Genomic DNA, 66,413 nt, shown 5'->3' with positions numbered 1-66,413 from the left:
AGCAGACAAAGAGCTGCTCAGAGCGTCTGGTGCTCTGTGTGCGGTCCAGGTAAATGCGCAGGGCGCGCACTGGACACAGCAACGAAAGGGCTGGGTCTGCCTCCTCCCGGGGCAGCGCTTGCAGGTTCACTACCTGATCTTGGAATGGTGTGGTAGAAACCTTGGGCACATAGCTCGGTCGCGGTCTTAGGATCACAGACGTATCTGCCAGACCGAAATCCAGGCAAGTGTCGCTGACAGAGAACGCTTGCAGGTCCCCGACCCTCTTAATGGAGGCGAGCGTGATCAGCAGGGCCATCTTAAGAGAGAGGGCCCTGAGTCCAACTGATTCGAGGGGCTTGAAGGGAGGTCTCTGGAGTCCTGCCAAGACTACCGAGAGATCCCAGGAGGGAACTAGGCCTGGCCGGGAGGGATTCAACCTCCGGGCACCTCTCAGGAACCTGAGGATCAGGTCGTGCTTACCCAAAGACTTGCCGTCTACAGGATCGTGGTGGGCGGCAATAGCGGCAACATACACCTTGAGGGTGGACGGGGACAGCCTCCTGTCCAGCCTCTCCTGTAGGAACAGAAGCACTGACCTAATCGCGCATCTCTGTGGGTCTTCGGCTCGGCAAGAACACCAATCTGTGAACAAGCGCCACTTTAGGGCGTAAAGGTGCCTGGTAGAGGGGGCTCTGGCTTGGTTGATGGTATTCACAACGGTCGCCGGTAAGCCGGCTAGCTCTTCCGCGTCCCCGTCCAGGGACCAGACGTGGAGGTTACAGAGGTCTGGGCGCGGGTGCCAGAGCGTGCCCCGTCCCTGAGAGAGGAGGTCCTTTCTCAGGGGAATTCGCCAGGGAGGAGCTGTCGCGAGCAGCCTGAGTTTTGAGAACCAAGTCCGAGTGGGCCAGTAGGGGGCCACCAACGTGACTTGCTCCTCGTCCTCCCTGACCTTGCACAGCACCGGTGCAAGAAGGCTCACTGGGGGGAAATGCGTACTTGCGCAGCCCCGAGGGCCAGCTGTGTGCCAGCGCGTCTGTCCCGAGGGGAGCCTCTGTTAGGGCGTACCAGAGCGGGCAGTGGGAGGTTTCCTGGGCGGCGAACAGGTCTACCTGGGCCTTGCCAAACCATTCCCAAATCAGCTGGACCGACTGGGGGTGAAGCCTCCACTCCCTGCCGGGCAGGCGTTGTCGTGATAGCGCGTCCGCTACGACGTTGAGCTTGCTGGGGATGTGAGTGGCACGCAGCTGGCTCCATAGGAGGAGACGGTGGGCGAGTTGTGACATGTGGCGGGAGCGTACGCCTCCTTGGCAATTTATGTACGCCACCACCGTGGTGCTGTCCGATCTCACGAGGACCTGTTTGTCCCGAACTAACGGGAGGAACTTCCTGAGAGCAAGAAGGACGGTCAGCAACTCCAGGCAATTGATGTGCCAACGCAGCGGGGCCCCTTTCCAATGGCCCGCTGCTGCATGCCCGCTGCACACGGCACCCCACCCGGACCGGGAGGCGTCGGTTGTGACCAGGACGCGTCGGGACACCTGCTGCAGGGGCACTCCTGCCCGTAAATCGCCAAATCGCCTCCTTCTGCTTCTTCACCGGCGAGAACTGCTGGGCTATGTCGTCGATGGTGTCGCCGAAGAGGCCAAGCTGGGAGACGGGGGCGTTGAGAAATCGTGACTTGTCAACGTCACGCATCTCGACCGTGTTCAGCCAGAAGTGGTGCTCCTGGACCACGAGGGTGGCCATCGCCCGCCCGAGTGCCTGCGCTGTGACCTTCATGGCTCTGAGAGCGAGGTCGGTGGCAGAGCGCAGTTCCTGCAGCACGTTGGGGTCGGGACTACCCAGGTGCAGATATTTAAGTGCCTTGTTTTGATGCGCCGCTTGTGGACCATCCAGGGTAGTGAGAGCGGACGAGCGGAGGGGTCGGTTACAGGCAGTAAAAGGTCAGCTCGTCATGCACTTCTGAGAAGAACGGACCTGGGGGGGGCATGCTGTGAGCGGCGCACGGAGCCGAGGTACCAATCGTCAAGCCGCGAAGGCTGTGGGGAGGACGGAGGGTTCCAGTCCAAGCCCACGCTCACGGCAGCCCGGGCAAGCATGTCAGCCATCTGCGTGTCCGCCTCAGACTGGGCGGGCTGGCCCAAAGGTGGCAGCCCAGTCAAGTCTTCTGCGTCAGACGCCTGGACACTCTCCGATGCAGTGGCAATGTCATCATCCATGTCCAGGGGCTCAAGGAAGAATGCCGGCTGACTGTAAGCTCGGACGGAAGCGAGCGAGCGTGTCGGGGGGCAGGTGGTTCTTGGGGATTTACCTGGTGAAATCGAGCCCGTCGTTATCGCCATATCGCCTTCATCACCAGCCAGGTCGTCATCAATCCCGTATCTACCTTTTGGAGCTTTAAAGGCCTGGTCACCATTCATTTGGACCTACAAAGCTGAGATATACATCTACAAATCTTGTTTGAGTTCTGCAGAAGAAAGCAAGTCATCTCCATCTTGGAGGGCATGAGAGAGAAAGTTAATTTTCATTTTGGGGTGAAATAACCCTTTATGTGTTATCATTCCCAGATGTTTCTCTTTAGAAAAAGACTCCCAAAATCTTGAAAGAGTGATATCAACAGTGTCTCAAACTATGTGTATTCAGAATGAACAAGATTCCAACATCTGTAATCAATAGCCAGTGTTTTCTCACTAAACTCAAATTATCTATGCTATGCTGTCTACATTCAATTATATTAATTTATATACTTTTGCTGGATATCAACAATTGTCTAATTTGTTTCTAGGGCAAACTTATCAGTACAAATTTCCCAATTAGATTTGATTCTGATTTGCAATCTCTTTATTCGATTTGATTTGATACAATTTTATTTTATTTTGATTAGTTTCCATTTGCTTACATTTGCAAGAAATTGCTTTTTCAGCTAATGCTGCAGTAAACTTCTAACTCTGTATATTGTGAAAATATGAATAAAAAACATCACAACAGGGCCTAAACTATGCAGTTCAATTGATACTTATTAAAAAGATATAATAATCAACTTAACATTAACAACATAAACTGAAGTAACCTTTAAAATAAAAGTAAAATATCAAATCTGTTTGGAATTGTATAGATGAAGATAATTAATAAGAAAATTGATATTTTTACACCCTATTTGTGTCTATTTTTAACCTCCTGGTAAGGCCTTTCAGTAGAAACATCTGAGACAAAGTTGATACTTTAATTAAATGTCACCGAGATCTCCAATATGTCTCCTGGGCTATGTAGAAAAAAAAATAAAAAAATGTTTTTGCCTCTACGTAGAGTTTACATTCATGAGTTTTTGGTGTATTAAATAATTAATTAATTTTGAAATATATGAAATGTAAGTGTTCAGATCATTTCAAATAAAAAAGTAAACAAACATGTTACATCAACAGTGAGAGTTGAGCGGTTCTTGATATCCCCAGTGATACAATATAATCCCTAGTTAATGATGTATTTTATCAAATAATCCTTCTTGATAAACAGTAGGCCTACTTTTAATTCCAGCCTTCCCGTTCCCAAATTAATATTGCGTAATCCCATGATCAGCTTCCTGGGGAGTCAAGACGAGTCCTGCTTGATTTGATCTTGTTGTAAAGCACTACTTTGTGATAAAAATATCAAGGGATTTACCTTGGAGACAGATTGGAGAGAGCTTTATCAGCTCATGGTTAATAATGTTAAAGTTGCTAGGGAGAGACAGTGGACAGTTTGAAGACAAGTCCAAAAAATATTATTAATAATGATGGTAGCTCTTTTAAAGTGATTTTGACAATGCCAACATTTTTTGAAAAAAGTTTGACAGTGTTAACAGTTTTTTTCTTTCTTTCTTTTAAGCTATTGATAATAAAATATAAATTCATGGGTTTGCGATACATTTGTAAAGTATTTATTTAACAGTGAAGAACAATGTAACAATGGAAATAAATAGTTTTTTAGTTTGTGCAGTTAAGCGTCATGGTTACTGTTGTAACCTCCGTTCCCCGAGGGAGGGAATGAGAAGATGTTTTGAATGAAGTGACACAAGGGGTCTTCCTGGGATGCCAAACGTACCTCTGAACCTGAAAAATGGCCAAAGTCAAGTTGGCAGACAGAATTTGCCTGCCCCGCCCTGGACACACGGGTATAAAGGGAAGCGGGGCTGTGAGTGCCAGTCAGGATTTTGCACTGGGGAGCCGAAAATAAGGTACGGAAGTTTACAGTGGTAGGTCTAGTGCTGTGGCAGGAGGGACACAATGTCTCGTTCCCTCCCTTGGGGAACGGAGGTTACAACAGTAACCATGACGTTCCCCTTCTGTCACTCACTCGACTTTGTGTCAAATGAAGTGACACAAGGGGTCCCATATAAAAACGGCATGCACTGACCGTGTTCCGCGAACTGCCGAGACAGGTGCAAGCAGGCTACTACGTGCTAGAGGCACCTGTGTCGGCTGCACGTAGCCCTCCCCAACAAAGAGATGTCACGTACAGATCTTAGGTTCCCCATACCCCTGAGGGGGGAAACAGGCGCTACATGCAGTCGTGGCCTTTTCTCTCACTATGTCTCTCACATAGGATCTTAAAGCTATGAAACGCATCGGGGAAGGCGGTCTTTCCCGGTCCTATATTTTCAGGGGGAAAAGACCCTGCGAAGGCCACATCCTGCCCAGTCTTGGAAAATACACCACGATTGTTGTGAAGCCGTATGTGGGAAATGGTGCGAAGGTAGGTCCAGCCTAATGAGGGGGGACTCTACAAGCATGGCGTCTGGGGCAGAGGGGCTGCCCAAGGGAAACGCGGGTCCGCTGACAGGGGGACCGTACCGTGGGGAATACATCACGGGGAGTTTGCCTGAAAAGGGAACTAAGCTGTGGAGCAGTGGTGACTCGTAGTGGGTCTGGATGTGAATTGTTCTGCTGAATTCACAGGCCAGAAGGCTAGGGAGGAGAACATCCAGGGAGCGATGCTTAGTGGCTAACCTGGAATAGAAGGCACACTGGATCAACTTGCTGAAGGACACTGTGTGAACACCCGGGGAGTTGACAAAACACTGGACGAGACTGACTCAACCCTGAGATTGTAAAATCTGGCAAAGGTATTGGGTGTTGCCCAGCCCTCTGCTCTGCAGATGTCTGCTAAGGAGGTGCCACGCTTCTCGGAGATTGTGATCTTGTGCCTGGGTGTGATAAGCTAAAGAAATAGCATCAATGACCCAGTGAGCTAACCTCTGTTTGGAGACGGCGTTCCCTTTCCGCCGTATGCCGAAGCAGACAAAGAGCTGCTCAGAACATCTAAAGCTCTGCGTGCAGTCCAAATAGATACGCAAAGCACAGCAATGAAAGGGCTGGGTCTGCCTCCTCTCAGGGCAGCGCTTGCAGGTTCACGACCTGGTCACTGAAGAGGTCGTAGGAACCATGGAGCCTCAGGATAACGTGAGAATGTGCTGGACCGAACTCCAGGCAGGTTTCGCTGACAGAGAACGCTTGCTGGTCCCCAACCCTCTTGATGGAGGCTAAAGCGTTCAGGAGGACCGTCTTCAGGGAGAGGTCCTTGAGCTCAACTGATTCAAGCGGCTCGAAGGGGGGTCTTTGGAGACCTGAGAGGACCACTGAGAGATCCCAGGAGGGGAATAGGCTAGGCCGGGGAGGGTTCAGTCTCCGGGCGCCTTTCAGGAACCTGATAATCAAGTCGTGCTTACCTAGGGACTTGTCATCTACTGTGTCATAGTGGGGTGCGATAGCAGCTACATACACCTTCAAGGTGGAAGGGGACAGCCTCCCCTCCAGCCTCTCCTGCAGGAATGAAAGCACTGACCGTACTGTGCACCTCTGCGTGTCTTCGGCTCGGGAAGAACACCAATTCGCGAACAAGCGCCACTTTAGGGTGTAAAGTTGCCTGGTGGAGGGAGCCCTGGCATGGTTGATTGTGTCTACGACTGCAGGTGGTAGATCCACTAGATCTTCCGCATCCCATCCAGGGGCAAGATGTGGAGGTTCCAGAGGTCTGGTCACGGGTGCCAGAGGATGCCCCATCCCTGAGAAAGAAGGTCCTTCCTCAGGGGAATTTTCCAGGGAGGTGCTGTCGCGAGGAGCGTAAGATCCGAGAACCAGGCCTGGGTTGGCCAGTAAGGGACCACCAGGATGACCTGTTCCTTGTCCTCCCTGATCTTGCACAGCACCGGTGCAAGAAGCCTCACTGGGGGAAATGCGTACTTGCATAGCCCCCGGGGCCAGCAGTGTGCCAGCGCGTTTGTCCCGAGAGGAGCTCCTGAGAGGGAGTACCAGAGCGGACAGTGGGAGTTGTCTTGGGAGGCAAAGAGATCTACATGCCTTGCTGAATTGGTCCCATATCAGCTGGACCACCTGGGAGTAGAGCCTCCACTCTCCGCTGGGCGAAACCTGCCATGACAGCGCATCCGCCATCGTGTTGCGGTTGCCAGGGATGTGAGTGGCGCACAGCGACCTGAGTCATGTCTGACTCCAAAGGAGGAGATTGCGGGCGAGTTGTGACATATGAAAAGAGCGCACGCTGCCTTGGCGATTTATGTACGCTACATCGCGGTGCTGTCTGAACGGAACAAGACGTGCTTGCCCCGGATTAGTGGGAGAAACCTCTGTAGGGCAAGAGATACAGCCAATAACTCTAGGCAGTTGATGTGCCAACGCTGCCGGGGTCCTTTCCATGGGCCAGCGGCAGCGTGCTTGTTGCACATGGCACCCCAACCCTGTCGAGAGGCATCTGTGGTTACCACAACATGTCTGGACACCTACTGCAAGGGGACTCCGGTCCGCAGAAAGCAGAGGTCTATCCAAGGGTTGAAAGGCTGATGGCAAGAAGGGGTGATTGTCACACGGTATGTGCCGTGGTGCCATGCCCATCTCGGGACTCGAGTCTGTAGCCAGTGCTGAAGCGGTCTTATATGCATCAACCCGAGCAGCACGGCCGCGGCAGCTAGTCAGCTTGTCATGCACTTCCGGGAAGAACGGGAGGGGGGGGGGTGGCGTGGCTGTGAGCTGCACCAGAGGCTCAAGGGAGAATTCCGGCTGGCTGTCCTCAATCCCGTGGGAAGAAGGAGCGATGTGGGGGGCAGCTGAAGTGGCATTCACCTTGAGGAAGGAGAGCCGCAACCGCAACACTGCCATGGTCATGTTCTCGCAATGAGTACATGAGCCATCCACGAACGCCGGCTCAATGTAATCGCTGCCCACTCACACAAGGCAGCTTCTGTGGCCGTCGGTCTTGGACAGAAATCGACTGCATCCAGGAACAACACAGGGGCGGAAAGGCATCTTGAAAAAGACGCATCCTGAAAAGGACATTCTTTTGTGAGTGGAAAACTCAAACTCTTTTAGGGAATTCAAACTCTCTAAAAGTGAAAAGCGCTGTCTAAGCGCCCAGGGGCATAGTCTGCACAGCGTGCAGAGAGAGAGCGTGCACAGAGAGTGACCGCCAGCTGGAAACGCGCCGTAGATCCAACAGTAATGCTTCTCGCTGACAGAGGTGAGTGAAACAGTGGTGAACTTCAGCTTGCTTGTTGCACAACCGTTGGCTTCGAAGAATTATTCTGACTGGCACTCGCTGCCCGCTTCCCTTTATACCTGTATGTCCAGTGCGGGGGATGCAAATTCTGTCAACTTGACATTGGCCTTTTCTCAGGTTCAGAGGTACGTTTGGCATCCCTGGAAGACCCCTTGTGTCACTTCATTCGACACAACGTCGAGTGAGTGACAGAAAGGGAACATACTATTTGTATTTATTTATTTATTTCAGGCTTTCAAAAACCAATATCATGGGTTTAATTTCCAGGGAATAGACACACACTAAACAAACTATGAATCTCTATGTATAAAAGCATTTGCTATACAGTATGAAAATATTTAGCATTTGGTCATGTGGATAATATTACAGTTGTATAAATTTACTGTTTGACTAATGCAAAGGTTTTACTAAAGGCAAAACTTAACTAACAATGATAGAAACCTAGAGCATCAAATAAGTGTTGTTTTTTTTCATTTTCTTTTCCATTTCTGGGAAGCAATGTTACATTTGAAACCACAGTCCATTGTCCAGGGGAAACAATTCGCATTAGATCTTAGCATATGCATTTTAAGAAATAAAGACTCAAATTAGCATGGCCTTTAATGATTGCATCAGGAAATTACCTCATAGTAAGAGCCACTGTAACCGGATCCCCTTTAACCAACCCAGTATATAACTCGCCTCATATTGAGAGAGAGAGTGAGAGAGAGAAAGACTACATTGCACAACTGAACTGCAGACACATCAGCTAGGTAGGTAATGGTTCCTTCTTTTTAAAGCATTGACAACACACAAGCATTTTAAGCAATAGTTTGTGATAATTGTAAAATTGTCTTGTTTATTATTAACAAGCTTTCAGTTACAATTATTAATTATGCTTTACAATAAAGTACAGTACCAATGTATGATTTGGTATGGATCTTTTGCAAAACATATTTCTCAAGTGATATGATATTAGTTGGCTCATGCAGCATCTCATTTAACAATAATCATTAATAAGCTCAATGTCACTATTGAGATTTTTTTTATTCAGTTTTAGTTTCATTGGCAAGTTTATGATAATTTATTGATTGTTGAGGTCAGAGCTGTGACTTGTGAGATAGTGCTAGTAGAATGGCATGGCTTGTATTCTTGATGAAATCTAATTAAAGACTGATTTTGACTAATTAAAGATTATATTATAGATAATGGGTACATTCGGTAGAGCTACAATTTGTATTTTCTGCCCTATCATATGTTCCAAATTGTTAGAAGAGTAAACAAATGATTTGATGATGGCAACAAAAACAAAAGAAAACAATTTGCATCCCTTCACACCTGTGTAGTGGGCCATATTCCAAGAGCAGACAGCTGCGCTTACAGCAGTCTGTGTGTATCTCAATTAGCACTACTATTTTCTCGCTGCTTGGCAACCAATGTTAGCGCTTCATCTTGAAAATAAAAAGACTTCCTGTAACCTCTGTGTCTGCAGCAAATTACACAGACAGAAATCCATCAATTTGTGGCACTTATATGATTCGATGCCTTTTACACAAAAATCAGATTTTCTAGAACAAGCAAATTTCACATCTCAAACAATATATTTTCCAGAAACAATCTCATACAAAAGATGCACACTGCACTTCCTTAATCAAAATGTAAAAGAGCAGCTCTTCAGAACATGGGTCATAGTATACTCAGTAATTCAAAAGAATAGTCCACCCCAAAAAATACAATTAATTCAATTCTGTCGTTATTTACTCTCCCTAATGTTGTTCCAAACCTGTATGACATTCTTTCTCCCTTGGAATACAAAAGAAGATGTAAGGCTGCATGTTAGTCATTGCATTTTTTTTTTTTCTCTAGAATGAAAGTGAATGGTGACTGATGCTGTAATTCTGCCCAACATCTCCTATTGTATTCCAGTCAAATGGGTTTGGAACAACATGAGGGTGAGTATATGATGACAAGACTTTCAATTGTATCCATTTAAACAGGACAATATGGATATTAATTTCAACCTCGAATTCAACCTTGTGAGCGTAATCTGTGTTCCATGCTAAAAAATCTGAAAAAAAGCACAAAAGTACGAATAAAAATTGACTCCCATTTTCAAAAAGTGATTCAGCCTTCAATAAAGAAGCCAGTTGTCATTGTAAGTAGACAGATTCACTGAACTAGAGGCCTATTATTTTTTGTTTAATGCAAGTGTGCCAGGTGGCCTGAACACCTCAGACAATGTGCCACTTGGTTACTACTTTTTAATAGATTCCTAATTTTCCTCTGAGATATCTGTGAGAGCCTCTTTTAAAGCATCACACAGTCAGTGATGCTTTACAGTCAATTGAATGGTACAACACTATTCCAAAGCAAATATCAAAATTTCTACATCCGTTACAATGCCAGCATGTCACCAATGCCAGACTCTAAGATCTCACATGGCAAGCTATCGCTATCTTTGACAACTCATGGTGAGGTTATTGTGCACTCCGACCAATCACATGCTCTTAGTTTAACCTTGAGCCTCACCGCACTAAAGCAGCTGCAAAAGGAAAACACAATGAACACGACCAAGCACACATTCGAGGATATGAATATAATTGATTAAAAGGATAGTTCAGCTAAAAATTAAAATTCTGTCATAATTTATTCACCTTTAAGTCTTTCCAACACCGTATGACTTTTTTCTTCTGTTAAACACAACAGTTTACTTTGGAGGTTATCTTAGCAACTGTTTCCCATATAATGAAAGTGAATGAGGGTCTAGGCTGCCAAACTCCAAAATGACACCATAAAAACACCATAAAGCAAAAAACGCCATAGAATTATCATAAAAATGGTCCATTTGACTTGTGGGTACATTGTGTTGTATTGCAACCTCTTAAAGTAATATAATAGCTTGTAAAAAATATTTTCTTATGTTTATGGTGCTTTTTTGCAATTTTAGAGCCCCAGTCCCTGTTCACTACTATAATATGGATAAGAGAGGCCAGGATATTCTTAAAAAAAAAAAACTGTCAAAGAAGAAAGAAAATCATATGGATTTGGAACAATGTGAATAAATGATGACAGATTATTTATTTATTTCTTTTTTGTGATCTCTTCCTTTCAAATGTATTTACAGAAAATCCTCACCAAGCTCTCCAAATGCAGTTTGGAAAGGAGTTTGTGAGACACAACAACTTCTACAAATGTGTGATAAATGAGGAGTCAGGCCTGGATTGTGCAGATGTGTTTGAGGTGCGTGTATATTTGTTTAGTTTATTCTCTGTTGTGTCTCCAACATATGGGTTTCAGAGGATGTGGGGAGAGCAAGCGGAGGAAGGGTGATGTGGGGGAAGCACAAACATTTACAGAAGATCGCGCCATCAGTGTGTGTGTGTGTCTGTGTGTATCCAGTACAATATATAGCTCAATTGTGTCTGAATTTTATAACATTGTGCTTTCCTTGGCATCATACTTTCATAACTGCTCCTCTGCCAGTTGGCTTTCAAAGGGAATCCTTCAGCCATCGACCGTCTCAGGCAGAAAAGTCAAGAACACCTACGCTCTAGGGATGAGAATGGAGCAAGCCCATTGCATTATGCTTCAGCCGGTGGAAACCTGGACATAATTAGACTCATCGTCTCTATTGTGGGCCCTGAAGGTAAAGCTCACTCCTTGACACAGTTTTAAAGGTGGAGTGTGACTTTTCAGTGCCACTAGCATCAACAAATGGAATTAATAAAGCAATTACTGTTTTCAAAAAGGTTTTCCAAACATTCCACCCCATCTCCCATTGGCCAGATAAACATATCAACTCATGCCATTAGTTGAGACGATGTTGCTATATCAGTCTGGTGTGCGTTTCCTAAACAATTACGAAACTCAATCCTTTACCACCATAGTAAGATGTATCCTTGGAGAAATTAAAACTAGCTAGTCACGAATATTTCCCGAAACCATAGAACCTATGCGGCACATCCACCATTCAAACTACGTTTGTTCAACAATGTGGCGCTGCCATTAATGACGTTACACTGGGGGTTGAGTAATAACTTCTGTGAGGATTAAATCATAATAGCTAATTTACTCGAACTCCAGAAAGCTGTTTAATGTCAAAAGCTGCTGAAGACACGAAAACTTCTTTTTTGAATTTGACAGATAAATTGTGCTGCAATAGTGGGGTTTCCTTTTATATCAGACTTCGGGATTTCCCTGATGCATTTGAGAACATACAGTACGTACATGCGCACTATTCAAAAACATATAAGAACATCACTTATGCATTAACGTGGACACATAAGCCGTGTTCTCCAACAAAAGCTGTGTGTGTTAAATAGCTTTCTCTTAACAGCCTTTAATCCCATAAACGGCTGCAGTCGCAATTACATGAAGTTTCAGAACGCCATTTTCTGCAAAACCCCGGAATAAGCAGTTTTCTCAAGTACATATAAATGTGGTCAAAGTCTTGCCAGAATGAAATAAATACTGTATATGGAATAGAATATATAGAAGCCTTAGCAAAGTGAAATGTCAAGGAACTCAGCTTCTAACCACAGCTGTAGATCTGTAGTTCCAACCACACAACTTTGCGATGCAGTTTGCAAATGTTTATTGGAAATACGGTTACACAAAACACTGAACTACTTTATGTTGGTAATAATGGAACTTGCGACCATAGTTGGCTAACAATGCTTTTAGGAAACACACTTCTGGCCAGGGTGCTCAAACAATCACAGAAACATTTTGAAAGTGTCAGAGCCACAGTGTTGACATAGTTCAGGAAAACCAACATGCAAATGGTGTACTTCTAGTTGTCTGCACATTAAGCTGGGATAAGAGAACGTAATTTAACATTGAAGAAAAAATGACACACAACAACTTTAAAGTAAACTTTAGTCTGACATTTTCATAAATCTGACCATTAAAAATATAACTAAACATTTTTGAATGGTCATTATACCAGGTTTAATGAATTTATAGCAATAATCTAGTAAAATATTAGTCTAGGAATCAAGGGTTGCAATCCAGCATTTTTTTGATTATTAAAAAGTTGCATTGTAAATGTATTAGATATCTTTTGAAGGCTGTGTCCTTAGAATGTTTCTTCACCTCACCCCACTTGCTATTCAGATCACATCAGGCCAATGTCTCATTATGTTCTAATGATCATAAAACAATCACATAATCTCCTAGGGGATCACACACTTACGTCAACAGACGGCTTATTGTGAACACAGACATCCAATAAATCACTGACAATACACAGCTACTGGTTAACTCACTACAATGGAAAAATACAAAATGATATTCAGAGTGCACATTTCTCTTTCTCAAATGTTTCTTGACTGTTTACTAGAGTGGAAGAGTCAGTGTTAAGGTTAACACACAAAATTGGAGAAAGACTGTAAGAGAGCAACATGATAAAATATTGGATGAAATATGATTGATCTGATATTAATCTGGCTAATCTGCCATTCAGAGAGGTAAGAGATATGGAGGTGAAGTCACTAAACAGTTGCACCTATTAGTGGGTGTTTTTAAGTGCCACACAATTGTGCAAATTAGTGTAAAACAATACCCTATCCTTTATTTATGAAGCACATACAACCCATTTTAAGTAGAAGTAAAATGCACTTAAATAGGCCAAAAACATTCTTTATGGAAATAGACATACTTGCTTGACTGAAAATGCCTAACATGCATTCTTGTGGCGGTTACAAACCTCAGAACTCAAGGGAGCGATAGAGTTACACTGACAAAAGTCTGTGCCATTAAACTGGATGTATTTTTAATCAGGTAAGTAGCTATAAATAGAGAATATTGACTTTACTTGCTCAGCAATATTCTCTTCAAACTAATTCTTTGCCATGACAGTAGTTGACCTAACAGTTTACAGTAATGCCCGCTATAATGCCCCTTACAGTAACGTAGAGACTGAAACATGAACTTGCGTTGTGTTACACTATGACACCATACACCATACAACCATACAACAACACACACAAAGTCGAGTTTGCTCATGTGTTAATTGCATAATTACATAGAGGATGATTTGGCCTACACTGTAAAAGCTAATTCTTAAATAATTAATTTTGTTAAAATTTAGCATGCTAACATTCACTGTACTAGCTTATTCTAGCCATAACAACTAGGTTTCCCCCTACTTGAAGGATTTAAATTGAGATTAATTTTTAATAGTAAAAAAAAGCCATCTGGCCTGCATACCACTCCCCCCATTTCTGAAAAGGAAGTCGGCTACAACCATTTCTTCCCCTGGTCTGTGGACCACATTGAATTTAAAGGGCTGGAGAGCCAGATACCACCGGGTGATCCACGCGTTGGTATCCTTCATGCAGTGGAGCCATTGGAGTGGGGCATAATCCGAACAGAGGGAGAAGGACACCCCAGCAAGTAGTACCAGAGGGTGAGGACCACCCACTTGATGGCCAGACACTCCTTCTCCACAGTGCTGTACTTTGTCTCCCTTAAGGAGAGCTTACAGCTAATGTACAGCACCGGCCTCTCCTCCTCCCCCACCACCTGTGAGAGTATGGCCCTAAGTCCTCTATCTGAAGCATCCGTCTGCAATACAAAAGGAAGACAGAAATTAGGTGCATACAAAAGTTGACACTGTTCTGTCCACTGGACCGGGTCTGGAGCTCCCTTATTAGTGAGATCAGTCAGCGAGCTGGTGACGTCCGGACAATTAGGCACAAACCTCCTGTAATAGCCAGCCAGCCCTTGTAACTGTCTCACCCTCTTTTTGGTCTCAATTTGGGGACGAACCCCAGATACCGTACCTCCACCCGCCCAATCGCACACTTATTGGGGTTTGCTGTGAGCCCTGCCCGCCGCAGCGATCTCAGAACCACCCTTAGATGCTGCATGTGCAGCTGCCAATCATTGCTATAAATGATAATATCATCCAAGTAGGCAGCAGCGTAAGCTGTATGCAGCCTGAGGATTCGGTCCATGAGATGCTGAAACGTAGACGGGGCCCCAAACAAACCGAACGGAAGTGGTTCAATCCAAACGGCATGGAGAAGACAGTTTTTTTTTGCAGGAAATCGATGTCAAGAGGATCTGCCAATATCCCTTTGTCAAATCCAATGTAAAATAAAATCGAGCAGTACCTAACTGATCGAGCAACTCATCAAAGCGGGGTATCGGGTAAGCATCAAATTTAGACACCGCGTTGACTTTTCTATAATCCACACAGAACCATACAGACCCGTCGCTCTTAGGAACTAGAACAACCAGACTGGACCAATCACTGTGGGATTCCTCTATTACCCCCATATCAAGAATCGCATCCAATTCCTTCCAAACTATTTTCTTTTTGTGCTCGAGCAAGCGATAGGGACAGCTACGTACCACCACTCCCAGTTTGGTCTCCTCTGAATGGATGAGTTTTGTATGACCTGGTAGAGGGGAGAACACGTCTGAAAATTCTTGTTGCAACTTGGCAACCCCTGCGAGCTGATACGGTGAGAGGGAGTCTCCGCAAGTGACTGGAGTGTGATGATTCGGTTTTGTGTTTACCTCCGGGCCGAGCTCCACCCTCTCCGGAACTACCATAGCCAACATCACAGGGACTGCCTCCCTCAACAATTTCAGGAGGTTTAGGGACAGGACATTTGACGTGCGCCCCCTGTATTGGTTCACTTTACCTCATAATTGAGTTCCCCGACTCTTTGTGTTTCCTCAAAGGGTCCTTGCCACTTGGCGAGTAATTTGGAGTTCGATGTTGAGCTTGGAGCAAATTCTCCTGTGTTAGTTGCCCAGTGTGTGGAGTTTTACTCTAAGATCAAGAACATACTGGATTTTATTCTTGGTATTTGAAGGTCCTTCCTCCCAAGCTTCACGAATGACGTCAAGCACCCCATACATCAGCTGGAATGGGGAAAATCCCGTGGAGGCTTGCGGGAACTCTCGCACTGCGAATAACAGGGGGTCGAGCTACGTTTTTATCCCAATTTCTAGCATCATCATGCATGAACTTACGAATCATGTTCTTAAGAGTTTTATTAATTCGCTCCACCAGACCATCTGTCCGCAGATGGTAAACGCTGGTGCAAATCGATTTAATACCCAATAGTGTACATGACATAAAAGTTGTGCCCTGGTCGGTGAGGATTTCTTTCGGAATCCCCACCCGGGATATTATTTTGAAGAGAGACTCCAGAACACTTTTATGTCATGTACACTATTGGGTATTAAATCGAATGCTGAGATGTTGCTCAGAGGCACTGCTTCCGGATATCACGTTGCATAATTCACTAGGACTAATACAAAGTGATGTCCGCATGCTGACCACTCTAATGGCCCGACGAGGTCCACGGCAATTCTTTCGAAGGGGCGCTCGATTAGCGGAAGAGGGTGCAATGGCAATTTTGGGGTGGCTGGTGGGTTCACCAGCTGACATTCATGGCACGCCTTACACCACCTGCGGACATCGCCACCATTGCCTGGCCAATAAAAATGGGATATTAAGTGGTTCAGTGTTTTTCTTTCCCCTAGGTGACCAGCCATTGGATTATAGTGAGCCACAAACACATCTCTTTTTATGTACATTTTGTTTATGATACTTTAGACTGCACCTTAGTTACAAAATTCATCACTATTTGCTTGCTGCAAGTAATGACGCAAAATTACCACAATGAAGCTGTAATTTTATAAAAACAAGAAATGTTTGTTTACATTTCTATTGATCCTGGCAGCAGTAATTCATCAAGGTATACAGTTACAGCAAAGTATGTCTGATTGCGGTTGCCTTCTGCATCCTCCAAAACCTGACACTTAGAATCAATCCTCAAGATCAGGTGACTTTTTTACTCACTAGGACACACCCTGTTTAAACACAGAATTCAATGTATCTTGTTTTGTAGAATTGAATGTACAGGATGAGCAGGGCAGAACTGCTCTGCACTGGGTCGTGGAGAAGAATCAAGTGCAGAGCTGTGTATTACTGCTGGAGCTAGGTGCCGACCCTAACATCCTCAACAGTGCCCTCATGGCCCCTATGCATCTGGCTATCACAAATGGACACAACCATCTAGTAGAGGTCAGTTCATATCAGTTGCAATCATGGCATGCATGCGAAGCTGTGCTCACTAGCTGAGTGAATTGTTGAAGCAATATACTATATGTTGTCTCTTTGATCTATAACGTGACTCTGGCAATTCTTATTTGGCACATACAATATTGCAATGAATTTAATGCATCAAAGCTTCATTTAATAGTTCACACATAAAAGTTTTTTTTTAACCTATTATTGTTTGATAATAATGCTGTTTCAGGGCACACAAAAGATATTGATGAAATAGGCCTGTATAATAGCATATGGACAACTCAGTTTGAATCTTAAGAGTGTCCTCTATCTAGAATCTGTTCCTTGTCAGGGAAGAATGCTGAAGAAGTTAAATTGATTACAAAGCCTTGCGAACTCTGTCCTCATCCTGACAAGATAGTGATGATCATTTGTTTGTGTCTGGCACAGCTCCTTCTGTCCTGTGGCAAAACAGATGCCAATCTGGAGGGGGATCTGGGAAACACCCCCGCGATGCTGGCTTGCACAAACAATAACTACCAAGCTCTCCACATTCTTGTGAGTAGTTACAGGGCAATGCTAATCAAGTGTTGATATGCATTCTCCCATATTGTGGGATAAAATGTATTCTTTCCTTTCTTACAGTTCAAACACGGTGCCGCAATGTGTCGTCAGAACAAACTTGGCCACTACGCCATCCATACTGCTGCTTTTGCAGGTGCAAAGGAGGCTATGGAACAGGTTTTGAAAATTGGTAATAAAATGTAATATTTATGTTCAAAATGTACTGGGCCCTGGACAACATTTGTATGTGTGGGTCCCCTTCACATGGTCAATGACTGAACATTTTAAATGTCTTGTTTATGTCATGTTGGAATGATAGAATTTATGAGATGAGCGCACATGAATAAGTAGTAATTATAAGTAGGAAACTGCATTTTCTTGAAGCACTGCCTTTACTCATGATATGTTGTAATCATTTGAATTGAATTTTGACAGCAGGGCTGACCAGTACTTTTTTTTTTTCTTCTTCTTTTATTTATGCTGGTCCGGTCCGTCCTGTGATTCAGATTTTTACTTGTCCTGCCAACATTTTTACTGGGTCCAACCACAAAAAAATTAAAATTATAAATATAACAAATAGATGTAAAAAATATATACAAAATAATGTAACTTCATGCAATATATTAATAAAACACCTTTGCTATAAAACTTGTAATAAAACATGCTTTATAATTTAACTAATTCGTACTGATGCTTTTAAAAGAAGATAAAACCTTGTGATTTAGCCAGATAGACAATGTGAACTTGGTTCACAATTTTAAATAAGCAGGATTCTTATTTAAAACAGAAAACCAAATGTGTTTGTTTGCGACACATGAATCAGAATCAGAATCAGAATCAGCTTTATTGCCAAGTATGCTTACACATACAAGGAATTTGTCTAGGTGACAGGAGCTTCCAGTCAACAACAATACAAACAATACCAAAAAAAAAACAGCAGCAAGGCATAGGTAATTAAAAACAAAAAAGAACACAAAATAAATAATTATACATATACGTACATAAACTCACCTTCATACATACCCACATACACACACGTAGTGCAAATCTAATACAATCTGTATATAAAGAACAAAAAACAGTATATTATGTACAGAGCAATGTAAGTAATGGCAGAAGTGGATAAGTTGGATAATATAATTTAAATTAAAATTAAACTGTGTATTGCACATAATTATTGCTCAATGGGGGTAATTTAACTGTTCATTAGATGGATGGCCTGAGGGAAAAAACTGTTCCTGTGTCTGACGGTTCTGGTGCTCAGTGCTCTGAAGCGCCGGCCAGAAGGCAACAGTTCAAAAAGGTAGTGGGCAGGGTGAGTGGGGTCCAGAGTGATTTTACCAGCCTTTTTCCTCACTCTGGAAGTGTATAGTTCTTGAAGGGAGGGCAGGGGGCAACCAATAATCCTCTCAGCAGACCGAACTGTCCTTTGTAGTCTTCTGATGTCTAATTTCGTGGCTGCACCAAACCAGACAGTTACTGAAGTGCAGAGGACAGACTCAATGACCGCTGAGTAGAACTGTTTCAGCAGCACTGGTGGCAGGTTGAATTTCCTCAGTTGGCGAAGGAAGTACAACCTCTGCTGGGCCTTTTTCACAATGGAGTCGATGTGTATCTCCCACTTCAGGTCCTGTGAGATGGTAGTGCCCAGGAACCTGAATGACTCCACTGCTGACACAGTGCTGTTTAGAATGGTGAGGGGGGACAATGTTGGGGTGTTCCTCCTAAAGTCCACAATCATCTCCACTGTTTTGAGCGTGTTCAGCTCCAGGTTGTTTTGACTGCACCAGACAGCCAGCCGTTCAACCTCCTTTCTATACGCAGACTCATCATCATCTCGGATGAGGCCGATGACAGTGGTGTCGTCTGCAAACTTCAGGAGCTTGACAGAGTGGTCCTTGGTGGTGCAGTCATTGGTGTACAGGGAGAAGAGTAGTGGGGAGAGCACACATCCCTGGGGGGCACCAGTGCTGATGGTACAGGTGGTGGAAGTGAATTTTCCCTGCCTCACAAGCTGCTGCCTGTCCGTCAGAAAGCTGGTAATCCACTGACAGGTAGAGGTGGGAACAGGGAGTTGGTTTAACTTAGTCCGGAGTATATCTGGTATGATTGTGTTGAAAGCCGAGCTGAAGTCCACAAAAAGGATCCTTGCGTATGTCCCCGGTCTGTCCAGATGTTGCAGGATATGATGCAAACCCATGTTGACTGCATCATCCACAGACCTGTTTGCTCGATAAGCAAATTGAAGGGGGTCCAGAAAGGGTCCAGTGATGTCCTTCAGGTGGGCCAACACCAGTCTCTCAAATGACTTCATGACCACAGATGTCAGGGCGACAGGTCTGTAGTCATTAAGTCCTGTGATTTTTGGTTTCTTAGGGACGGGGATAATGACTGAGCGTTTGAAGCAGCATGGGACTTCACATTGCTCCAGTGATCTATTGAAGATCTGAGTGAAGATGGGGGCCAGTTGGTTAGCACAGGAACGAAGGCAAGCTGGTGAGATGCCATCTGGTCCTGGAGCCTTCCTTGTCCTTTGCTTCCGAAAGACACGGCACACATCGTCCTCACAGATCTTTAGTGCAGGTAGTGTAGCAGGAGGGGGAGGAGGGGGTTGCAGGAGGTGTTAATGGTTGTGTGAAATGAAGGTCCGAGTGCATGTGGGGTGTGAAATCGGGCCTTTCAAATCTGCAGTAAAACACATTCAGGTCGTCAGCCAGTCGTTGGTCCGCCACAGGGTTGGGGGTAGGAGTCCTGTAATTAGTAAGTTGTTTCAGGCCACTCCACACTGATGCTGGGTCGTTAGCTGAAAACTTGTTTTTCAGCTTCTCAGAGTAGCTTCTTTTAGCCACTCTGATTTCCCTATTCAGTGTGTTCCTGGCCTGATTATACAAGACTCTATCCCCACCCCTGTAAGCCTCCTCTTTGGCATGACGAAGCTGTCTGAGTTTTCCTGTGAACCATGGTTTATCATTGTTGAATGACAAAAATGTCCTAGTAGGGATGCACATATCCTCACAGAAACTGATGTATGATGTAACAGTATCTGTGAGCTCGTCCAGGTCTGTAGCTGCAGCTTCAAAAACACTCCAATCAGTGCAGTCAAAGCAGGCTTGTAGTTCCAGCTCTGCTTCAATAGTCCATCTCCTTATAGTCCTTACAACTGGCTTGGTTGATTTTAATTTCTGCCTGTAGGTCGGGAGAAGATGAACCAGACAGTGATCAGAGAGACCCAAAGCTGCACGTGGGACAGAGCGATATGCATCCTTTAATGTAGTATAGCAGTGGTCCAGTATATTCCTGTCTCTGGTGGGGCATGTAATGTGCTGTCTGTATTTGGGCAGTTCGCGTGTGAGATTTGTTTTGTTAAAGTCCCCAAGAATAATAATGACTGAGTCCGGGTATTGTTGTTCTGTGTCTGAGATTTGATCAGCCAGCTGTTGCAGCGCTAAGTTCCCAGACGCGTTTGGAGGAATGTAAACACTCACCAGAATAAACGAAGAAAACTCCCGCGGCGAGTAGAACGGCTTACAGTTAATAAAGAGCGCTTCCAGATTAGGACAGCACATCCTCTTTAGTGTTGTTACATCTGTACACCAACTTTCGTTGATGTAAAAGCATGTTCCACCACCTCTCGTTTTCCCCGTTAACTCCGCGATGCGATCCGCTCTGAACAGCTGGAAGCCCGGCAGATGTAATGCGCTGTCCGGAATGGCTTCACTCAACCAGGTTTCAGTGAAGCACAGTGCAGCAGAGTTTGAAAAGTCCTTATTAGTATGTGTGAGGAGATGTAGTTCGTCCGTTTTGTTGGGAAGAGAGCGGAGATTCGCGAGATGAATGCTCGGCAGTGCTGTTCGAACGCCGCGCTGACGGAGTTTAACCAGCGCGCCAGCTCGTCTCCCTCGCCTGCGTCTCGTAGCGCATCTAAACAACACAGCAGCGCCTCCAACTAAAATGTCCAGCAAAACGTCCGAATATTGAAAAACCGGGAAAAGATTATCTGGTATGTGCTGCTGAATGTTCAGCAGTTCGTCCCTGGTAAAACTGATTGGTAAAAGATTGCTAAACACAGGACAAACTAACAAAAACAACAAAAGAATTGAAGAGCTCCACACCGAGGCGGCCATCTGCGGCGCCATGTTGTATAAGATATTTCTTAGATATGAAACCACATATATAAAAAAATTTAAGATCACATTGGCAAAATTGGGCAAGTAACAGTTTCATCAACTGGCCAAAGCTCTCTCACACTGACCCAGGGCCAGTGAACCATCCTTATTGTTAAGCCCTGGACAGTACAATTTTGTGAACCGGTGATAAAGAACAGCTGTTAGGCTTGCCAGAAAACATTGCTTCTTTTGTTGGGTTTATGAGGAGACACAACTACATTTCCCATAATTCTCTGTGATCAATACAAGAATGATCAAAACATAATAAATTACATACTAAATGTGCATCTTTTGACATTTGTCAGGTTTTTTTTTTTTTTTTTTGCAGTAGCGCTAAAATAGTAAGTGACTTACTATTCAGTAAGTGAAAAACATCAAAAGAAATATTACAATTGTCCAATGCATAATTTCTTTTTTTTTTTACACTTACTTTGAGTTTCCATTTTTTACAATAGTTAACAACACTGGTTAACATGAACTAACAATGAACAATATTTTATTAATCTTAGTTCGTGTTAATTTCAACAAATACTAATTCATTTGTACAATCAAAAGTTGTGTTTTTTAACATTAGTTAATGCACTATGAACTACCATGTTGTGAACTTACAATGAACAATTGTATTTTTATTAACAAAGATTAATCTTATTGTAAAGTGTTTATTCCCCAGACAAAATAATATTGTAATTGTGACTTCCAAGTGCAAACTTCCCAGGAGGACAAACACTGGAGCCTCAACTAATAAGCTGATAAGTTGAATCTGGTGTGTTATAAAGGGAGACATGCAAAATGTGCACCATTGCTGTGGAAGACCTTTAGTGAATCCCCTCATCAAAGTGCTCATCACAGCCCCCCAACCCTCCCACGATGATGGCCCTATGTTCCATCAATTTCATGACGCAGCCTCTCAAGTCATTCATGATGACTCTAAAGATACATTGGTGGTTTCTGTTCTGGAATTATGTTTCCAGACATAAATATTTGTGGATTTTTCAGACTGCTCCTTTAGGCTGATAGACAAATGCCACATTTTTCATTTACATTACAGTCTTAAATTTGCAGCTTCTTTAATGGATTTTAAATGCGAAAGGGCCAAATTGTCAAATCTGATAGACAGATTAACATGTTTCACTAGACGGTAACATCTAGCATTATGGGATTGATTTGCAAATGTTTGGCATAATACCTAAACAAACCAGTTGTGCTTCAATTTCAATTGAGGGGAGTGATGTGAAGGAATTATTTAATAATGAGAGTCTACTCCTCCATACATCTTTATAAACAGTGTATGAAAGAGGTACAGAAGCTGAACTATTTGTCTCACTCCTTTCTTTTTCATCCCCATAAAGGAGAGGAGATGGGTATTTCCACCTTAGTGCACATAAATTATTTGGATAAGACCAAAAGCAGTCCTCTCCATTTGGCTGTACGTGGAGGGAATACAGATGTGATCAAACTTTGCATCATTAAAGGAGCAAAAGTGGATCAGCAACAGGTAAATACAGCATCAATAGCTATAGTAAATATATGGTTAATACAGTATTATGAATTAATTAATAATAATATGGTATTAACAACAGGGGTTTTCAACCTTTCAGGACATGCAGTTATGCACGCTGCACGCATTCCTAAAATACAGTATATAGACACTAGCTTACTGTATTCAGTGTGACGGTTGAGCCTGTTTCTTAGAGCACATCGTGGCAATCAGTGGTTCCATACCTGACACAGCTAGTCGTAAATCATCCTCCATTGTAAATAAACGTGAACGATACTTGCTTATTGTCTGCTTGTACTTGTCTTATTAGTTTTACAGTTTTTTTTTACTGTAATTTGCAAACACCTTGGATGTGGTTTGTTATTTAGCATGATCTATAGGTGCGTTCCAGACTACTCAGAACTCAGAATTTTCTCACGTCCTACTTGATTGGAACACCGCTTGAAGTAAGACATCGGGTTTCATCTATTTTAATGCTTAAATAGCTAATAAATAGCCAGCTAGCAAGCATCTGGAAGACATGTGCATTAAATTATATTTAAAGGGGTCATGACATGAGAAATACAATTTTCCTTGATCTTTTGACATACAATAGGTCATAGCACTATAAAAACATTCTGTAGGTTTCAGAGCTCAAAACTTCCCCTCACTGCAAAAAGAGAATTTGTTGAAACCAAAGCTGCCAAAACGACTCGTTGTCTGCTTCCTCCACATTGTGATATCACACTGTGGTAGACATTTGCATCTGACACACCAATGCCTTTCATCTTTAAGCAATGCCTTTAATCTAGACTTTACCTTTAATCACTTCCATAGTCTGCCCAGTAGTGGTGAGCAGTGAGATCGCAAGTAGAGATCAGATCAGTAAACATCAGAGAGCCAATTATAAGAGTGGGTGTTTACTGTCAAGTCTTAAAGGAGAGGCAGCACCAAAACTGAGCGTTTCTGACAGGTTCAGAATGAGGGTGGAAAGTTATGATGTTTTACAAATATCTTTACTGATATTAGAATTGAACTTCAGAAAAAAAGCATCTCATTTACCCCTTTAACATGTGTACATGTGACCATGACGTGTGAAAATTAATTTAGGTTGTAAGTGGGAAATTTAAACTCTGGTAATCCCATCTCAGACTCATTCTAGAATGTGGCATATGCATGTGAATACGTATTTTAAACTGTTCATCACACTTCCATCATTTTATCTCATCTATCAACAAATCTGTTGATTAAATGACTCATGTAACACACATAAAACACTCATTTACTGATAAACCGGACTTGATGACCCTAAATTGACCCAGGTATGACAATAATCTCTAGTCTAGTCGTAACTAGTCTTAAATAGCCAATCTGCTTTTGGGCTGCACCACAAACCAACCAGGGAATGCTGGTTACAGTTTTTGCACAGAATTATTCATTTTTGGGTAGTTGACAAATAACATGCCCATAAACATTCTTTTCTCCAACATCAAGATATCAAGTTAAACTTTACCTACAGAATAAGAAAATATTATATTTTAGGTGCTGTAACAGGTCACCCTTTCTTTTAACATTTTCACCATTTTAATCACCTTTTAGCTTTTTAGCAGTGTTAAATTAATTTTGTAATAATAAAAATATTCCATATAATCAGTCAATTAATGAGACAAAAAAAAATCTGCTTGTATAATAATTAAATCAGATAAAAAAAATTTGGGATTAAATGTAGAATGCCACACTGCAGGAGATGGCACATACAGTGTTGCATACAGTAAATATACATCATACATCAGCTGAGCCTTTCCTACAAACACATTCCCTTAAGAAAATAACAATTGCAGTGAATAAAACAGGCTGCTTGATTTCCTGACTCTCAATCCCATTGTAACTCTTCCATTACAAACTTGCACTCGCATTAGTCCTTCTCAGTCCACAGCAACAGGTTTGATGCATTCAATAATAGCGTCAGATAGTTAAATTGATACAAATTGCAGTCACTTGCGTCTATTACTGAGCTTTGCTGTTCTGTCCATTGCCTCAGCAATTCAGGGAGCGCACTCATTAATGGTTTATGTTACCAGTACAAAGCAGCTGAGAGATTGTCCCCCTCTTGCATTACCTGACCCTGTCTCTTCTACTTATATCCAGCTAATAGCTGGTTTCCATCTCAGTGTCTCTCTGTGTGTGTGTGGCTTCATTGTTTTGCAGTGTGACAAATCCACGGCTCTCCACTTTGCCTGCACTCAGGGTGCCATAGAGGCTGTCAAAATAATGCTTTCCTCTTATAACAGAGTGGAGGACATTATCAACATCAGAGATGGAGCCAACCAGACCCCCTTACATAGGTCAGTGCCAGTATGATGTCATATTGCGGACTGGTAGACAATCTGACATGACCTAGCTCTTAAGTTAATCTAAGAGCTAATTGAATAAAAGGAAAAGGTTCATATTAAGGTTGCAAATATGGATGTGCAGATGCAGGAAAAGGCATACTATACCCCATAGCTCATACAGTATTTGAGGTTTTGCTGATATTAAACATATAATTGTATGTCAGAAGTGTGCATTTCTGCCATGCATTAAAGGTATAGTTCCCCCATAAATGAAAATTCTCTCATCCTTTACTCACCCTCATGCCATCACAGATGTGCATGACTATTTCTCACCCACACATATCATATCACTTCTGTAGACATTGATTAATCCACTGGAGGCATATGGCTTACTTTTATGCTGATTTAAGCGCTTTTTGGAGAGCAAATATTGGCACCAATTCACTTGCATTATATGGACCTAAAGAGCTGAGATGTTCTTCCACAAATCTTCATGTGTGTTCTGCAGAAGAAAGAAAGTCATACACATCCGGGATGGCATAAGGGTGCGTAATTGATGAGACCATTTTTATTTTTGGGTGAACTATTCCTTTAACCAAACTTGAAATAATGTCTTTAAAACTTGAACACCTTAGTTTAAATTGTAATCCCCAAAATAAAATTCTGACAACATGCAGTCCCTCTTGTTGATCCAAACCCATATACATTTCTGTCTTCGATTGAACACAAAAGGAGACATATGAAGAATGTTATTGGTACTCATTTCCATATAATGAAAGCAAACACTGACCAGGGGTTGTCAAACTCCAAAAAGCACCATAAAAGTAGTCCATACAACTTGTGTACTATATTCCAAGTCATTTTGAAGCCATATAATAACTTTGTGAGAGGAACAGACTGAAATTTAAATTGTAATTCACTGAAAATCTTGCCCTCTTCTCTAGCTGCCAAATATGATTCATGCTTGTGTATATTCAGTGTGAAGACCTGAAGCATTTACAGAGATTCCACAGACATTAACCATAGACAGTGTGCAAGATTTATTGAAAGTAATATCCTTTTAATTATTAACTGGAAGATACAGTGCTAAGTACACTATGCCTGGTTGCCTAGAACATACTAGGCAACCAGGCATGCTAGGTCTATACTGACAGAAAATCTGAACTTCAGTGGATTTCTCACTCATAACTTATTCATGGTACAAAAAAGGCAACATATTCTGCAGAATAGTTAACTATTTATTAAACCAGTCTAACTTTTTGTGTTGGAGAGCGTTCCTGATGGAAATCCTATTTTGCCATAATATTTCATTGATTTCCATGTGTCAGTGATTAATAATGGTTTTGCTTCACTTTCCTCTTTAATAGAGCCACATTGTTTGGTCATGTCGAGCTGGCAGACTATCTTGTTTCAAAGGTAAATGTGTTTAAAAGGGTTTCTCTTTCGTGAATGGCTGAAACATCCTAATTCTACTGTATATCCAACCTGAGAATCAGAAAGTTAATTAAATGTTTGATTATACAGCCCAATATCTCATTAATGTATCATATAGTATATCCATTAATACAGCCAACCCCATTATTCACTTTCATTGGGTTTAATTTGTCTTGGAAAAGGGAGCAGAAGTTGACTGCATTGACTGTAAGGGACTGTCCCCTCTGCTGCAAGCCTCAAGCTGTGGTGCTTGGAGAACAGTGGTATTTTTACTGTCAAAAGGTAATACACTAATTAAGATTTCAAGATATGACATAAAACCTCTGTTAGAAAGTCAAATTTGACTACATTCCTTACATTTTGCAGTGTCTTCACATTTCAGCTCCCATATCATTTGAATGCACATTGTGTGTGTGTGTGTGTGTGTAATTAACAATTTATTACATAATTTAAGGTGCTGATTTCAAAATCAAAGACAAAATGGGGCGCAACTTTCTCCATTTTGCAACTCTCCAACCAAAAGGGCTGAAAAATCTGCCTGACGCAATCTTACAGGTGTGCAAACATGACAAAACATCACATGCTGTTTGCCAAATTCAGAGCACAACTCTTCTCTGACCAAGTTATTTTATAAATAATGTCTAAGCGATTCGATGCCAGTACAGTGACCCTGTGTTATTGCAGATTACGTAATGTACCATATTGAAAGTACGTATGTGTATGTACTGTATTTAGTTATAAGAGCCCGTTGCCTCCTCCAGAGTACTGCCGTGAAGGAGATGTTGTCTGATGAGGATGTGGAGGGCTGCACTCCTCTGCACTACGCCTGCAAGCTTGGCATCCACGACTCTGTCAAAAACATGCTGGGTCTCAATATCTGCTTGGGTCAAAAGTCAAGAGAGAAGAAATCAGCCCTTCACTTTGCTGCAGAGTGAGAACATTTTTAACACAGTCAGTGCAATGTCAACATTAGATCTTTTAACAGCCTGTGTTCTTATTTTCTTATAAAGTATATGACACATTATGTGAGTAACAATTTTTGACCTATAATAGCACATAAAACATAGTTATGACAATTTCTTGGAATTTTGCAGGCATTTAAATAAATGCAGAATATACATTCCCTAACCCAGTGGTGGGTCTCAACAGGTGGGTTGCGTCACAGAAATGGGTAGTTGGTCTGTTCTGATAGTGTTACGGACAGCAGAAAAAAGCAATAGTAAATGCAAATAATCCGAAAAAACTAGCCATACAATTATGCATGATTAGAATAGCAAAAGGCTTATCAAAGCATTTAAAAGTACAGAGAAATACTACCGATTTATGTTTTTGCAAACGTCAATGTCGGTGTGTAAAATCAACCATTTACTACCCAAATTCGACAGATGCCAACATGGACAGGTTGTGTGACATGCCTTCCTCTTTGAAAGCAATGAACAAACCAATGCAAGGTAAATAAAATTACAAAGACGATTTCACTTATAACCAGTATAAACATGAGTTGTGGCAACCACAATGTGTTTTGTGCTGTGAATTTTTGGGCCCGTTTTTAAGAGCGCTAGCACTAAGCGCAGCACTATGCCATAAGTCCAGGGTTGGGAGGGTTACTTTTGAAATGTATTCTACTACAGATTACAGAACACATTCTGTAAAATATCATTTGTAACATATTCCGTTAGATTGGTCAAGGTCAGTAACGTATTCTAAATACTCTGGATTACTTCTTCAGCACTGGTAGATTTTTTCACCTTTTTTGACTATAAAAACTCTGCCATTACAGTAAGACAAAATACACGTGTTAAAAATACATTCTCTGAAAAACCTAAATATCTTATACAGTGTTGTTTCTAAAACAAGATCTTGTTTTAAGGATTTTTTTTATATTTTTACAGGAAAACAATACAGAAATTATTATCAAGAATACGATTTTTACCCTAATATCAAAGGTCTTACTAGATAAAAAGATAATGATCTATCGTGAAATAGTATATTAGATTAGCGTAAAGCTGACAATTTACACAAGGTTTATTTCTATTTCTGTTCACCGCTGTTCAAATGCACTTTGGATTGCATCATTTATATGTATAAATATTTTCCATCTTAAAGGACTAAATATTCAATTTAACAAAGTAATCTCTTCAGTAATCTAAATACTTTTTGAATGTAACTGTATTCTAAATACCACTGTAGTGGAATCAGTTGTAGATGTACAGTTACATCTATTTTTTATTTTAAATACATAATCCCATTACATATATTTGTAACCCTGCATAATTCATACATGAAAAGTCAATGGGCATGGCCATGAAGTTTTGGTATTTTCGTGCAAGCGTGTGCTAAGTCTAGGTGCAAGTGGGTTTGGCAATATTGCATGGGCAAAGAGCTAATGGGCAAATTAATTCTGAGGATCTTCTCCGGTTATTCCACCATCTGCGTCCTATTATAAAGTCCATTCCCTGTCAAGCACCAGCAATATTAACAAAGAAAGCACATCCATGAGTAGTTGGTAGTATATGCAATGAATTAGAAGAATAGACTTGGACTTACGTCTTTTGTGCATTAACCCTGTTGAATGTCAGGATTAATTCTAGGGCGTGACATTTATATGCACGGAAAATGTGTTTGTCGTCAGGATTTGGATTTACACTACGTTATATTGTAGAGAATGTAAGTATTATTAATTAATTTCATGTAATGACACATAGAATGCACTTCACTTCTATCGGTTGATTTTGATTTTGAAAAGTTAAGTTCATTTATTGAAAAAATAAACATTAAACAAACAAAACAATTCTAAATTCAATTTACACTTTAAATGAAATGAATATATAATCAAAATAATGAACTGTTAAAAAAAAATCATGCCAAATCCCAAAATTTTATTCACCGGCCCCTTTTGCAGTGACTTAAAAGTCACTCTACGTCAACAAGTGGAAAAAATACCAATATAAATTAGATCATATATGCAATTTTAAAAACAAATATAATAATAATAATAATACGTTAAAAATAAACCATGACCTAAAGATAGTTAAACACAAATCTAATAAATATTAGTTTAATAAAACGGCTACAACAGTGATCGTCAGGGACATAATTTGATATTCCACAATATTTTCTGAATTTGTACTTGAACTTCATTACCACTTGCTGGTGGAATCTACAAAATGCAAATGCAGGCACCGAGTTTGGACTTTGTGCTGCAAACAGACCTACGTTTGAAATTTTCTCAGGAAACATTTCTCAGGAAATTAGCAAATTGCACTTTGCGTCAGTTCTTTTACACACACTACACCCACAGTTTGCGTGCATACACCCACAGATAGGGCAAACACTCCAACCCACAGCCACTTGTGCAGGCACTAAAATTGCTCTTAGAATTAACACTCAAGACATAGGATAAGACGCACGGTCGTAGCGTAGAAAAAAAAGCGCGTAGAGCTGCACTTTGGGCACTCACGAAAATAGAGACCTCTACATGTACTGATTGGCTGCATATTACTCAGATTTAGCAGTGTAATACAGTGTTTGGCCCAGTGTATGTTCCATGATTAGGCTTGTAAACCACAATTCATTTTCCTGTTCAGCCTATGTCATGCTAACAATCTGGCAAATTGTTGGGTCTGTGCCTGTGAAAAATCCATATCTAATGTAAGTTTAAATATTTGATTTTAAGGACATTTCGTTTACGGTATCACTTTAAAGGTTTCATATATTATCATTAGTTAGCTCATTAGGTATCATGAAATAACAATGAATAATATATTTGGACAATAGACAACTTTTGATTTAAAAAATGTATTACTATATGTTGAAATTAAAATGAACCAAGATTAGTTAATGCTGTAAAAGTATTGTTCACTATTAGTTCATGTTAACTAATGTTGACAAATGGAACCTTATTGAAAAGTGTTACCTTCTTTACTTAAGCAATTTGGTACTTTGTTGGGTTGTCACGTTTTCTAAAGTTAAACCTGGGCCCTAAAACAAAACCAACCAGTTGAGAACCACTGCCCTCTTCTTCAAACTCTTCAAAATCAGTTCATACTGAATCTGTCAATATTAAAGTGTGTTTTCCCCAATTTCTCTGTCAGATATGGGCGTATAAACACATGCAACAGGCTGCTGGAGACCCTCTCAGACTCCAGGATGTTGAACGAGGGGGATGAAAAGGGTCTGACGCCCCTCCATCTTGCTTCAAGAGGAGGACACACTAAAGTCGTGGATCTGCTACTCAGGAGGGGTGCCCTCTTTCAAAGGTCAGCAAACAGCAAACTGCATTGTTTCCACAATAATTATCAAATAGTTATAAAGCAGTTTTTAATTATTCATTCAACTAAAATCAGTCCCAACTTAGTAACAGTGTTGGAGAAATTACTTTGAAAATTCCTTTTAAGCTACTCATACAAGCTGTAATGTATTTAGTTAAACTACAGTCAAGATTCCTTTTGAAAATTTCTATGTTGTTACAAAATGTTCCTGTACCCTGAAATTGAAGCACCATCTGCCATCAGATATTTTTGCATAAATTCAAATTTGTTTACCTTTTCATATGTCACTATTGATTGCATGTTGAGAAGCCTCAGCGACACGGGTTCTGGTCCCACAGAAACCAGAAAGTAATCACATTCACATAGTCAATGATGAGAGCGAGTCAGAGGTTGGATTACATTTTACTACACTGACGGTTAGGTTTTGGGTTGGGCAGTGTTGGCTTTGAGTTACTCTAAGAAAGTAATTCATTACTAACTACTAACATCTTCTAAAGTGTAATTAGATAACTGTACTAATTACTCTGTCTGAAAAGTAATTGCATTACTTATTACTTGTTGGTTTCTAAAACCATTATCAACTTCGACCAGATGAAAAATACAAGAATAGACATGAAATTGTTCTTTTAATTCTTTCAAATAAATCATATAAAGCAAATAAATTATTCATGAACTGGCCAAAGAATTTAAGGTGGCTGCATTAAATTAGAAAACATTTTACATTATACATTTTAACATTAGACGTTAAATTTTGATTTTAAAATCACTATTGTTTAATATAGAATTGTTGTATAGTCTGTACTGAATATAACACAATTACATCAGAAGTAACTGTAATTAAATTGAAAAATTAAGAGTAATAATAACTTTTTAGCATAAAAAAGTAATTTAATTACAGTAATTAATTACTTAGTAATGCATTAAACCCAACACTGGGGTTGGGGTATGGGTTAGTGTGTAGTGTAAATAAAATATGCATTCCTGTATTCCTAAATATATATTCCTTCACTGTATTACATCATTTACAACTGAAAATAGAACTCGCTTTACAACTAACTTTTGGTGCCACTCTGAGGACATTTCATTATGTGCCCATACGTTCCCATAACCACAGTTCCAGCTGTGGCCACAGTGGTTCAAATTTCAGTAAGCTCAGACCGATTTCACCTAAAGAACATTCTACCCTATTCTTTTCCACTTTGTACGTTGAATTCAAAGTTAGATCTGGTTTGGTACACTACAATCTACTAATAAAAATATATTTTATAAAAGATACTAAGAAAAAAACTATTTGATGATAGAGGAAATTGCATAGTTTGCTTCATATGATTGTGTTGCAAAACTCAAACTCATTAAGATATTGCCAAGGTTCAACTTGGTAAAAAGCAGTTGGTTACATTGTGAGTTTGTCTGGACATTCTGTTATGAGGTCTGTTTTAATCTTTAGTGATTACAAAGGCTGGTCCTGTTTACATCACGCTGCGGCTGAGGGATACACACAGACGATGGAAATCCTGCTGGCAGCCAATGTTAAACTGTTGGATGGAACAAATGAGGATGGGGTAGGCAGAATCAAAATACTAAACTGCATGGACTTAGGAAGACAATCACTATAAGGAATACAATCACTAAGCCATGAAACAAGAGCAAAAAAAAATGTAAATAAGACCACACAACAAAATACAAATTCACATGTCAATGACTAAAGATATTGTTAAAGGTGAAGTCTGTAATTTCTGTAGTCACCAAATGAAATTGCAAAAATAATCACTGTTTTCAAACAGTTTTTCCAAACAATCTGCCATCTGCCATTGGTAAAAAAACAAATAGTGTGCTACCCCAAAATGTACACCATTGGTTGAACCAATGTTGCTATGTCGGGCTGTTTTTGCCACTCAAACAAACAGAGCAATGTTTTGATAGCGCTATAGAGCCACAGTTTTACAGTATTTTGGGGAATAAATCTACAAATGGCTTTCTTATAGTATTTTAACATAAAAAAACATACACACATCACCTTTAATGACTAACATTTTATAAAGCTCATTGTCTATACATCTAAAGGATCAAATCTAAATTGTTGTGTAACTGTAGTGTAATTTAAACATGGAAGCAAAGGACAAAAGATGATAGAAACTATTTTTTATGAATTTGAACTGAGCTGCAATTTAACATTCACATTGCGTATGCTTTAACAGAACACAGCTCTTCACATAGCTGCACAGGCAGGCTATGTAGGTGCTGTTCTCCTGTTATTGGAAAGAGGAGCTGATATCACTCTTAACAACGCTGAATGCTCTTTCCTGCATGAGGCTGTGCGCAGCGAGAAAAAAGATGTAGTGAATGCCACCATCGGAAGTGAGCGGTAAGGATGCATCAAAATTCAAGATGACAACCTTTATTATTTTTTTGTATTTTTATTTTCCCCCCTTTTTCTCCCCAATTTGGCATGCCCAATTCCCAATGTGCTCTAGGTCCTCGTGGTGGCGTGGTGACTTGCCTTAATCCAGGTGTTAGAGTATGAATCTCAGTTGCCTCCGCATCTGAGACAGTCAATCCACAGTCAATCTTATCCCGTGGCTTGTTGAGCGCGATACCGCTGAGACCTAGCGCGTGTGGAGGCTCATGCTATTTTCCGCTTCATCCACGCACAACTCACCACAAGCCCCACCGAGAGCGAGAACCACACATTACAGGTGTTGAGGACAGAAATATAGTTGTCCTCCATTGTCCTTTACAATAGTAAAGGCTCAGAATGCAATCATTTTCTGAATAAAGTCTTTAAATGCCCGATCTTTTTTTAAGTTCACACAGTAAAAGACAAACACTGTGTCTGTATTGCTAGCAATTTCATCTTGTCTTTCTTTTTTGTGCTGTCTCAAAGAAAAGACGAATATAATTAATTACTTTTATAATAAATAATTAATTTTCATCACTGATGTATCTGTAATATACAAAAAAAAAAATATTTATTGCCCTCAAGTTGTCTCATTATGTGTACCTCAACCCAAATACACAATGGAACCAACAAGTCACAGGTCTTACTATGTTCTAGTTTTAATCTATTGGTGATAACACTCTGGTTTGTGAGATCATTTTCTTAGACAATGTCAAGTAAATTTTCTAAAAAGCTACTTCGAAAGCCTGCCATATAACCACCAATTCCTCTACAATATACACATATTTGCTCTTTGTCTTAAGCCTGCTATGCTGAAATCTGCTTTGTTTATGTTTTCACATTCACAATTTTGAATGACCTACGAATTACTTCTGTACATGACATATTATAAATTAAAAATGGTGAATTTCTCCAAATGGTGAATAGTTTGCGCCCTTGGAAATTACTTTTGGTTGGTACAACATTTCAATCATCAAACAGTGGGCAAATGTTGCATGTTTAGTTAGATACTTACATCTTACATGACACTAACATTCTTAAACTGAACTGCTGACACCAATGTGTGCATGCTGCATAGCGCTGGAGTAATCGACAAGGTTCCTGCGTAGCTTTTTAAATTTGAGTCCCACCTTCATCGATTTGATGGGCTATCTTAAATGACATTGACAAGCGGTGTTAGACTACTGTGCATGCAAAAAATTACTATTTTTGTAAAAGGGGATGTAGACAATTTGGCTATATCTGATCATTGATCAAAGTTCTACCTTTGTAAGACTCTATGAATTTCATATATACACTCACTTAAAGGATTATTAGGAACACCATACTAATACTGTGTTTGACCCCCTTTCGCCTTCAGAACTGCCTTAATTCTACATGGCATTGATTCAACAAGGTGCTGAAAGCATTCTTTAGAAATGTTGGCCCATAGTGATAGGATAGCATCTTGCAGTTGATGGAGATTTGTGGAATGCACATCCAGGGCACGAAACTCCCGTTCCACCACATCCCAAAGATGCTCTATTGGGTTGAGATCTGGTGACTGTGGGGGCCATTTTAGTACAGTGAACTCATTGTCATGTTCAAGAAACCAATTTGAAATGATTCGAGCTTTGTGACATGGTGCATTATCCTGCTGGAAGTAGCCATCAGAGGATGGGTACATGGTGGCCATAAAGGGATGGACATGGTCAGAAACAATGCTCAGGTAGGCCGTGGCATTTAAACGATGCCCAATTGGCACTAAGGGGCCTAAAGTGTGCCAAGAAAACATCCCCCACACCATTACACCACCACCACCAGCCTGCACAGTGGTAACAAGGCATGATGGATCCATGTTCTTATTCTGTTTACGCAAAATTCTGTCTTCAACTGTCCAATTTTGGTGAGCTCTTGCAAATTGTAGCCTCATTTTCCTATTTGTAGTGGAGATGAGTGGTACCCGGTGGGGTCTTCTGCTGTTGTAGCCCATCCGCCTCAAGGTTGTGCGTGTTGTGGCTTCACAAATGCTTTGCTGCATACCTCGGCTGTAACGAGTGGTTATTTCAGGCAAAGTTGCTCTTCTATCAGCTTGAATCATTCGGCCCATTCTCTTCTGACCTCTGGCATCAACAAGGCATTTTCGCCCACAGGACTGCCACATATTGGATGTCTTTCCCTTTTCACAGCATTCTTTGTAAACCCTAGAAATGGTTGTGGGTGAAAATTCCAGTAACTGAGCAGATTGTGAAATACTCAGACCGGCCCGTCTGGCACCAACAACCATGCCACGCTCAAAATTGCTTAAATCACCTTTCTTTCCCATTCTGACATTCAGTTTGGAGTTCAGGAGATTGTCTTGACCACACCCCTAAATGCATTGAAGCAACTGCCATGTGATTGGTTGATTAGATAATTGCATTAATGAGAAATTGAACAGGTGTTCCTAATAATCCTTTAGGTGAGTGTATATATATATATATATATATATATATATATATATATATATATATATATATATTTTTTTTAAATCTATACCATTTCTCTCCTCTGAGTTTTCCAGTGGTAGACAAAACTATATAATTCACTGCAGGTGTGCCGAGGCAATAAAGTCATTTAAAGCTTGTTCAGCATCCCGCTGTGTTGTGATGGACATCATAGAGTTCCTCCCAGAGTCTTTTAAGGTCTGTCTAATATCTTCCTACCTTATGAAAATATATCAGCCACAATTGATGAGATGATTTGATGTTCTGTCTTCATTTACTCACCCTCATATTTTTCCAAACCTCTTTGACCTTTTTATCAGAATGTTAGCATCAGTCACCATTCTCTTTCATTGTATGGACAAAAGATGCAATGAAAGTGAATGGTGACTGAGGCCAGGGCTGGACTGGTAATCTGGTAAACCAGGCATTTTCCCGGTGGGCCGACACACTGCCGATCAGGGGTGGACTGGCCATCGGGAGAACCGAGTGTGCCGAATTTGCTGCGATAAGCTAAAATCAGCCACCGCGTTATGCAGAACGGACCACAAAACGGTGTCGCGATATGCAGTTGGGACAGTTGCTATGTAAAATCCCGAGGCCGATTTCTCATCCCAATCCAGCCCTGACTGAGGCTAACATTCTGCATAATTTCTCCTTCTGTGCTTCAGAAAGTCATGTATGATTGAAACAACATGAGGGTGAGTAAATAATGACAGAATGTTTTTTTTTTTTTTTGGCTGAACTGATCTTTGAACCTGTCTCTCCTAAACAGCATCTTTTGGACCTGTGTATGCAAGAGTCAGACCATGATGCCAACAGTCCAGAGTACCATGTAAGCTATACACAAATGCTTTAATAATACATTTTGCATTAGCTGTAATTAAGTTCATTAAAGGCGTTCTTAAGTTAAACTTTCAATGGTTTCGACAGATCAATTATGATTTCCAGTGGCTTCAGGCTCCCATACAGTTAAAGAAGTATGCTAAAACAGACAAAGCAATGAACTTCCAACCACTGGCAGCAATGAATGTAAGTCCCTTTAAATGTTACTAGTTTATGTTTCTTCCAGGCATTTATCTTCTGAAACCACAGAGGTTGGTGCGAATGTTCACTAATGTAAAAAACAATGTTTTAATAAATAAAACGAAAGAGATTTTTATGAGCAAATATGTGGAGGAGATTCCAAATCCACACACAAAATACTGCTGTTAGACTGTATTTCTTAAAAATATTCTTAAAGACTTCTACAAAGTCTTATTAATTTAATTTCCTAAAATGGTGTGTGATTGAATCATCATGATCTTTGTGTCTCACTAGGCTATGGTGAAGTACAACCGACTGGATCTTCTCACCCATCCCGTGAGCCAAAAATACCTGGAGATGAAGTGGTATGTTAATGAGGGACTACTAAACTGTTTCATATAGAGCCTACTTTCACAAGTCCAAGTCATCCAGTAATTTAACTTTAAATGAGGCATGCTAATCATCATAGCCTATATTGTGAAATTACAAGTCACTGCAATTCATATCACTCAAGGGGGGCATACTTTTCCAAGCTAAACCCATACCGAGTCCAAATGGTGGATTGTTTACAGTATTCTTTGCTTTTTGATACTCTGGGTTGATTGAGCGACCAACCTGCCAATCACAGGTCAGTTTCATGAGCCAAAACAACCCTTACATAGTAGGCCATCAGTCAGACAGTCTAATCAACACGGTTCTGTTCATTTCTACATAGTTGCGTTCAACAATGCTCATTTATCCATGTTTTTTTATCACCATTGATGTTGATCTAAATGAATAATCTAGAGATGAGGAACACACAAACAAGAGTTATTTATCGGCATATCGTTCTTGATTGGCAGCATTATGTTAAATGTACTACAGAAAAAACCAAAGGACAATCCTTTTTTAAAGCACACATTGTAAATGGAGTTTATATCAGTGCCTGTGTTTTCATAAATGTATGCTTTTTCCATAATTTTTGTGAGGTAAAATTTTGATCTGTTCTTTTTGCCAGTTTAAGCATATTACTCGATCTAAGTTAAATACTTAAAGTTATTTTTAATGTCAGCTCCTGTTTTTACCTCTATGTTGGTGAGCAGTCGACAGTCTTAAGAGAAAGAAGAGACTGTATCTTAATGCTGAATTTCATCGAGACCCAGGATGAATGTTTTGAGTTTCCTCTAGAACAAAACATTGATAAGAATCACAACTTGCACATTTACACTTTTAGGGCCTGAATATTTCTAGGTGAAAGGGTACAGAAGGTTTATTCTTTATTATTTACTTCAATACAATAAAACGTAATTTTGATCAATGATTACAACTCGCATGTATATCTGTTCTCTGGGAGCCATGCTTATTGAGTAAGTATTATTTCCTTCATTCCTGAAATAAATCAGGCCTTCAGTCACTCCTCAGAGGATAAATACATGAATGACCTGTACCATTCATAAATTATAACATAGCCTGAATAAATGCACGTGATTAAAAAACAAATGCTTAGATAACTTTTTGATTACATTGATTGTTGTTGAATGTATTTAACTCATCAATTGGCAGAAGAGACAGGGGTGAACCCGCTCCTTCATTACCAATATGTATGGTTTGAAAATACATTTTATCAGTTTGAACACAAATTGCAGCTCTCAGTTGGGGCATAATTTCCATCACAAAATTGTTAGACATTGTTAGTCAACAAATTAAATAAACTGGAGAGTGTACAAATTTAATAGAGCTCATTTTCGTACACTCCACTGGGCCAAAAGTGCCCATATTGAAGAAACACTGGAAAACACACCACTTAATATCTTGATTCTGTTCCATTTTACTCTTGACAGGAAAGCGTATGGAAGCAAGGTTCATTTGCTCAACCTGGCTGTCTACCTGCTTGGCTTGTTGCCCCTCACATACCTCATCCTCTGTCTGAGACCGAGCCAGGACTTTTTCACCAATGGCACATCTGTCATCATGGTGCCAGTATCTTTCAGAGAGGTAGACAGTGTTATGGGGAAGAGATGCGTTGAAAGAGTGCAAAAGACTATGAGTGAATAAAATGCAGATACTGATTTCTGGTGTGTGGAACAAATGATAGTTGGAGCTTTTATCAGTGACAAGTAGAGTTGAAAATGGAGAAAGACAATAGTGTAGTTGAATTAAGATGACAAGAAGACTAATCTGAAATACTTTTCAATGTCACACAGTGTCATAGTAAATGCAAAAATGAAAGGAACAGTGAGGAAAATTGCATTGCCCTTTTTGAATTTTGATTGTTGTGTGTATGCATATCTGACAGTTTACCCAACAGCTGTCTTCTAAATGTGGTACTACACTTCAAACGTGTCAAAACACATGAGAGGGATTGGTGTTACTTAAAGAACACAGATGATGTCATCTCTTTGCCATTATCAATCTCAGGACATATTAGTTACTATGGTCTGGGGTCAGAATAACCCATGGTTCTTGTTTCCATTTGGGCCTAATCTGTTATGCTTTGAATAGCTAATTATACAGTATATGCTATTATTTACCATCACATATATAATCACTCTTCCATTTGCATTCTCTTGATTATAACCTTTTACCTGCCATATTACTTAATTTAGTAAGTGTCATTTTGACGGAATGGCATTCATCAGCTTTATAGTTGTTCATCAGTTTCAAGGTTATTAAGCCCATAAACTGAAGTATAGCTAATAAAGTATGCATAGAGCAATAGCATGCAATACTTGCTGCAACAAATAATTTCCTTAATCAGCATTTTAGTCTTGTTTTCCAGTAGACAATGTATAAACATTCTTACAGAACAAAGGTACTTGAGCAAAACTGCATGAGATATTAAGACTTGTTTTTTGAAGAGAATATTTCTTAAGTTATGTTTTTTTTTTTTTTTAAATAAATAAATTAATTAACACTTTGGATCAATTTTATTAAAACTGATCTAACAATAAACAATACTTTTAAAGTATTTACTAATCTTGGTTAATGTTGAATTCAACATATAGTATTTCATTTTTAAAATCAGAAGTTGTATACTGTATGTTAGCATTAATTAATGCACTATGAACTTGCATAACCTAACAATGAACAATTATATTTTTATTAACTAAAATGAACAAAGATAAGTGCTGTAAACAATATATTTATTGTTCATTGTAAGTTCATGATACCTAATGCATTAAATAATCTTATTGACTGCAACCTTATTATAAAGTGTTACCATAAAATAAAGACCTTTTATCATTCACCATTTTGCTTCTTGCTTTGGGCGGCTGAGGCTCAGGTGGTAGAGCGGGTTGGCCACTAATTGCAGGGTTGGTGGTTCGATTCCCCTCCACATGCTGAAGTGTCCTTGGGCAAGACACTGAACCCCAAGTTGCTCCCAATGGCAGGCTAGCGCCTTGCCGTCATTTGTGTGTGAATGTGTGTGTGAATGGGTGAATTAGACGCAGTGTAAAGCGCTTTGGTAACCTCTAAGGTTAAAAAGGCGCTATGTAAGTGCAGAACTTTTCTGAAGTAAATTGTGTTTTGTTTTACAGATTTTGTTATATTTACTGGAAATCCAGACAAAATCACTAATTAACAACATATTTTTGGTATTGTTGGTTTTGGCATTAATATTAGCAATTATTGTGGAACAGATGCACACCAAAGCAGACAATTTTCAATTTGCGATAAAAGACAAGTTGGCTTATGTGTGCAAAGTGATACACTTATTATGTAAATTTTGGCTGTGATTAATTTGGTGATATCATAATAATTCTCTTTCTCCCTTTCTTTCTTTCCCTACCTCCAGCAAAATTGTCTTATCTCAGTCTCTATAATCATGGTCCTTGTCATGAATGTGTATGCCATTTGCAAAGAGCTGGTGCAGTTGGCACAGCAGGTAATGGCCATGTCATTAATACGGATGATACTTCCACTATAAATACCTCTCATACTACAGAGTCACTCAGTAGAGGGCAATAAAGCCACCACAATTTATAAACGACATAACATGCATGCAGTTAATATACATGCATCTGAACATTGGGAATTCCCTTATACTAAATAGACACTGCTCCCAGCCAAGTAATTTACTTTTCTAAATACCACTTAATTTTGCATGCATTGTTACATGGTTTTATCGCTGCATAGGGTATTCAAATTGCACTATGTTTACAATCTTAAGGTGACTTTATATAACCCCTGTTGTTTTTCACATTTCACAGCGAATTAATTACTTCACAGACTACTCTAACCCAGCTGACTGGACTTCAGCCATTAGCTCTTTGCTCTTTGTCATTCCCATGTGGTTAAGTATAGACACTACATGGCAATGGGAGGCTGGAGCTGTGGCCATTCTGACATCATGGGTCAGCTTCCTGCTTTACTTCCAGAGGTACATTTATCAGCCTTTTGGGTTTGCAATACAATTTTTATATAAAAATATGCTATAAACAATTTTATGTAACCCAAATTAATTTCCTTACAAAAATATATCTCTCATTGACCAAATACAAATATATTTTTCTCTTGACCAAAGGACAAAAATGTATTTGGGGAGTTAGTAACTAATTTAAACAACATTTTGCTAAATAATGTATGGTGCATGCAGTTATAAAAAAAATGAAACAAAATGTTTACAAGTCACAGTACCTAAATTATAGAAACATGATCAATCAGGAATTGACATGCTGCTTTTGAGTGTTCATGTACCCTGAAATTAACCCCATTTGGCTGAATTACCTTGGCATCACCATCAGATATTTTTGCATAAATTCAAATGTGTTTAACTTTCTCTCTGAATTGCATTCACATAAACAAAGTTGAGCGCTATTCGGAGGTTGCATTTTCATATATATATTAACCTGAAACTTTGATATTGATTACTAAAATGTTCATGAATATGTTGCATCAACTACCCATTTACAAATTGCCTTGATTTAATTCTCTCATTTGGATTTGGTACTAGCTACTACGGTTACTGGTTTAACTTTGTCCACGGTGTATCACCATGAAGGAAACATCAATATAATGACAAAATAAAATATTAAACATAATTTATATACTTCACAGGTTTGAGCGAATTGGAATTTATGTGGTAATGTTTGGAGGAATCATTAGGACACTGGTGTGCACCATGGTTCTCTTTGTCTTCCTCTTGCTGGCATTCGGATTGTCCTTCTACGCTTTGATGCTTCACCGAGTACGTCCAAAAAGAGAGATCATATCAACCCCGCATGACAGACTTGGCAAATCTTTGCGGTGTGATAAAAATTTTTACTGTTTTTTTTTCTATCAACAGACTGAGTTCAGCTCAATCAGCCTTTCACTGGCCCAGACCTTTGTAATGACGGTGGGAGAGCTGAACTACCAGAGCACATTTCTAGATGCTTTTGAGAATGGGAAGATGGCGTTTCCTGAGATCACCTATTTTATGTTTGTGCTTTTTGTTCTTCTCATGCCCATCCTTTTGATGAACCTAATGGTAGGCACATTGGAAACAAGCTATTATTGTTAATGATAGCCGCAATTTTTGGAAAGTATTAAACTTTTTTATCTCAATGATGTTGCAGATTGGTTTGGCTGTAGGAGACATTGCAGAGGTACAGAGAAACGCAGAGTTAAAGAGGATAGCCATGCAGGTAAGGCAGTTGATTTAAATATACCAATGTAATTAATTGGCCTATATTTTGAGCAATTACTAAATTATTTTCTGACATTCTTGTGACACTCACTGATTTATTGACCCCTTGAAATCAAAATTGGAGGTTTGTGGCTTTTAGTCCATGTCTGTTAGATTTGAAGCCATTTGCTATAACATACTTTTAAAAGCTGACAAAAGTAACTTTTAGAAGATATACTGTACTGTACTACAGATCTCCTTAGAAGAAAGGGAAGGACTTTTTTTTTATTTCTGAAATAGTTTTGCTTTGCCTCGCAATAAGTTTTGTGTGCCCTCGCTATGGTTTTGCATTCCCTCACAATAAGTTAATGTTACTGAATGGATACATTATACTGTAATAAAACCATGGTTTCCACCAAAAAACAAAACATGGTTAACCTGCAACAGTCATGGTTACTATAATATAAGCCCATATATATAATGCATTGTAAAGGCATTATAACGCATTAGTAATAGCTTCTAATAACTTCTCATAAATAATTGTAACCACAATTATAATACATTATAATAATTAGCTATTCATAGTTATACTGTAGTTTATAAGGCATTATAACACAAGCAACATTTAATTTTATCTGCAGAAGTTACAATATAATATATATTTGTAATATTTATAGTATGTATGCTTTAAGTAAAGCAATGTCATCTTATAAACATCCACAAGCTATTTATAAGTGGTTATAAGACATTACAAGTCATGCTGGAAGTTATATACATTGCACATGCACAAAATACAAAATAACACACATTAAATATACATTTTGAGATATTACGAAAAAACACTTGTAAAGCAACAAGGTTAAACTATATCAGAAAATCTCTCTCTTGAAAAAAAAAATACTATATCGATCACACATGTAGCCATGAATACAAATTTTTATACTGGACTCTATTCAATAAATATTAATGTTTGTGCATCTTATTTGGAAACTTATTTTATAAATAACTTCCATTGTATAAGTATGACTTGTAATGTAATGTATGTTACATGTTTATGTTATGGCTGTTAATAAGAAGATATTGCTTTTGTAACTTTACTTGAAGGAGGCAAAGGCCACTTATAATATGATCACTTCATAAAGCCTTTTGACTGTCTACACTAAACAGCACCATTAACTTAATTAACTTCTGCTGCGTTAAAAATGGATGTTGCTTGTGTTGTAATGCATTATACTGTATTATAACTGTAGTTCTAATTATTTATGAAAAGTTAGAATTTATTAAGGTGTATTTTGAGACATTACGAATGTAGTAAAATGCATTTGCAATGCCTTTAGAATGCATTATAAATGTGGGCTTCGTACAAAGTGTTACCAAAATTATTTCCACCAAAATGTATGGTTACTATAGTCTCCAATATTACTATAGTAAAACCGTATTTAAACAATGGTAATTGTACAGTAAAACCATAATAACCACAACATTATTATTTTCATTAACATCATTTTTGTTTTCCTGTATTATTACAATGGTTTTACTATGAATATCATGGTTAAAATATGGTTACTGTAGTAAAACTATGTTACATTTATAATGAGGGAACGCAAAACTATTGCAAGGGCACACAAAACCATTTCAGAAAAACATCCCGCCCTGTCATCTAAGGGTTTCTCTACTGTATACACATTTGAAGTTTACATTCTTTCCTCTCTGGGAAAATGATGAAAAATACTGGTGTGTAAAACAACGGAAAGAAAACTGAGCTCATCAGGGCATTTCATGGGATCTTTAAAATATGATTTGAAATACAAGTATAGGTAGCAGGGTGAAATTAAAAGAAATCACTTTAATAAAAACTGCTGAACATAAACATATTGTGTTGGATAGTCTGAATAGTACAATACATTAATGAAAAGGCTCTTCAATACAGATAGAGCTTCACACTACCCTTGAAGAAAAGCTGCCATACTGGTTCCTACTACGAGTGGACAAACCCACTATCACTGTCTATCCAAATAAATGCAAGGTTTGTCTAGGAAACAACACATACTCTGGTCACACATGAACTGCTCTCTGCTGTTTGTAAATGAATGTTTCACAATTAATACAGGTGAAATTTAAAAGAATATTTAAATTGTTTAAATGATGATGATGATTTGCTATACAGAAGGTGCTGATGCAGGTCTGTATCGATGGTGAAATCCAAAATACAGTTCGCACCCGTTTAAACCTCTGCTCACGCCAAGGTGGACCTCTGGAGAGGGAACTGCACAAACAGAAGAACAGGTGATCCTTCTGTAATACCACCACTGCTTTGGGTTTACTCAGGAACACTGACAAATTTTTTAGAGTGGGGTTTACTTAAAAAATACCTAGGAAACATTTTCTATGCAGAAATTGCTAGTAAATTTAACAGACCATATTTTCAAGTAAAGGTCACAAACAATTCTTTGTGGCTTTAATCATACATTATCAAGTCAAGTTTAGTTTGCAATACACTGTTTCAAGAAAATGTTACTCAGTCTTTGTTTGTACATTTTACTCAACAATGTAGCACTGATTTAAGCCTTGCTTTTAAATATATACTAGCTTTTTAATGCTTTTCTAACATATTTAGTCTTGTACAGTACCATATAACACACACAAACCTTCCACAGGGAAGCTAATGCATGCATTATTGCATTACTGGCAACAGAAACACAATTCTGTGCTGCACAAGCAGACTTCAACATTGTGCACAAAACACAATGACTGTAACAATCAACATTTAATTTGTGTTGATCATGAATTTTGACTTGAGACTTCTCAAAACAAGAAGTTACCAAACATAACAAAAAAATCAGGAATAAAAATGGTGGGGCCTAGGTAGCTCAGCGAGTATTGACACTGTCTATCACCCCTGGAGTCGCGAGTTTGAATCCAGGGTGTGCTGAGTGACTCTAGCCAGGTCTCCTAAGCAACCAAATTGGCCGGTTCACTCTCTGTTGGGCACGTGGTGAGTTGTGCGTGGATGCCACGGAGAATAGCGTGGGGCCCCACACGAGCTACGTCACCGCGGTAACAGGCTCGACAAGCCATGTGATAAGATGCGCGGATTGGCGGTCTCCGACGTGGCGGCAACTGAGATTCGTTCTCCGCCTCTCGGATTGAGGCGAGTCACTACGCCACCATGAGGACTTAGAGCGCATTGGGAATTGGGCATTCAAAATTGCCGAGAAATGGGGAGAAAAAATTAATAAATAAAATTTTTATTATTTAATTTGAAAACCACCCTGAGAAAAATTATGGGTCTGATTTCAAAAGTGAGCATAATCAACTCTGTGAACTATATAGGGAGTTTGGTCAAAATCTTTTTATAAAAAAGTATTCCAGCTGTAAATTCTGATTGGAGGATCTGCACTCAAAGCCATTGCTCTCTTTTTTTATTGTTTGTTGATCAAAAATACTTTTAACACTTAATTGAACATGTTTTATCATACATAAAGATCGCTATAATGGACGGCTTCTCGTGATGTTATTTTACTTCTCCACATGACATCACAATTGAAAAGCAAAGGATAATTTGAGGATTAAGATAATATTATGGACTTATTATTTGAAAAAGCCAATATGTTTTTAGTGCTTTGCCTAAAATTATGGACTTCATGTTGTATCTAATGGTGAATTTGGCGGATGCAAATGAGTGGGAATAAGAGATGGTATACTTTATTTGAACACCACAAACCATGCAGACTTGAGGGAGAGCAGCCTCTAGTGTTCATTAGCTAAAATGCACCATCAACTACATATTGAAATACCTTACCTACACTACCTTTTAAGCAAATTTCTTACATTTGATTTAAAATCAAAGTTTCATAGTTTTTAACAAAGACAACCATTCAAATGAAACTTTGAAGAGATACAGTAGTGGTGGCATCAAATAATATTTGTGCACTCTGTGTAAATAGCACTGGTGACTTCTGAGAAGAGGCCTGTTGGGTAAATTTTGTGCATTAGCGTTTATTTAACTCACCAGAATTTTTTTTTTTTTTTAAAGAACAATACATTTTCCCTTTTTTTTTTATTTATTAATTATTTTTATCATTTTTTCTTTAATCCTCTTTTCTCCCAATTTGGAATACCCAATTCCTACTACTTAGTAGGTCCTCGTGGTGGCGCGGTTACTCACCTCAATCTGGTGGCGGAGGACAAGTCTCAGTTGCAGAGACAGTCAATCCGCGCATCTTATCATGACACGCGGAGACTCACAGCATGTGGAGGCTCATGCTACTCTCCGCGATCTACGCACAACTTACCACGCACCCCACTGAGAGTGAGAACCACTAATCGTGACCACGAGGAGGTTACACCATGTGTCTCTACCCTACCTAGCAATCAGGCTAATTTGGTTGCATAGGAGACCTGGCTGGAGTCACTCAGCACACCCTGGATTCAAACGCGTGACTCCAGTGGTGGTAGTCAACATCAATACTCATTGAGCTACCCAGGCCCCATAGTGACTGTGTTTAGCATCAATACATTTCTTAGACTTATGGAGATGGTATGAGCCATGTTCAATCTGTTTTTCTCTGTAGGTTGAAAGAAATGTCTAGTGTGCTTGAAAAGCAGCATAACTTGCTGAATCTGATCATCCAGAAGATGGAAATCACGTCTGAGGCTGATGAATGTGACGGCCCACAGAACCCCAGAGCTCTAAGACATATTCCCTCCACATGCCAAAAGTCAAAGTGGGTCCCCCTCATGCAAGCACTTGCAAAAAGGAAGTGACATCAGATACAATGACATCATGCTGTAGCCATCATAATGGACGAATCCAGTGTTCCCTGCAGCCATCATTTCTGATATTACTTTTTTTTTTAGGTATATTTATGTCGTAGTTTGTAGCATTAGTGTTAGAAAGTGGGTTTTTATTTCATTTATTATTATTATTGTTTCTAGCATGCATATCTGGTGGTTAACTGTGTGGTTTATATATTGTGGTTAAGTGTAAGAGGACCTTGTGTGGGTATGTAGTGTGATCGTCAGACCACTGTGTTCATTTCTTTAATTCTAATTTACTTTATGTGATGTATTTAGAAAGTGACCTACCTGATACACTGACAGATAGATTGTGAGCATGTCTATTAAAAAGTTTGTACTGAACAGAGAAACAGAAATGTTGGAATGATTTCTGAATTATAGAGATGTTCATAAAGTCACTCAAGTTTAAACCATTTACAGGATCCAGTACACTGCTCTGATATGCAATGAGGATCCTGAATATCTCCAGTTGTAAATAAGATGTGGTTTGAGAAATGCATTGGATGGGGTTAATATGATTACTACAGTATAATGCACTTCAAGCCCCTCAAGTGGACTCATAGACCACTTTCAACCTGTGAAGCATCACCTATACAGATTTATCACACTGATCAGTCCCCCAGCTGTGCTCGGAATAGAAGAATTATGTAAATTTCCTCTGGCCTTGTGCCCGGATGTAGTAACCCTGAGATGCTTTGTCATACCAAATACTACATTTAAAATTGTTCTGCCAAAGGGTAAGACAAGTGTGTTACCCTCGTTTGTTTGGGTCTGTTTCAACTAACTTTTTAATATCTCCACCACAACATCTTTGCCAAATTCCCATGAAAGCAGGATAACATAAAATAATTTTGTTAATCAGATTGTCAATGGTGATTACACAGACTTCAGCAAAAGTCACTCATGGTGGGCATAGATTAAAATGTGCACCTGCACAGGTATAAACACTGTAAAAATAATTTTGTCATTTTGCATGCACATCATGAGATGTAAAAAATGTGATGACAAGGATCCCAATCTCCAGATTAAATGGATTTGCTTTAAATTTGGTCGCTCATGAATGATACAGGCACATTTTTTCGGCCATTATAAAAGCTTTAATTGAGTACAATTACTTGACCCATGCGGCCAGTAAAAGAAAATCTGACAGTGATCGACAGAGGCACAGATGGACAGACATCAAACCAGCACTAACCATCATAAACCAGCCTGGATTCATGCTGGTCTAAGCTGGTCTTTTCAGCATGAAGCCAGAATTCTAAGAGTGTTAAAGGTACAGTTCCCAAAAATGAAAATTCTCTCATCATTTGCTCCATGCCATCCCAAATGAGACTTTCTTTCTTCTGCTGAACTCAAACAAAGATTTTTAGAAGGATTTCTCAGCTCTGTAGGTCCATACAAATCAAGTGAAAGGTGGCCAGAACTTTGAAGCTCACAAAAACACAAAAAGATAGCATAAAAGTAGTATATATGACTCCAGTGGTTAAATCAATATATTCAGAAGTGATATGATAGGTGTGGGTGAGAAACAGATCATTATTTAAGGCTTTGTTCACTATAAATTCTCAATCATGGTCAGTAGATGGTGATTTCCACAAATGATTTGAATTTCCAAACCCCCCCAAAAAGTGGAGATTTATAGTAAAAAGGACTAAAATACTGATCGGTTTCTCACCCACACCTATCATATCACTTCTGAAGATATGGATTTAACCACTGGAGTCATATGGATAATTTGTTTTATTTAAATTAGAATAAATAAAAGACAGTACAAGTCTACTACTACCATGATGTATAAACACATTTTTAGTTTAAAAAATGTATCATTATTTTTGCATTTTAATCCTGAAAATTATATCAGCTCATCTTTTGTTTATTTAAAAAGAAGCAAAAATTGAGACTACAGTGAGGCACTTTCAATGGAAGTTAATGGAGCCAATCCGTAAACATAAAAATATGCACTGTTACAAAAGTATAGCCACAATACATAAACATTATAAGTGTTAACATGATTTTATTGTGATAATCTGTGTAAAGTTATATCCAATTTTAAAAATGTGTTGTCATGACGACATAAACCTTTAAACCCTGTAATCCACTAAACGATTTTGTAATTTTATTGTACTATCATGTTGACACATATAATGTTTACATCTTGCTGCTGTACTTTTGAAATAATGTGTATTGAAACATTTGTATTTAACTTTTATGGACTGGCCCCATTCACTTCACGCCCTAGTTTAACTGCAGCTTTTATATATAAATTTGCTTTTATATGTTTTGCTTTTATATGTTTTTTTAGCATGTTCTTGGTGAGATTCACTCCATTACTCTTGTCAAAGTCAGTGACTGGGCATGGGGGGAAATGGATAGTTCACTCTTCAGCCACTCACATCTTTCAATTAAATGTGCTTGATTGAAGGCATGGGAGGCTTTGCTAAAATGGGGCATATTGATTTTCCTAATGGCCGTTTTGATGCTGTTACACACCATTTGTTTTACACTGCAGCTGTGAGACCATGGTGACCATGGGAACCAAGGCAGGAGGAGAGCACAAGGAGTGGCTGATGTCATAGCCCTGCACCTGTCTCCCTTTCTCATTCACACAAAACAGAGTGTGAGAGAAAAAGAAAAGAGGCACTGCCCACAGTACGACCGCTAACATGCTTACTGACAGACAACTGCACATTTCTCATGTTTGCTCTGTACTATAACAATGTGGGAGCGTTTTGCCATCATGGTTGCCTTGTAATTAGTCCTCATGTGGAAGCTTGGGAATGAAATGCTTATACTGTTGTTTATAATAGAGATTAGTGTTAAAATGCCATGAAAGGTGCCTCTGTAGCTGCTTTATATACTAACATTTTGTTTGTGTTCTCTTTTTTTTTTTTTAAAGCAAGGCAGCTTGAGGCATCCACAAGAGGCTTCCTCTTTATCCATTCTGGTTATAGATAAATGTTTTAGTGCTGCTTTGTAAATAATTACTCAGTAAATAAATATGAGAGTAAAAACCAAATATTTTACAAATCAACTGATAGTTCACAATGAATAAAAATTATTTAAGAATGAACATTTTAAATTCCAAAGAACAAGGAGCATACACTTATTGTAGTCTATTTCAAAACGATCTACACTTGGCAGATACCCTCTAAAAATGGAGCATGCAAGTCAGCTGTGCTTTTGGATAATTTTTGGCTAAGGGTGACCATTATAATATCAAATATTAATTTCACACTCATTTAGTGGGAAAGAAGACTCATAGATATCAAGTTTAGTGAGAATATTGTGAGATGCTGAGAAAATTTCCACTGTGGGAAATTTGGTTTTAGCATTCTTCATGTTTAGTAACACAGATCCCTTTGTTGCACACACATCTTACCAGGGGTGTAAAAAGTACTCAGAAATTATGGATACTGAGTGATATGACAATATCAGTTAAGTTTCGGTTTTATAGATATTATTATAATTAATAGTTGCCTAACAACAATAATAATAACAGGGAGTAGATAGAATTCATAGATATTTATATTTAAATATTAAGGCAATTGTAGAAATAAATGACATGTACACAAAGCCTATTGTGTATATATATATATATATATATATATATATATATATATATATATATATATATATATATATATATTTGCTATGTGAATGATAATTTTTGACATCATAACCATCCAATCTGTAGAAGTAGCAGGTGTTTAGAATAAAGTTTAGGGAAAAAAACAGTATTTCTCATAGGTTTGAATAAATACGTCACATTCAGTCGGTGGTCACATACTGTCTTACAAATATTACAAATATTTAAACATATCCGATGTTCAAAACAGATCCAAAATTCTGCAGAAGGTCAGAACACAGCAACCATTCCATATTTGAAATGACTGACCTCTGGTCTGTCATCTGTCATTTGTCAGATATAGTGAAAAGGCAACTTCAGTCCAGTAAGACAAAATAAAATGATTGCAAAAAATGTAATGAGCACTTTTCAAGCAAACATTTTATTTTAAGGAATAAAAAGTAAAAAATGTTCTTTGGAAATGTAATTAAGTAAAAGTATAAGTATTTAGTTAAAATTGCACCCGAGAAAAGTTCAAATCCCCCCAAAATAATAAGTATAATACTCAAGTATTTCTTAAGTAGAGATATAGAAAACTGCAAAGTGCATCTTATTGTTATGTATTATGCAGCATATAATTTACACTTAGACAAGGTTTAAACCTTTTAAATTTAAACGGATAGTTCAACCAAAATCATTATTTCCTCACCTTCATGCCATCCTATGTTCATATGCTGAACATAAACAAAGATTTTTAGAATAATATTTCAGCTCTGTAGGTCCTCACAATACAAGTTAACATTTTACGCCAATATGCACATTAACACAGCATAAAAGTAATACATAAGACACATAAGTTAAATCCATGTCTTCAGAAGTGAGATGAAAGGTGTGGGTGAGAAACAGATCAATATTAAAGTCAAAAAAATTAATCAAGAAAATTGTGAAAGTGAAAGTGGAGATTTATAGCAAAAGCTAACTTAAATATTGACCTATTACACACCTATCATATTGCTTCTAAAATTTACCAGGACCATCCGACTCGGCTACGCGATTCAGTTCGCCCGGCTCCCGCCTCATTCACTCCACCTCTGTGTGCGGCGAAAAACCCAGCAACTTACGGGCAGAGATCACGACTGTCGGTGGACCTGCTTCTCCCTTGGTCAGTCCCACTGTCCCGGTCGCCGTGCTTGAAGAGCTCCCTCCTAATTAGGTATGTCCGGGGGCAGGACATGCTAATTCTGTCTGCCAATTTGACATTGGCCTTTTCTCAAGTTCAGAGGTACGCGAGGCTCTCAAGGAAGACCCCTTGTGTCACTTCATTCGACACATCGTCTCGTTCCCTCCCTCAGGGAACGGAGGTTACGACAGTAACCATGACGTTTTGGTGCCAGACTGGCTGGTTTAAGTATTTCTGTAACTGCTGATCTTCTGGGATTTTCACACACAACAGTCTCTAGAGTTTACTCAGAATGGTGCCAAAAACAAAAAATGTCCAGTGATCAGCAGTTCTGTGGATGGAAATGCCTTGTTAATGATAGAGGTCAAAGGAGAGTGGCCAGACTGGTTCGAGCTGACAGAAAGGCTATGGTAACTCAGATAACCACTCTGTAAAATTGAAGTGAGCATAACAGCATCTCAGAATGCACAACATGTCAAACCTTGAGGCAGATGCACTACAATAGTTGAAGACCACGTCGGGTTTCACTTCTGTCAGCCAAGAACAGAAAGCTGAGCCTGCAGTAGGCACAGGCTCCCCAATACTGGACCGTTAAAGACTGGAAAAACAAAGCCTGGTCTGATGAATCTCGATTTCTGCTTAGGTACACAGATTGTAGGCCCTCTGTAGGCTCAGTGTAAGAACAGTTACACTAGAGGATGCAGTCATACAAAGTTTTTAATAACACAGCTGAATTGACATCTGCCAAGAATAATTGAATGATAAATCATTTTCGTTTGCCAGGCGTGCACATTTCCATCCTCTGCCACGCACCATACATGTTTATAAGTTTATATATGATAAGGGAGATATATTTCCCTTTACGCACAGAGTCTCAGTCATTGCCCCCATCCTGTCATTCCTGCAGATGTAACGTAAAGTGCTGACAGCTGTGGCCAAAGTGCAGTGGCTGTGTGAGAGCTTTCTAACCAAGTGGAAACCCAATATCTCTGTGAAATAGCCAGTGGATTAAGAACTTTTAATAAGCCTTTCAGACATTTCTATTTGCTGAACTGCATATATACAGTACAGTTGGAAGAGTTACTTTTGAAATGTATTTCACTAAAGATTACAGCACACATGCTGTAAAATGTAATTTGTAATGTATTTCATTAGATTACTCAAGGTCAGTAACATATACTTTGGATTACTTCTTCAGCTCTGGTAGATTTTTTCACTTGTTTTGACTATAAAAACTCTGCCATTACAGTAAGACAAAATACACGTGTTAAAAATACATTCTCTGAAAAACCTAAATATCTTATACAGTGTTGTTTTCAAATGTAGCACATCATAAGAAAGTGTTTCATCAATGTTCAAATGCACTTTGGATCGCATCATTTATATGAATAAATGTTTTCTATCTGAAAGGACTAAATATTAAATCAAACAAATGACAGTAAAATGTGAAGTAACCTCTTCAGTAATCAAAATACTTTTGAATGTAACTGTAATCTTATTACCATTTATTTAAATTGTAACTTTAGTGGAACAGTTACTTAATTTTTTTTATTTTAAATACGTATTCCCGTTACTTGTATTTCATTACTCCCCATCCATATCTATCTATCTATCTATCTATCTATCTATCTATCTATCTATCTATCTATCTATCTATCTATCTATCTATCTATCTATCTATCTATCTATCTATCTATCTATCTATCTATCTATCTATCTATCTACAGTATATGCATATATTGTCACTCTAAGTATATCAAGGTTGGTTTAATGGTGGTAACATTGGATTACCGATTTTCAGAATTAACCAGTCATGCAAGTAATTTGAGCAACTTTATGCGGTAGGGTCAAAGGGTCAGTTCACTAGTTCTAGAAAAAATCTAAATTTTGTTGTTGCAAATCTGTACCTTTTTTGTGGAACACAAAACATTCTGGAGAGAGCTGATGCTGCATTTTTTTTCAATAATGTTTTTGTAAAGTGAATGGAGACTGAGGCTGTGAGTCCCTATCTACATATCCTTTTTTCTTCCATGGAAGAGAGTCATATACTGTAGGTTTGGAACAACATGAGGATGAGTAAATGATTACATAATTTTCATTTTTACTTGAATTGTCTATTTAAGCTAGTCTATTATTAGCCTATTAACTTCTTTTAGGTTAAACAACTCATTGTCCCAGTTCATGGCAGATAATACGTTCATACTGTCTATGTTATCAGTGGTACTGAGATCACTAATGTGATCACTGTGGGAAAAGTTATATGGGGAAAAGGGGAGGAGGAATCCTTAATCCAGAGTGACCCTGCCAAACCCCAAAACTTAAATGCTTGGTGCTTGGTACGCCACAGGGCAAGCACTGAGATGCTCGTGAGGAGGGGTGCAAGATACAGTCTGACATTTTTAACAGCCTTCTACATTCAGGAGATGCTGAATGACCTTGAACTTTGGGTACTTTTATAATGGCCTTGTACTGATGTCCTGTCTGAGCTTCTTTGCAATTTGAAATTAAGGCTGCAGCTGTTGCATTGAGCCTTCAGCAAGGACGTTAAATATATTATACCACTGCAAAACAGGACACAAATTTGTTGAAAAGTAAGTTCTCCACTCTGAGGAACAGGTGCAGTCACAATGTCCACCGGTTCAGTGAGTGATCCTGAAGACGTCCAGGAGCTGTCAATCACTGGCATGGACCAACGTTCTCTAGAAAACTCAGAAGATGAATTCAGAGGTAATGATAATCTGAAAGGAAAGACAAAACGACTACGAGTTGGTGCCAACAACAAACAGCAAATGAAGATGGCAAAAGATGGCCGACAGTCTCAGAGAAACGCAGCTAATGCCAGAGAGAGGGCACGGATGAGAGTCCTGAGTAAAGCTTTCTCACAGCTGAAGACCAGCCTGCCATGGGTACCAGCAGACACCAAACTGTCAAAGCTGGACACCCTGCGTCTGGCATCCAGCTATATATCTCACCTCAGACAACTTTTACAAGAAGACAGATACGAGAACAACTTTGTTCATCCTGTAAACTTGGTATGAGTGAGTGTTGTCCGACTTTATCATTGGATTTTATTTTCATCCATATCAGGTCAAGAAGTTTGTATGGTGTTTTATTGTTCACTATTATGCCCATAAATAAATCTACACTTAAAAACAATATAAAAATATGTGGTAACTTGTATATTAACTGGTCTTATTCAAGTTAAAAGTATTATTAAAGATGTCTGAATCAACCTGAATACATCAGGTTACACCATCAAAAATTATTTTTAAGGTTTAGGTCAGATAGAAATAGCTCCAGGTTGCAGGTTACCACTTTTTGCAGTGTGATATATGCCAATATATGTAGCTAAGACACATATGAGTGTTCATAAATTGTTTTCGATGACATGTGATATATGACAACATCTGTTGCTAAAACATATATGTGTGTTCATACTTGTACATGCACTGTACATGTAACTAATGTACATTTTTAAATAAAAAAAATGAATACAACCCCAATGACAAAAAAGATGAGACAGAATGAAAAATGTGAATAAAAACAAAAAGGAGTGATATTTTATTACATTCAGCCTTTGCTATATTGAAAGCACCACAACTACACATTATACGCTCCAAAAAAGTTGGAGACGGGGGCAATTTAAGACTAATTACAATTTGACGAGTTGAAATAACAAGGCATTGTGAAACAGGAGATGTTAAACAGGTGAGGCATTCGTGTCATAGTACTGTATACTGAATAAGGAGCCCCCAAAAACAGCCTAGTCCTTCAAGAGCAAGGATCATACAAGACTTGTCAATTTGCCAACCGATGCTTCAGCAAATAATCCAGCACGTTGAGAACAATGTTTCACAAAGATGAATTGGAAGGATTTGGGGCATTTCACCCTCTACAGTGCACAATATGGTTAAAAGATTCAAGGAATCTTGAATCTCAAGGAATAAAGAGCATGATGAAAACCACTTCTGAATGCGTGTGATCTCTGATCCCTCAGATGTCACTGTCTTTAAAAATGGCATTCATCTGTAATGGATATCATGAACATGGGATTGGGATAACTTTAGTAAACCTTTGTTAGTCAGCACCACTCGCTGCTGCATCCACAGATGCAAGTTAAGAAGTTCCTATGCAAAGCAGAAGACCTACATCAACACTGTCCAGAAGTGCTGCCGACTGCTCTGGGCTCAGTTTCATTTTAGATGGAAAGTAGAACAGTGCAACTGTGTTTTTGGTACAAAGAGTCCACATTTCAAAATGTTTTAGAAAAACACAGCCATTGTGTTATTTGGGCCAAAGAGGAAAAGAACCATCTAAGCTGTTTTTAGCATCAGTTCCAAAAGCCAGTTTCTGGATGGGCCAAGGGTGTGTTAGTGCCCATAGCATGGGTAACTCGCACATCTGTGAGAACACCATGAATGCAGAAAGATATGTAAAAATTTTGGAGCTCCATATACTGCCATTCAGCACTGTCTTTTCCAAGGATGTCCCTGCATTTTCCAGCAGGACAACTTCAAACCACATACTGCCCGGATTATAAGTGCGTGGCTGTGTGAGCAGAGAGTGTGGGTGCTAGATTGGCATTTCTGCAGTCCTGACCTGTCTCCAATTGAGAATGTGTGGTGCATTATGAAGCACACCATGTGACAATGAAGACCCGTACAATTGTGCAGCTACAGACCTACATAATGGATAAATGGGGGAAATTCCTCTTTCTAAACTTAACAAACTTGTGTCTTCAGTGTCTAAATGCTTAATAAGTGTTATTAGAACAAATGGTGATGTTTCACAGTGGAAAAGACTTGACTGCCCTAACTTTTTTGGAGCGTGTTGCAATCATAGTTGTAGTGCTTTCAATACACCAAAGGTTGAATATAATTTACAAATCACTCATTTTTGTTTTTGTTAAAATTTTTCAAACTGTCCCAACTTTTTCGGAATTGGGTTTGTATATATAACATCCGTTTCCCCAAATAATTATGTTGAATTTATTAATTTAAAGTGTACATTTACGTTCAAATATATGAACTATAAATGTATGTGTGTGTGTGTGTGTGTGTGTGTGTGCGTGCGTGCATGTGTGTGTGTGTGTGTGTGTGGGGGGGGGGGCTTGTTTATGTGGTTTATGAGGACATTTTTTTAAGTTACAAATTAGTAATTACAAGGGTATTATGCTATAAATGTGGTTTATGAGGACATTTCTAGTGTCCCCATAACTTAAATAGCTTAAAAAACATATTAAACAATGTTTTATTGAAAATGTAAAAATGCAGAAAGTTTTTTGTGAGGGTTAGGTTTAGGGGTAGGGTTAGGGTTAGGGTATAGAATCTATAGTTTGTACAGAATAAAAATCATTATGTCTATGGAAAGTCCTCATAATGATAGGTAGACCAACATGTGTGTGTTCATATATCAGATTCCTGTATGAGACTTTAGTACATATTTAAAATTCTTACTTACAAAATTCTTACATATATAATTTACAAAAAGGTTCCAAAAAGTACTATGGTACAACAATTTTTTTTTGGACAGGTACCATGATAGTATCATATTCTACAAAAATACCTTAATGGGAGTATCATGAAATGCCATGTTACATGAATATGGTAATCATTTAGTGCAATGGTATTTACTAAAACACCATGGTATTACCATCTACAACCCCCACTGTACCGTGATACCAGCATAGTACCTTTTTGTAAGGGATTTAAAATATTTTATACTCAATGCTAAAGGTAAACATGCCTTAATATGTTGTCTCTAAATCTGCAAATATACAGTATGTGACACATTCAAGTCAAGTCAGTTCTATCCGAGATTTTATTGTCTACATATTTGCAAAAGCCTAGCCCATATAATGTTATGCACATGTATATGTCTGTATAGTACACTGAACAGGTTTCAATGCATTTCATGCCATTTAACCTGCAATATGTGGAAATCTTTTTTATTCTTATTTCACAGACCTGGCCTTTTGGGGTCTCAGCACGATTAGAGGACACCAAAGACATTTCCCCAGCGGTCAGACTATGTGGAGCTACAGCATAAACATCTGGCACCTCTATGTCTTTTTCTCTTTTATCTCACACTGTCTGTACTCATGCACTTCCTTTGAACTTACAGCAAGGGCCATTACACTGTGAGGACAACATGTGCTACATACAAGAAGATGAATAGTAGCAAAATCATTGGAAACCATCTGTCTTCATAGACTTTAATGCTTGCACATACATTTGGAATTCAGTAAAAGATGTTTCTTTAATTGCATTCTATTACTAGAAAGTAAAAAAAGAGTATCTCTTATGGTTGATTATTTTGCTTATAATAATGATACAGTGATGATGCTTATTCTTGCAAAGAAATGCAAATATTACTATATATGCAGTATATGTTTGATTAATTTTAAATGCTTTCTGTATTACTACCAAGGCAGTAACACCTGAAATATTGGAATCCATTGCTTAGGTCAGAAAATGGGAGAAAAAAAAAAAACATTATTTGATTAGAAAAAAATAAATGTATGTATTTCCATGGTGATGCAAATGGATTGCATCACCATGGAAATATATAAAATGAAAAAGTTATTGTTTTAAGGAAAATGCAGTACTTCTAACCACCTGCCAGAAATGTAAAGATAATATTTTAGATAGGACGTTTTCCTATAAAATCACCCTGTCAGCTTGACTGGAGGAATTTAATCTTCTTTTGTTTGTTTATCCTGGGAGATGTTTAGATTTTTTTTTCACTAAGCAGCAGTATGTCTTATGTAATTAATGCTACAGATGGAATAGGACAGTACATATCCCTGGTATCTTGGCATTTGTTCACATATTTACTAGTACCCAAAAGTATGTTTGTTAATTTATGATTGTAAATTTTGTTGATAGGTCACTGATATGTATTCTTAACTCTACCACACTATCACTGAAACAAAACGCTCAATGACTATGTCTACATCACTGAAATGTCCGGTTTAAGCAGGCATAATAAACTTAATCAATATCTTCCTCTTTCTGTATGAGATGATGAGTGTAAAATGTCATTATATGTGTAATTCATTTAGAGAACTCAATACACATCATGTGTGATTATTATAACATGATCAAGTGTATCACATTAAGATAGTTGACTCTTTAATATACTTGTTTATTTGTGCAGTTATTCTGCCTTATTCTTTATTTATTTTTTAAAATTTTAGGAATAGGCTACTATGATAAATGTTATTGAAAGCAATTTATATTTCATCACAATCATCATTGTGCCAACTTAATGCATTTAATATAGACATAAAACATCTAATCACTTATAGACAAATACAATAGGTCTCTTGCAGAATGCATTATTAACTAACAGACTGTAGTGCAGTAACATTCAACAGTTCAGTGCATTTTAAAATATGCTTTAAACATTTTTACACCATGTTTTCCAGAGAATTGGCAGAGAATCAATTTAAAAGATATTCCCTCAGATAATTTAATTGTTTGAAAAGGTTTTTAAACATTCTTATCATTCTTATAAACAGATATATCACATATTTTGACCAATACATTTTTATAATTTTTCTATCACTTTTCTAACATTCGTGATTACTGGATAAGACTAGATATTTTTTAAATCATCAAAGCAATTTCTAGTGACTGAAATATTTTAAAACCTAGCATTATTAGAAAAATGTATAGTCGCTATGGCCATTTCTGTTACTCTTTAGGATTTTGTTCATTTCCATGACTTTTCCAGGACTGGAAATGACAGTTTTACAATTTCCTGACATTTCAGTTTTAATAACAGTTTTAATGACAGTTTTAAATGACAGTGGAAACCCGCTGAATTCTTTGAGAAGTACAAAAATGGTTAAACTGTGACATTGTGTGAGATTTGACCAAGTTGGAAGAGCCCATGTGCACAGTGGTAATTAGAATGTTGCAGTTTGAAGAGGAAGCTGACTTTTCATCACGTTCGTGGAGGATTGCAGCTGTCTAGCAGTTAGTTTCCCAGAACACTGAACTGGTCCCCTGAGATACTCTCACAGGAGATGAAGCACTTTGTCAGGCAAGGACAGCTAAGAAACGGCTCTCACATTCTTGACTACTGATGAGATTCACTGAGCTCACAGTGAGGTCAAATAAAAGGATGTGCACAATATACATTGTACATTTCATGCATCATACATAAGAATTTAATAAATGCATTGTTTTAAGTATAAGATTCATGATCTAGTCATCACAAAAATACATTAATAGTTCCATCTAGTGGTGACAGGTTGCTTGTTCTTGCCACATGGACATAATATGCATATATAATAGGCCTATAATTTGTTTGATTGGCCGAACTAATAAAATCTGCAGACAGCGAAACAGTCAAGTTCAACATTCCTTCTCATTTTGAAAGGAAAATATTTCCCATTAGTTATATGATTTATACAAGTGGATATCGCACTCATATCAAAAACTGAAAAAAGTAAAATTAGATATACTACTCGTATGGAGAAATAGTACAGTACAGTATCTTAATTTGTTTGCATTTTACACCCTGAATAATTAAAACAAACATTTGAGTAAAATTTATTTCCAACACTTTAAAAGTACTGTACATGGGCAGCAGAGGTCCATATTGGTCCATAAAACAACACTATGTAAAGGCCCATAGTCAGGCCCTCATTTCAGAATCAACACAGCTGCAACTACATTTTGACACTCACTGTCAATACGTTTTTGTATGTCATTTGAACCATAATGCTTGGCTAATTTACACTGAGTAATGAAAAATTGTTTCAGCTAATTCTAAACTTAGCCAACTGCCACTTTCTTTCACAGTGTGTTTGTGTTGAGCAAAAACGTCCAAAAGCTTAATTAAATTCTTGAAATACTCTGTATGTTTAACCTTCCTTTATTCAGGTGGAACACATTTTCATTAATATGGAGCTGTGTTTTCGGGCATTAACCCATAAGCAAGTCCAAATTTTTGAGGACCAAAACACATTTCAGACAAAAATTTCCATGAACAGGAAGGAACTGTAGGTCCAAAGCCAACAGTACAGTTCACGGAGGGTTTCTTTGTAGTTTAACCAAAAGGACTAAATACATACCCATGTCGGGCCAAGATTCTGAGAACATTCTGAGCTTATTTGTTATCTAATATCCATTCACTCAAAAGCAAGGAGGAAGAAAATTTTAAACAGAGCCTATTACTTTGATTATCAGTTTAACATCTGTTTTATTTTGGTTTAATTTAAAACAAGGGCCATTTAATCTTGTTTCTTTTTAGCTTTATCTTGGAACATTTTAAAAACTATTCATGAAAAAATTGCCAAATTTATAAAATAAATATATCACTAAACATCGATAGTTAGATCTAAATAGGCCTTCCAGCCTCTCACATTTTACTACAGGAGGTTATGAAAACATTGTATGTTTTCACTGGCATTGCAAGAACCCTGCCACACTCTTTGCCCATTCACTTCCTTTGAAGATGGCTTCTGATTCGTTGTGCCAAGTCACTACCCAGTGTAATCCACAACTAGATCCAATGTAGTCAGTATAAGTGTCACAGAGCACGACAGACTGTGAGAAAGTTTGGTGGCGCTCTGAAGGTCACTGCGAATATTACAGGGTGTGTGATCTGTTTGGCTGGAGACTTCCTGCTGGGACGGTGGGGGGAGATGACACAGTTTTCTTTCAGGCAGGTGATAGAGTTTCCACACAAGAGCGAGGCGCTCTATCACCCGAGAGAACGGAGCCTCTTTGTGGCTCGATGTGCTTACAGAGGAAGGTCAAACCAGGGAAGAGAGGAGAAGAGGATAGGTGTGGGGGGCGGTGATGAGCTCGAGCATTGACAAGAAAACATTTCACCAGATCCCTCTCTTCCTACTGGCGCTTTTCATCTCGGTTTAATTTTTTTCATCTTCTCTTCTTGATCATTTTGTAAGTATGAGGTGTGGTGTTGGCAAAAAACTATTTTCACACCATTGTCCTGATTAGAAGTGTGATTCAGGGCAATGATATTTTCTTGCAAGGTATTCACATTTCTCTCCTCACTGTTTACAAGAAAAGGGAGGGAACCTCAGCCATTGTTGTCCAAACAAAAGGATTTAGGTGAGCTCCTGAAAGGCATTGTTGTTCACAACGGTGCACATTTTGTTAGTCTCCAGGGCTAAAGTGTGTTGCAGAATAATGTCATCTGTGACAACGTTCCAGGTGTCAGCTTTCACAACATGGTGATGGTCCAGAATATAATAACTGATGCTCTGTACAAAAAGTACCTACTGTAAAAGTTAAACAATTGAGGCACCATTTGAGGTTCCTTTGAAAAATCCTCCATGCACCCAATCAAAAAGGGATTTGATTTTGATCAGAAAGGCAGTTCTATGAAGAGCCAACATAGTTAGGCTGGAAATTAACATGTTGTTTCCAATAGTACCATAAACTCAACCTTATTTAGCCAGATTAATGTGAAGCACCATTCCCAAACAAACATTTTTGCATCAGTTTAAAGTTAAATCAAATTTTGTCTACATTTACTATAGCATGTTGCACAGAAAATACGTAGGTCCCACATGAACAATGGTGAGCATGATTAGGAGGTTGCATCTTACTTTAAAATTGCATTTTAGGTTAGGTTTAGTGTTGGATTTTGGGTTAGTTTATAAAATATGCATTCCTGTTGACTGTAGAACTTCACATAAAATAAAAAAAAAGAATTTGCTTTTGGTGGCACTCTATGATAATTCCACCTGGAAATGGGGCAGTGATTTGAATTTCGGTAAACACAACGATTTCAGCTGAAGACATTTTTACCTACATCAGGGTTCCCACTTTTTTCAAGGCACAATTTTACAGAACATTTTATGTGCCCAACAGGTGTAATATTTAAGCAAAAACACACAAGACGTCATGATGTATATTGTGGTTATTGAATGGTTATTTTTTTCTGAGTATACATTCTTTATGAAGTGTGCAGCACATGCAGATTATATATTTATTTAATTAAATCAGCCTTTTGCTGTTTAATAATCACACTAGGAGATAACACAAATTGAAATGTATTATTTGTGCATTCAAACATTCTTTTCACACAAAATATGTCAAATTCCTATATGTTTTATATTTTATATTTTATAGCTAATGCCATGTTTATGACTGGATTCAGTGATTCAGTACATTTATTTTCCAGCATCGCAGAAATCATAGGGACCTACGTATGGTAAACACGGTATAAGCAGACTCTGATTGTTCAAAATTAATTAATATCCCGAGGTGTAAAGGCAGCAACTGCTCAATTTGTGAACTCATTTTCAAAAACATAAACTTCAGTCAGACCGTCAACCGTTTTCTAAGGTTTACAACTCAAGTGTTTTTGTATTTAAAACAACAGCAATGTTAGAACGTAAAAAAATATATATTTTTCATTGTACAAATACTTATACTATTTCATCGGAGCAAATCAGAGTGGACAGCAGATGAGCAGTGAATGTACATGACAGGGTTTTGTTTATTACAGTCAACCGTTGACGTTGATTCACAATGTGTAGCCGCCGGCAGTGACAAGCCATATGAATGTGTGTATTTGACACCTATCTCGAGTTTTGATCATTACCATGTTTTCTATATGTAACAAAAAACATGTAAGCCATACAATCAAACAGTTTTATTATACTTAAATATTTTCCAGGACAAATCATTATTTTCCACGACATTTAGGTATTTTCCTAATTTCCATGAATGAAAAACTGCATAGCAAAATTCCAGGTTTTCCAGGATGTGTGGGAACCCTTCTACATTTACCAAATCTACTGTGGGATTCAAAGTCTGGAATGGATGGTTTATGCTGGTCTAGCAGCATGGCAACATTGTTCACTAGCAAAACTTAGCTGGTGAAGCTGGTTGACCAGCCCAACATCCCATCTTGTGGACCAACTTTAAAAACACAACATATGCTGGTATGTTTTTTTTTCTTCAGTCTGGTAGTGACCTCATTATAAAGGAAAGGCTTTGAGGCACTTATCAAAGTTCATATATATAGTTCCCTGCAAAATAGGATGTTAGAAACACCCTGACAAAGTTGTCTAGAGGTTCTCTAGAAGGTTCATCCAGTTTGGCAATCTGTGGAAACCTTAAATGTTGTTTAGTCTTTTATAAGGTGTAGATCTGTCCAGGAATAAGGTGATGCGAGTTACCTGCTTTCTGAAAGGCAAACTGCAATGGAGCATCCTTTCATTCATTCTCTTTTTCTTTCTATTCTTTATGGGAGAGTTCCATTACATATATCTATGGGCTGCCTGAAAAGCTTTTATGCAGTCAGTGAGACATTTCCCCTCCAGACACATACTTTCTCATCCATCAAGTGGAGAAATGATGGCCGCAGGTTGACAATGAGGATAATATTTTTCTCCCACAATGGCTTTTGGTTCATCCTTTTTGGCAAGACTCAGGCTACTATAAATACTCACTGTTCCCATCATTTTCACAGACACTGCTTAGAGTCACTGATCAAAGATGAAGCCCAGTGTGGCTTTAGGCCTGAGCTGTCAGCAGTCCACAGGGATTAAGTAAGTCACAGTCACTGTATTGTTCTCCGGGCTCCAATGGGCACATGGAACTATCGCCTTTGTCTCAGAGACCGTTGTGAACTTCAGAGATGGCAACAAAGGTGTGACACACCTGTGAGTGTGGATTAAACTTCCTCCCTTATAGCCATAGCCTTTGGCTGTGTCCACCACATCAAACAAAGTATTTTCCCGGCACTGTGCTACTCACTGGTTCTTTAGTATGGACAATTACTTGAGTAACCCACAAAAATGATTTAACAATTTAGGCTTAATACACATCAAGTTATTTATGTACATTAAATTTACAATCATACAATCAAATGTTTGATTTCCTTTCCTTTGTAAATAAATATTGCACTGTAGTTTAAATAATTTAATATTTTATTTAAATAAAATGTATTATAAATGTAAAAAAACAAAACTTTTTTTTTTTTTTGGAAACTAGCTAACCTGAATACTATATTATAGTAATATTTTGTTGATTGTTGTTGTTCTTATTTTGAATATTATAATATAATGCAATATATCATAGTAATATATTTCTTACCTAAAGAAATCTCATAATTTTAAGGTGCTCTGACCTGTAATGGCTACAAATATTTGCCATTACACAAATATTAATATACATAAGGATGATGAATATTACATTATTAGTTTGAAGGTAAAATATGGCGTACATAGCATGAGAATAAGCTTGTATTTAAAGGAATATTCAGAGTTCAATGCAAGTTAAGCTCAATTGAAAATTTGTGGTAATATGTTTTGACTCATTCTTCCTTTTCTTAAAAAAATAATCAAGGTTACAGTGAGGCACTTACAATGAAATTTAATTGGGCCATTTTCTGAAGGTTATAAAGACAGAAATGTGTAAAAAGTTTATAATTTTATAACTTTACACAGAAAAGGTTAGCCATTTATTACACTAAAATCATGTTAACAAGCATATTATTTACGCCTTGTGGCAATACTTTCGAAACAGCGTGTATTTTAACATTTACAAATTGGCCCCATACACATCCATTGTAAGTGCCAGATTTTTGCTATTTTTTAGAGAAAAGGAGGGGCAAGTCAAAATATTTTTTATGCTAGTATGCCACAAATGCTGTTGATTGAGCTTAACTTGTATTGAACCCAGGATATTTCTTTAACGGCACTGACCACCTCTGTACTACACCTAATTAAATCAATAGCACGCCCTTACAGCAAATTCCAACCAACTATTCTATAAACAAAAATTAATTTCCCCCCTATTTTTTCCTGATCATCAGTCTTATTTTGACAAGTGAGGATTGAGCTGACTTAAAAAAAAAAAAAAAAAAAAAGGCATGTCATATGTTTTGATGGAGATGTCTACACAACTAGTGTGCTAATTCAACGCTCTCTGTGGTAACCTTTCAGTGACCGCATCAGAGAAATTTCACAGATATCAGATAATGTAGTCCACAAAGATTGAGTTTGACCAATGAATTATCATTATTAAGTTTCCTTGAATGGTCAAACAAAGGTCCCATTATTGGCAGAAAGAAAGAAAACATTTATTTGCACATTTTTTTAAACATCATTAAAACTAAGGTCGCAAAAGAGACAACACAAAAATGTAACAACAATTGTACAACCATTCAATGTTTGACTTATACTAGGCCACACCTGCTGATAACCATAAATAACCATTGGCTGCATAACTATCAGTGGTGTTTGCTAACACAAACTCTTTAAGAATGTAATTTGTCCTGCACCATTTGCACTGTACACTGGCGGCCAAAAGTTTGGAATAATGTACAGATTTTGCTCTTATGGAAAGAAATTGGTACTTTTATTCACCAAAGTGTCATTGAACTGATCACAATGTATATACATTTGAAAAAAATTCAGAACTTCTTAAACTACTTCAAAGAGTTCTCATCAATAACTCAGGTGATACTCAGGTGACATTTCACCCCACAACTCATTGTCCTTTGTCTTTGAAGACTGTAGTGTACACCTTTGTATGAAATCTTCAGTTTGTTTTCAAGCATTGTATAGCCTTCATTCCTTAAAACAATGATTGACTGATGAGTTTCTACAAA

At 38.6% G+C, this 66,413-nt stretch overlaps 2 protein-coding genes across 3 annotated transcripts; both read left to right on the top strand.

The window, feature by feature from the left end:
- The first annotated feature begins 8,237 nt into the window (after positions 1-8,237).
- On the top strand, positions 8,238-47,807 carry LOC127634532 (transient receptor potential cation channel subfamily A member 1-like). 2 transcript variants are annotated; one of them, XM_052114134.1, is made up of 29 exons: positions 8,238-8,279; positions 9,373-9,458; positions 10,631-10,746; positions 10,990-11,152; positions 16,380-16,555; positions 16,991-17,098; positions 17,186-17,294; positions 22,620-22,765; positions 24,956-25,092; positions 26,448-26,496; positions 26,697-26,796; positions 26,969-27,069; positions 27,276-27,445; positions 30,609-30,773; positions 32,233-32,347; positions 32,984-33,150; positions 35,756-35,846; positions 36,421-36,480; positions 36,579-36,677; positions 36,966-37,036; positions 38,492-38,645; positions 40,447-40,536; positions 40,862-41,031; positions 41,709-41,838; positions 41,938-42,120; positions 42,209-42,277; positions 44,189-44,284; positions 44,426-44,544; positions 46,833-47,807. In XM_052114134.1, the coding sequence occupies exons 2-29, from the start codon at positions 9,437-9,439 to the stop codon at positions 47,023-47,025; spliced, it is 3,369 nt and encodes a 1,122-aa protein (XP_051970094.1). In that variant the 5' UTR covers positions 8,238-8,279; positions 9,373-9,436; the 3' UTR covers positions 47,026-47,807. The 2 variants fall into 2 exon arrangements, with proteins under 2 accessions (XP_051970094.1, XP_051970095.1); XM_052114135.1 differs by lacking the exon at positions 9,373-9,458 and having other exon boundaries at positions 8,249-8,279.
- Positions 47,808-54,181: 6,374 nt separating this feature from the next.
- Positions 54,182-58,277, top strand: LOC127634656 (transcription factor 21-like). The gene is made up of 2 exons (XM_052114289.1): positions 54,182-54,835; positions 57,768-58,277. The coding sequence occupies exons 1-2, from the start codon at positions 54,431-54,433 to the stop codon at positions 57,849-57,851; spliced, it is 489 nt and encodes a 162-aa protein (XP_051970249.1). The 5' UTR covers positions 54,182-54,430; the 3' UTR covers positions 57,852-58,277.
- The last annotated feature ends 8,136 nt before the right edge of the window (positions 58,278-66,413 follow it).

Source organism: Xyrauchen texanus, chromosome 41, assembly GCF_025860055.1.
Source record: "Xyrauchen texanus isolate HMW12.3.18 chromosome 41, RBS_HiC_50CHRs, whole genome shotgun sequence".
NCBI lineage: Eukaryota > Metazoa > Chordata > Actinopteri > Cypriniformes > Catostomidae > Xyrauchen > Xyrauchen texanus.
This window is presented reverse-complemented; position numbering and strand designations above follow the sequence as displayed.

Excerpts from the sequence above, each read along its gene's own strand:
- LOC127634532 (XM_052114134.1), top strand. The coding sequence starts at position 9,437 with ATGGGTTTGGAACAACATGAGG. Across the intron at positions 36,678-36,965 it reads AACCACTGGCAGCAATGAAT|GCTATGGTGAAGTACAACCG; the intron begins GTAAGTCCCTTT and ends GTGTCTCACTAG. Across the intron at positions 44,285-44,425 it reads TCTATCCAAATAAATGCAAG|AAGGTGCTGATGCAGGTCTG; the intron begins GTTTGTCTAGGA and ends TTTGCTATACAG.
- LOC127634656 (XM_052114289.1), top strand. The coding sequence starts at position 54,431 with ATGTCCACCGGTTCAGTGAGTGATCCTGAAGACGTCCAGGAGCTGTCA. Across the intron at positions 54,836-57,767 it reads TTGTTCATCCTGTAAACTTG|ACCTGGCCTTTTGGGGTCTC; the intron begins GTATGAGTGAGT and ends CTTATTTCACAG.